Here is a 52,466-nt window from a genome sequence, read left to right as displayed (position 1 = left end):
TATATAGTATATGAACATATATATGAGTAAATATTAGGAGGTATAAGCATCAATATATATATAGGAAGAAAAAAAAACAATAGGACAGGAACGGTAGGCATGTTTGTGCGCTTATGCACGCCCCTTATGGTCCTCTTAGGAATGGGGTGAGTATGTACAGCCAGGTAGCATCAGCCCAATACACATCACAGGACTGTTGTGGGGAAAATAGGAGGAAAGAATATTGTGTATTTTGATTATCTTGAGTTACTTACAAAATAATGAAGGTGGGATAAACATCCAATAAATAAACAAAAGATACATGAAAATATTATGTTCGTCTGAAAACTTGTAGCATCTTAAAAAGTGGCACTTTTATTGTGGGGGGTGGGAAACTTGTGAAGTTTTTGTGAACTTTGGATTCATGAAATATTAACTGATATATAGATAATTAATACCAAGATTGTAAATAGAACAGTGACCAAAATAGAACTGTCATAGACCATACGAAGAGAAGACCAGCACAAAATCAACTCAAAGCAGAGAACAGGGCAGCCCTCCAAAACCTAAAGAAGGACCAAACTAACATCATCCTACCAGCTGACAAATGCCAAATCATGATTATTAGGACAGATCATAATATATACAAAAAGACAAAGAAGTAGAAACTTAACATCCTAGTGAACATCAATTCAATACAGAAACTAGACAATCAGATCAAGAGAATTTTCAGTGACCTTACTAAGAAAAGTCAAATCACTAAAAGAAAAACAATGACTGATGAAAAGAATGGACCATTCTCCCATGCTTCTATGGATGCCCAAAAGCACGCGAGCCAGATATACCTCTCTGTCTAATTGTATCACTACCAGGGACCCCAACCTACAACATTGTACTAAAGAATTGACAAAGAAGCTTGGACACTTCACAAAGGGAAGCAAAAACTCCATCCACTCCCTGCTACAATACCTCCAAAGAATCAAAGACCTGACAATAGATGAAGATGAAATCATGGTCTCATCTGATACCACAGCACCTTTTATATCCCAAAACCCAAAGTGAGCAAAAGAATCCATGACACCACTACTATACAGCACACCTGACCTAAGCAAATATACCAAGATTGAAATAACCAGAATCATAAACCTCCTTAACCTTTGTCTGATCACATAACTTTAGTTTGATGGACAAATATATCAATAAATTAAAGAAATACCTAAGGGATTGCCACTTTCTGGACTCATAGCAGAGATCATAATGCAACATCTAGAATCTACAGCACTCCCACGCATACAACCCAAGTTATGGATCTGGTACGTAGATGACACTTTTGTCTTAATAGAAAAGGAACAACTATGGAACTATTAACTATTAATCTCTTTTTGCTTTGTTGAATTTGTGTTTATTACATTATCTTAGTTTGAACTATCTGATTTAATACTTTTAGCTGCTTTTTATGCTTTTTTTCTAGTCCACTGGAGTTGGGCAATCAATAAATTTAAATAAATAAGTAAATAGTATTGCATTTAAAGCAATGTCAAAAATTAATGGTTTGAAAGGCTCAACTTTTCCCCTGCTTGCTTTTATGATCAGCTCTCCATTTCCTAATTATATTTTTCTTCAAAATGATTTGAAAATCCATGGATCCACTCTAAAGCTCTTTGCTCTTGGACAAAACGTGTTTTTTTTTTAATAAACATCAACTGCAGGCTGGGACCAAAGCCAGATTTTCAAAGCTTTTTGGAATGTAGGAATAAAAGCTTTTAATATTAAGAGGCAATCCCACCTCCCCTCCACTCTCTACTTTCTGCTCCCTCCCTCCCCATCGTTAAATTATAATTTTTTACTTTTATTTTTTGACTAGCTCCATTTTTATCATTTTAGAAACAATGGTTTTAAGGCTTTTAATATTGTAAGCTACTTAGAGTCGCTTTGAAATGAGATAGGGGGCAAATAAATTGAATGAATAAATTAATAAAACAAAAATATTAATCTGGAAAAAATAATTTTGGAGACAGAAATATGAATGGTTATTGCTTAATTACAAAGTAAATTTTATGTTCATAAATATAGCCTTATTCAGGCAGTCCTCAACTTACAATCACAATTGGAAATTGAACTTCCATTGCCAAGCAAAGCGGTCATTAAGTGTGTTGTGATTGAATTTTTCACCTTTTTTGCCACAGGCATTAAGCAAATTATATGGTCCTTGAGTGAATTAAGTGATTATTAAGAAATCCTGTTTCACCCATTGACTTTGCTTGTCAGAAGCCAGTTGGGAAGGTCACAAATAGCAATCAGATGACCCTGCGTCTTTGCAACCATCATAAATAAAATGCCTGTTGCCAAATACCCAAATTCTGATCACACGACCATGGTGACCTTGCAACATTCATAAATACAAAGACCAGTCCTACATTAGCTTTTTCAGCAACATCATAACTTTGAACAGTCATTAAAATATGAGTTGCCAAGTGTCTGAATTTTGAATTTTGATCATGTGACCATGGGGATCCTACAATGGTTGTAAGTGTGAAAACAGTCACAAGTCATTTTTTTCAGTGCTGTTTTAATTTTGGACTATGTTTGAGCTAACTATTCCTACCAGTTCAGTTTTTGAATGATGATATTTTACCAGCAAAATCACTTTTTCATGTATTTATCCCCTTTTTTTTCATATACAACTCAAAGCAGAGAACATACCAACATTTCTTCTACTTCCTATTTTTCCTACAACAATAACTTTATAAGGTGCGTCTTACTATATACTATACTTACTATATTTACATACTACTAAAACTCTAGTTCCGGTAACCTTTAACTGGGTGAAATAATGCATCATAGAACATCAATTTTTGACCAAGTGAACTCAGATGGGAAGACTTACAGAATGTGTTGAAAATCCAGAACTCATGACTCCCCTGGAATTGAAATTTGGCAAATTTTATAAAACATTTTATGACATAAAAATTATCATAAAAACATTTATGGCATAATAAAAAATGTCATAAAACATTTCCTGTGATCAAATCCTAAAACTTGATTGTGCTACACAGTTCAACATGGGCTATTTTCAAGGCAGATACAATTAATAGTGATAGCAGCAAACATTATACTTACATAAATGAAACAGTTGAGAGAAGGCACTATTCATATAGTGAATATAGCGAATCAAACTGGGAGTCAGTTTAGATTAGTGGTTAAGGAACCAAGCTAAAAAGCAGATCACCATGAGTTCAAATCATGAAAGCCAGCTGGGTGACCTTGGGCCAGTCATTGTCGGCCCAATCCACCTCACAGTGTTGTTGGGAAAATGGGTGTGTTGGATATGCTCGCTGCTTTGAGTTATTTGTAAAAACAATAAAGGCAGGATGCAAATAAATATGCCTTTTGTTTTAATAATACAGTTTATATAATGTGAATCAATTCACCATATTTTAGTAATCAGGAATACTGTTCCAGGGTTATTTCAGGTGATGCATAAAACATGTTTTCCACATGATTAATTCAATTGACATGAGAATAACGTTGACTAGGTGAAATTGTAGGGGTGGGGGAATTGGAATTCTTTTGCTCTAGCTTTTCATTTTTCATATTGAATGAAAGAGACAGAAAAACAGCCCTGCTTAATGTTACCTGTATCCAAGCAGTTAACTTCAAACCAATAAAAATGTGGAATGACCTTTCGTAAAAGAGAAACTGAGAAAATTCTCTTCTTGTTCAGTAGTTAATTCATATTAAGGGTGACAAAGCTTTTCCAAAATCAGCCTGTTTTTATTTTCTGTCTCTGGGACCATGTTTGGTTTTTTTTCCTCAAGAAATGTGGCTGCTGCTCTTTCACAGATGCTGTTATTATGTGAACTTTTAAACAAAAATGACAACCTCTTAGTGTGATGACTCGGGGCACAGCACAGATGCAACACAATCAGCTGACAGTTCAAACTGCCCCATTTATTGCTCCAAATGTTCCCCAAATGCTCCCACGTTTCTGGCAAGTCCCAGAACAAAGTGATGACACACATGCACATCTGGCTGCAAGTAGTCCAACACAACGCTGTGAGCACAACAGCTGCAAAACAAGAAATTCAGCCGGGCAAGGGAATAAGTCAATTAATCCAGGAAGCAAGAAATAAAGCATGAAGTCCAGGAAACATCCAGCGTCGGCAATGGCACACAACACTCCATGAATTCAGCATTTGTTCCAGACAAATGCCTCTCCCCACAGAATCTCCTTAAGTCTCAGTCCCCAGGTGTGCCTTGTGAAGAGGGGCGGGACACTCTCCTCCCGAGTAGTCAGGTCAGCCTGTGCTGTTCTTGCCTTCTCTCCACTCTCCATGCTCGAGGATCAGGAGGAGGTGGTCCTTGCTCATTGCCTAAGCTGTCTCTCTCATATTCACTGCTTAGCCTTCCTTGGTCATCCTGTCCCCATTCCTCCGTGCCTACAAGCCATCCCAATCCTGAAAGGCTCTGGCCTGACTAGGCCTGCTCCTCCTCATATTCCTCTGAAGCCAACGAAGCCGCCCCCTCTATCTCCATCGGCTCCAGTTCCAGCTCATCTTCCTCTGCAGATTCAGGCTCGGATGAGGGCATGACACTTAGCCTCAGCTAGCTGTATCTTCATAATCTAGAACAGGAAAATTTGGGTGTTTATATTACTGTCAATCTCATTAAATATGCATCTTTGGACTTTTGAAGTTGGAATACAATACAGTATGTAGACTAGAAATGGCCCCTTGTTGTCTTTTTTACTTATCAAAGAAAACATACTAGAATTAAGAATATATTTTTCCATTGTTTCCAGTTCTTAAATTTCTAGACTTCTAGCCAATTGCAAGAATTACAACATACGTAGGCAGGAGTGAGTTACAACAGTAGATCATGGGCACGCTTAATCAGTGATAATAATCCAGTATTCTTTCCAGCAAGATATAGATTCTATATTATATTTACAAATCTGGCTCCTATGGAGGCTTTTATATGCAAATAGGATAGCCTCTGCCCGGGGTGAAATGCTCCCGGTTCAGACCAGCTCACCCAATCCGGTAGCAATGGTGGCGGGTGGTTTGGAGAACCAGTAGCAAAATCCCTGCCCCCCGCCCATGCCCAGCTGAGCCACATGATCATCAGAGGGTTTTTTTTAACTTTTAAAAGCATTTTTTCTTCAGCCAAAAAAATGCTTTTAAAAGAAAAGAAAAAAACCCTCTGATGATTGCGCGGCTCAGCTGGGATCGTCAGAGGCTTTTAAAACCTCTTCAGCCGAAGAGGTTGTAGAAAAAATGCTTTTAAAAGGCTCCTCTGACAATTCCAGCTGAGTTGCCTGATCGTCAGAGGCTTTTTTTTTTCTTTTAAAGGCAAAAAAAATTTTTTTAAAAGAAAAGAAAAGCCTCTGATGATCAGGCAACTCAGCTGGGAACAAATATATAAGCAAATTTACTTTAAACACCACAAGACACTATGAAGCACTGGGCAAGAAAGTGAAGCAACTTTAGAAACTTGCAAAACTGGTGTGGAGGGTTTTCAAGCCCTATGGAGAAAGGAGAAGAGAGCCAGGAAACAATGCAATAACAAGGACTAAATAGAAAAATTGATGATTGCAAAGATCTTCTATTTTCTGTACCTGTCTCTTTGAATTCTTACCTCATCTGGTAGTTCTCTGAGCCAAAGGTGTGTTGGAAGAAATGTCCATCTGGGTTCAGTTCCAAGTGGGAAGAAAAACACTAGAAACATGGAGACTGCTTGGACTGTTTAATGATGAACAGGACCACATGGATTTGAAGTCCCAGGTAGCTGAACACATAGAGTGGAGAGAAAGATATATTTATACCAGTGGTGGGTTGCTACCGGTTCGGTCCAGACCTTGCGAACCGGTAGTAATAGTAGCGGGAGGCTCTGCTCACCCGCCTGGATGTCATCACGGACACTTGGCACATGTGCAGAAGTGCCATGCACGAGCGAAGCAAGCACGCATGCACTCCCGTTGCAAACCGTTAGCGACAATAAGTGGAACCAACTCCTGATTTATACCCTCTCTTGGGCCTTGCAAAAAATGTATCCTATTGGTTGTCCCAGGGGGCTAAGCAGGGGTCCCGCTAACTGTTATGTCCCCTCCCAACCACAACCCAAAAAGACACGCGAGCTGACTTTCCTTGCCAGCAATTTACTCTGACAACAGATAACAGTTCTGGCAACAAACCTGCGATTGCCTGCCAAGTTCTTCTCAGACCAGCGTAATTTGCAGTTCAGGAATAAACAGAAGTCAAAGTCTGAATCACAAAATAACACAGCCGAAGCTCCCAAAAGTCAGTCTTTGTCCCTCACGGAGCCCAAAGGCAGCTCCACCCACTTTTATACCCTGTGGGGTGTGGCTCTGTGACTCAGCACTCCCTGGGCCGGCCCCTTCCTTTTGCTGAGCACGCTTCGCTCGGTGTCGCTGCCTTGCATCTAACCACACTGGATTCCCCTCAGCTGGCTCTTGGAGCTCTGCCAGGGAGGAGGAGGAGGGGTCGGGGAAAGAGCTGTGTCGGCTCCTCCTCCTCCACCTGGCCTGCTTCTGGAATCTGAAGCGGAGCCAGAGAGGAAGATTCTGCAGAGGGAAGCCCTGTCAGCTCTTCCCCCTCACTCTCTGAATCACTCTTAGCCAGGACGCCCGGCTCAGGGGGGGGGGGGGGCTGCAGTAGACACTACACTAACCTTGTAGGCTGTCTGTATCCCAGGCTTGGTAGAATCTTGCTGGGTAAAGCAATGAAGGGCAGTTTCCTGTTGTGGCTGAATGGCTTTGCCCTGAAGGATAATTCCATCATCCTGGAGCTGAGGTATTTTGTTTTGTAGATAGACTGGCCGAGTCTTTTGTCTTGTAGATAAGCTGGCACCAAAACATCTGCTGGGGGCAGGGAGCTGGGGTCTTTTGTTTCTGTTGCCTTTAAGATTTTTATTTCTCTTTTAGGGAAAATATTCTGCCTTTTTAATATTTCCTAGAATATTTCATTCTTCTAGGAGAGGGGTGGGTGCTAAAGTGGGGTGGGTGAAAAAGAAAAGAAAAGCCCAATACGTTCTTGCATAGTCTCAGAAACAAAGGAAGTTATTAACTCTTGCTATATTTCACTGGTCAGATCACACCTTGAGCATTGTATACAGTTCTAGGTACTGCATTTTAGGAAGGCCATTGATAAACTAGAGTATAGTCACAAGAGAGTAACCAAGGTAATAAGAAGCTTGAAAGAAAAACTTATGAGGAGCAGTTGAGCCACTGAGTAAGTTTAGCACAGTACTAATCAAATTGCTCAGGTTTGTTCTAGAAGACAGGACAAGAATCAATGGTTTTAAACTACAAAGTAGTAGATTTTGGTTACTCATTAGGAAAAAATTCTTAAGAACCATTGAACATTCTTATGCTTTAATTAACATGTAGACACAGCCTTGAGACTCTTCTTCTTTGGATGCTAACTTCTTGAACCTGAATGGCTATCTGTCAGGGAAGTTGTTGTAGAATCCTACAGTGGATAGAAAGTTGGACAAGATAATCTCCAAAGTCCTTTTAAATGCTTAGATTCTATTATTTCTATATCTTCTTGTAGTCTACTGAACTTACAAAGCCTGATCTGTTTACAAGAGGAAAGATGACATTTTCAGTCTGTTCTCCAACTTCCTTTCCCTCTTCTTTTCCTTTCTTCTTTATTTCAGCAAAGCATACAATGCCTCCCAGGCACTCTTAATAGAGAAATGCCAAAACATGAAATGGATAGAGAGCTAGGTGAAAACCCAATGAACATATATCAATGGTTTCACATCAAGCTGGAAGGAATTGAAATTCCTCAGATATAGAGCCAGGCTTGTCTCTTGAAAACCCAGCCCTCTAATGCTTGAACTGCTTAATTCCCACATTAAATGCAGACTCCTAGCCTTGAGAAAATACAGAAATCTATTTTTATCTTCATTCAGAACCCAGAAAGCTGAGGAATAGTAGAGACAGCTACCCACTAGGAGGTCTTTCAGGATCTAGATAATCTGCATTAAGACTTATTTTCTCATATGTATTTTCTGTTGGGAAATAGTTTTAATACAAATAATAGCACCCACAGGTTTTTTTTTTTATTAATGGTGACATTTCTGAAATAGTAATGGAGTCTGGTTGGTTAACTTTAATTAATTTGTATGGCCACCAATCTCAATATGTGATTTTGGGCAACGAACAATCAAAGTAAATTAAAAATAAATTAATATATAATTTAAAATACCTAGCTGAAAAAAGTGTTACAATCCATGGTTAGTACCATCAGGAGATGGGACTTTTCAAAGGCTTGGGCCCCCAGGCCTTTAAGCCCTAATAAAACCCTAGCAGGTCAGGATCATCCTAATCTCCGGGGAGGGGCGGGAGGATATTCTAAAGAATAGGTGTCTTGGCAGAAAAGGCACTCCTTTTTACATTATTTACTTCATAGTTGTGTTATTAAATTCAAAGGTGAATATTACTTTGAAATGCTTTCTTGATATTGTAAATGATGTAAGTTCTAAAAGTACAGATAGTCCTCACTTACCAACCACAATTGGGACTGGCAGCTTCATTGCTAAACAATGCAGACATAAAGCAATCATGTAACTGCACTGACTTACAATATCAATTTTGGCTGCAGTCATTAAGCAAGTCATCCATGATTGTTAAGTGTAATACCATTTGACTGTGACTATGCCTGCAACTTCCTGCCAGGTTCCCCATTGACTTTACTATACTTGTCGGAAGCTGGCTGTGAAGTTGCAAATGTGATCACAACCCCAGGATACTGTATCATAAATGCATGCTGGTTGCCAAGTATTCCAGTTGGGATCACATGACTGTGGATATGGACTATGGTAGAATATACTGCAAATTCAACAACTGATTATAAACCTCTTTCTTAGTGCTGTTGTGACTTCAAATAGTCACGGAACAAGTGATCAGTAAATGAAGACTACCTCTGATGAAAATGGACGTTGGACTTACCTGAGATGTCCTTTCTCAGGAAGAAGGAAAATGGCAGTCAGGCAGTGGGTTAACTCGTCTGTCAAGCTTGTAGGACCGAGTCTGCAATTTGTTTGAAGCTCTGCCTCTTCCTGTTGGTTCTCCAGTTTTTGGTGAGGAAGCTGTCGCAGACTGAACTTGTCTTTCTGAAATGAGAAACAATTAGTAACCACCCTCCCCAGTAGGGTGGGACTGACTGCCGTTTTCCTTCTTCCTGAGAAAGGACGTCTCAGGTAAGTCCAATGTCCATTCTCCAGTTAAGTGGGAAAACGGCAGTCAGGCAAGTAACATACCAAAGCTAGATGTCCTCCTCGGGTGGGTGATGGCCGGCCGTCAAGTCAAGGATTGTCGTGCACACTCTGCAATACCCGCCTGCTGAAAGCCGTGTCTGCAGAGGCGTAGGTATCAAGCTTGTAGTGCTTGATGAAGGGCGTAGGCATCGACCAGGTAGCCGCCCTGCACACCTCTTCCAATGGTGCCTGGGTGGACCAAGCGGCTGATGTGGCAGCGCTTCTGGTGGAGTGTGCTGTGATGTGTTTAGGAAGAAGTAATGCCTGTATGTCGTAGGCCGTCGCTATGGTGGCCCAGATCCATCTGACAATGGTAGTTTTTATTTTATTTATTTATTTATTATTTAGATTTTTATACCGCCCTTCTCCCGAAGGACTCAGGGCGGTGTACAGCCAGATTTAAAACAATACAATATACAGATTAAAACAACAGTTAAAATAATATATTCTATTAGTGGCTGAAAATTTAAAACCGTCAAATTTGACCCATAAATAAAATACCCCAATTAAAATTATTAAAATTCAAAAAAATTAAAAAAATTAAGCCAGTCCCGCTTGGATAAACAAGTGCGTTTTCAATTCACGGCGAAAGGTCCGAAGGTCAGGTAATTGACGCAAACCAGGGGGAAGTTCGTTCCAGAGGGTAGGTGCTCCAACAGAGAAGGCCCTTCCCCTGGGGGCCGCCAGCCGACATTGCTTGGCGGACGGCACCCTGAGAAGACCCTCTCTGTGTGAGCGTACGGGTCGGTGGGAGGCATAAGGTAACAGCAGGCGGTCCCGTAAGTACCCGGGCCCTAAGCCATAGAGCGCTTTAAAGCTGGTAACCATCACCTTGAAGCGCACCCGAAAGACCACAGGTAGCCAGTGCAGACTGCGCAGGAGCGGTGTTACACGGGAGCAACGTGTGGCTCCCTCAATCACCCGCGCAGCTGCATTCTGGACTAACTGAAGCCTCCGAGTGCACTTCAGGGGTAGCCCCATGTAGAGAGCATTGCAATAATCCCGATACCTTAGTGCCTAAGGATGTTGGTTGGAAAGAGACAAAAAGGGCTTCCATTTTCCAGAATGTAGAAGTCCTATGGAGATAAATTTTAAGAGCCCGCCAGACATCTAATGTATGCCATTCGAATTCCCTCCGGTGTGAAGGAGAAGGGCAGAAATTAGGAAGGACCAGTTCCTGAGTTCTGTGAAATAGAGTGTTGACTTTAGGCACAAAGGTAGGATCGAGACATAAGACAACCCAATCTAGATGGAATATGCAAAGTTCCTTGCGAGTCGAGAGAGCTACCAATTCCGATATACGGCGGGCCGAGGTTATAGCAATGAGAAATGCTAATTTGAATGTTAGAAATCTTAGAGAAACCTCACGAAGGGGTTCAAATGGTGTCTTAGTTAGAGCTGTGAGAACTTTGTTAAGGCTCCAGAAAGGATACCTGTGTACAATGGGTGGACGTAGATTGGTAGCTCCCCTCAGGAATAATCTGATGATAGGAATTCTGGCCAGTGACTCTGAGGATCGATAGGTAAGTACTGAAGAAATGGCCGCAACTTGACGTCGAAGAGTGTTGGGAGTGAGACCAGATGCCAAGCCATCCTGTAGAAATCCGATGATGTGTGCTATCTCCGGTTCCGTGGGAAGAATGGAGCATGTGTTGCATCAGTTAGAGAAAGCCTGCCAAGCGGCTTGATATATGCGTTTAGTGGATGGATGGCGGGCATCCTGAATAGCAGGAATGGCGTCAGCAGGGATGTTGAATGCCGTTAAGAACTCCCGCTCAAACTCCAGATGGTGAGCTTTAACCACTGGATGAACGAGAGCACCCTGGGTGAGAACAATGCGGTCGTCTGGTATTCGCCAAGGTTTGGCTACCGAAAGCAACAGTAAGTCCACAAACCAAGGCCTTCGGGGCCAATAGGGAGCTAGAAGTAGGAGTTCGGCTGCCTCCTCCAGAATTTTCCAGATGACCTTGGAGATCAGAGGAAGGGGAGGGAAGGCGTAAAGTAGACCCGGAGGCCAGGGGGATCGTAACGCATCCACTGCTTCTACTCCCGGGGTAGGGAACCTGGTGAAGTACCTGGGTAATTGATGATTTGTCGATGTCACAAACAGATCCACAACGGGAGAACCGTATCGGAGTACGATTTCCTAAAAGAGATTTGGAGATAAGCACCATTCTGCATGGTCCATCTGGTGTCGACTGAGGGCGTCCGCCTGAACATTCACTGTGCCTGAGATGTGAGCTGCACGAAGTGATAGAAGGTTGAGTTCGGCCCAGTGACCTAGCTCAAATGTTTCCACCATGAAGGACTTGGAGTGCGTGCCTCCCCATCTGTTTATATGAGCTTTTGCTGTGGTGTTGTCCGTGAGGACTAGAATGTCGTGTCCCTTGACTAGGTCCTTGAAATGTAGAAGAGCTTTGTGAATCGCCCGTAATTCTAATAGATTTTTGCTGAGAGTCTGTTCGAGAGGAGACCACAGTCCCTGAGCCATGTTGGATCCTAGGTGTGCTCCCCAACCTGTAAGGCTGGTGTCCATTGTGAGGATGAGTCTTTTCGGTTCCCGGAACCGACTGCCCCTGGTTATAGGAGAGATAACGTAATCCCTGGAAGACGGATTTTGGAGCGAGACGTGGACTGTCAAGGTTCCAGAAATACCTCTTCTGCGTAAAAGAAACTCGGAGGCATTTCTTTTCCAGAGTTCTTTACTAGCATGAGGAGACTGGCACACGATGAGTGCAATTCCAAAACTGAAGTTCCGGATTCTTTTCCCAGTTATACAAACCCCAAGAGTCCCACCCCCCTGACCCCTTTGATGGTCACATGGTCCCACGTTCTTCCAGTTCATTCGAATATCTTCTTGCCACTCTTCCTGCAGATGTGAACACCATCCGACCTTGACCGCTTGAAGAATGTTACCATACCCCTCAACCCCCTCCTCCTCAGGGAAAAATGTGGCAGCGTCTGGAACCCTAAAGTCTAATATGGTTTCCAGGCCTGACAGGCGTCCCCCCTTGGAAAAGAAGCTATATCCTAGGAAAGAAAACAAAGAGTCGATAAAGAAGAGTGTCAATGGTCCACAATTCCCTTCTACCCCCTCCCTCTCCAAGAGGTTTCTTAGGTTTGTCAGGAAAGTGTCGTGAAATTGTTTAATCAAATTGTCCGCATTTACTTTCCAACTTTTGACCCAAGTAGATTCAGATAATGGATATCCTTCCAGTGGATTAATTATTGTAATTGACCTCTGTAGAGTCTAGAGTCAAGAATTTTCTTGATTTCATAGTGGGTTTCCCCTTGGATTATCAAGGGGGGTGGGGGAGCGGTAGGGTGAGGTCTCAGATCAGAATGTCTAGCAGGTTTTAATAAGCTGGTATGGAATACGGGTGTATTTTCCCAACATGCGAGGGAGTTTGAGTTGACGGTAGCAGGATTAATAATTTTTACAATGGGGAAAGGACCCAAAAATTTTGGACCGAATTTTCTGCTGGGTATTCTTAATCTTAGATACTTAGTAGACAAAAAGACTTTATCTCCAATGCGAAAAGGGGGTTGAAGGGAACGGTGTTTGTCAGCTTGGGCTTTGTAATTCCGAGCTGTCACAGCTAAGGCCTTTTTTGTGTTTTCCCAACCTTTCTTCAATGAATTCATCCAGTCCGTTAGGGAAACCGAAGTGGGGGGTTGCACGGGGAGTTCAGGCATTGGAACGAAGTCCATGCCGCTGGTTACTTGAAAAGGGGTCAACCCCGTGCTGCTGTGTACCGCATTATTATATGCAACCTCTGCAAATGGTAACAAGTCGGACCAGTTTTCTTGTTGGTAATTTACATAACACCGTATGTATTGTTCCACCATTGAATTTAATTTTTCAGCCGCTCCGTTAGTCTCCGGATGGAATCCAGAACTAAGTCCTTGAGACGACCCAATGGACCGTAGGAACTCTCTCCAGAACTTGGCTGTGAATTGAACACCCCTGTCGGATATTATCCTTTTAGGGACTCCATGCAGTCTGTAGATGTGTTTGAGGAAGAGCTTTGCTAATTTTCTAGCCGAGGGCAATCCGCTGCACGCAGTGAAGTGGGCCTGTTTAGAGAACAAGTCCACTACGGTCCATATCACTGTATTTCCTCCACTAGGTGGGAGTTCAACAATAAAATCCATGGCAATCTCTTCCCAGGGTCTGGTGGGTTCGGCTACGGGTTGTAGGAGTCCAGGGGGTTTACCTGGTCTGGACTTCATGGTGGCGCAGGTAGCACAGCTCCTGACATAGTCTTCGATATCTGATTTCATTTTCGGCCACCAGAATTGTCTTCTAGCCAAGTGGAGAGTTTTTAAAAATCCAAAGTGACCTCCTAGGTGAGAGTCGTGGCTTCTCTGTAGTATTGGCAACCGCATAGCGACGGGTACATAAATTTTGGTGCCCTTCCAGGGTATCCCATCCCTTAAGGTGAGGTCTGGCAAGTTTGCTTTAAACCAAGCATCGTCAGTGAATGCTGATTTTAAGTCCGCTAGCAGTTTATTTGGTGGGATGTTAGTACTGCGATGTGATCACGGTCGAGTAAGTGCTTGGCTGGCCGGTTCGCTATCGGGGATCATCGCATGTATTACCTCTTTGCGTTGGCTGTCAAATTGTGGTTTCCTAGATAGGGCGTCAGCCAGTAGATTTTAATTCCGCTAGTAGTTTATTTGGTGGGATGTTAGTACTGCGATGTGATCACGGTCGAGTAAGTGCTTGGCTGGCCGGTTCGCTATCGGGGATCATCGCATGTATTACCTCTTTGCGTTGGCTGTCAAATTGTGGTTTCCTAGATAGGGCGTCAGCCAGTAGATTTTGGTCGCCTGGGATGTATTTGAGGGTGAAATGGAAGCGCTTGAAAAACTGAGCCCATCGAACTTGTTTGGGAGAAAGCTTTCGGGGTTTTTTTAAGTATTCGAGGTTTTTGTGGTCCGTCCACACCTCGAACGGTTCTTTTGCCCCTTCAAGGAAGTGTCTCCAGGAGAGGAGTGCCCAACGTACCGCAAAGGCTTCCTTTTCCCAAACTGCCCATCTGCGTTCAGTGTCCGTCAGTTTTTTAGACACGTACGCGCAGGGCATAAGGTTGTTCTCGGCATTCCGTTGTAATAAGACAGCGGCTACTGCTACATCACTTGCATCAGCTTGGACCACAAAAGGTTTATTTGGATCCGGGTGTTGAAGAATTGGTTCCATCGAGAAGAGGCGTTTCAGGTGTTCAAAAGAACGTTGGCAGTCCATTGTCCAAGGTAGGGGTTGGTTAGGTTTGGGTTTGGTGGGTAATGGCCCAGTTTTTAGTAATTCTGTTAATGGTAGAGCTACTTCTGCGAAAGAAGGAATGAATTTGCGGTAAAAATTTGCGAATCCCAAGAAACTTTGAAGTTGCTTACGTGTGCGTGGCGGTTGCCAGTCCAACACTGCTTTTACTTTGCCTGGGTCCATTTCGATACCTTTGTTTGATATCCGGTAACCTAGGTAGTCTAGGGATTCCTTAAGGAATTCGCATTTGGAAAGTTTGACATATAGCTTGGCGGCTAGGAGCTTTTTAAGAACTTGTCTGACCAATTTGATGTGTTGTTCCATATTGTCTGTGTAGATAAGAATATCATCTAAGTAGACAAGAACCCCATTGTAGAGATGGGGGTGCAGGGTTTCATTAATTAGTTGCATAAAAACAGCTGGAGCCCCTTGGAGGCCAAAGGGCATGACACGGTATTGGAAACTACCCAAGAGGCAGTTGAAAGCCGTTTTCCATTCATCACCTTCCTTGATGCGGACCCGGTAATAGGCTTCCCTTAGATCCAATCTGGTGAAAATTTTGCCTTTTGATAGGTGGTTCAATAAATCGTGCATAAGTGGTAAAGGGTATGTGTTTTGTATGCAAATCGCATTGATATTTCTGAAGTCAATACATAATCTAAGCGAACCATCTTTCTTTTGTTTAAATAGCACAGGCGCAGCTACAGGTGATTTTGCTGGTTCAATGAACCCTCTGGCTAGGTTAGTGTCAATGTATTTTCTTAGTTCAGACATTTCTGCTGGTGTCATTGAGTACATTTTGGGTTTAGGTAATTTTGCCCCCGGGTGCAATTCAATTGCGCAATCAGTTTGCCGGTGGGGGTAAGAGGTTACATTCATCCTCGCTAAAAACGTCTGATAAATCCATGTATGCTTTAGGGATGCGGGGTTCATTAGGAGATGGCTTGGATATGGGGGTTGTTGGTTTCCTCTGGTGGTCATTTTGGATAAGGTTTTTTTTGTGGGTGGGGGGTATTGGGTCTAAGGGTCCGAAAGTCCATATAATTTTCCTGAATCCATCCTCCCATTTGATTGTGGGTTCCCATTTGTCCAACCAAGCTAAACCCAGATGATGGATTCTGACATTTTGGGAATTACTATGAATCTTATAAGTTCATGATGGGCACCAATTTCTAAGCGAACCAGTTGTGTGATTTGGGTTGCTGGAACGCCACCAATCAAGGTTCCATCTACTTGGTGGAATTTAATTGGGTGTTTCAAGGGAAATGTTTTTATACGGAGTTGGTCGACTGTGGAGGTTGAAATTAGGCATCTGGTGCATCCTGTGTCCACAATAGCGTCTAAAACTCTCCCGATTCTCCAGGTTTTACTGTCCTCCAGTGAGGTTGAGAAGAGGGAGGGGGCTCTCCATTCCCCCCCGGGGAAATGTTTTCTCCCAACTGGCAGCTTACCCATGAATCAGAGTCCTTGGGCCGTGCTCCAAGCTGACAAGCAGGCTCTACCACTTCGGGGCTTCGAGTCCTCTCCTCCGATGGGAAATAGGTGACTTCAACTAAATTGTCAGATTCATGTTCCGGTGCTCCTTCTACGCTTTCAACTTGCTGCTCTTCCATCTTCACTGGGTCTTTGCACCGCTGTGGAGGTTGCGGAGACTGGGGCCCAGCACCCCTCTAATGGGCCCCCTCTGAGAGGAGGAGAGGGTACCGTTAGCAAAAGAAAGTTACGAGTTTTGGAATATTGTCAAGGTTCCAGAAATACCTCTTCTGCGTAAAAGAAACTCGGAGGCATTTCTTTTCCAGAGTTCTTTTTTTTTTTTAATTGAAAGAGTTTTAAAAAACAAAAACATTTTTCCCCCTTTCTTCCCCCCTCCCTCCCAAAAAACCCCCTTCCCCCCTCCCTCCCCCCCCCCGGCTTCCCGGGTCAATCACAAGGTATTGTTATACATAAACCAAACATAGAATAAAATTTTCCCTTCCAATCCAAATAACCACATCCACAGCTTTTCATCTCCCAACCCCCTCCCCATTACATAAAATAAATTTCTAATTATTCAAAGGCAATCTGATATTTCTTAATCTGATATCTATTTTGTAGATAATCAATCCATTTTTTCCATTCAATTAAATATCTTTCCTGCGTATTGTCTTTTAAAAAAGCTGAGATTTTAGCCATCTCAGCCAAATTAGTAACTTTCAGTATCCATTCTTCTATTGTAGGTATCTCTTCTTTCTTCCAGTATTGTCCAATCAACAGTCTTGCTGCTGTTATTAAATTCAGAATCAATTTAGTCTCAATCCCTGTACAATCCGTTATAATTCCCAAAAGGAAAAATTGTGGCAGGAACTTTATATTCTTCTTCAGTACAGAGCGACCAAAGGAACCATAACTGATTTAATGAGCCATTCGCAGTTTCACTGTCACGCCCGTGTGTACTTAGACATGCATGGCTTAATCTTTGAGACAAGCATATGCTACTGGCAGGATCAACCAGGTATTTTCCAGAGTTCTTTACTAGCATGAGGAGACTGGCACACGATGAGTGCAATTCCAAAACTGAAGTTCCGGATTCTTTTCCCAGTTATACAAACCCCAAGAGTCCCACCCCCCTGACCCCTTTGATGGTCACATGGTCCCACGTTCTTCCAGTTCATTCGAATATCTTCTTGCCACTCTTCCTGCAGATGTGAACACCATCCGACCTTGACCGCTTGAAGAATGTTACCATACCCCTCAACCCTCCTCCCCTCAGGGGAAAAATGTGGCAGCGTCTGGAACCCTAAAGTCTAATATGGTTTCCAGGCCTGACAGATGAGTCTTTTCGGTTCCCGGAACCGACTGCCCCTGGTTATAGGAGAGATAACGTAGTCCCTGGAAGACGAATTTTGGAGCGAGACGTGGACTGGCCTCTTCTTTGGTGTGGAAGAAGAAACCATTGCAGATCCCTGCTGTGGAGACGAGACCAGGGTACAATACCGAATGTGGAGACCATTTTGCCTAGCAGTTGTGAAAGGGTCTTCAAAGGAGTGGAACTGGAATTAATGACTTGTCTGGTTAGTTCTCTGAGGCTGATTTAGCATTCTTGAGAGAGATACACCATGGATTGTATGGAGTCTATGATTGCACCTAGGTGTAGAATTCTAGTTGTGGGTTCGAGATGGCTCTTGGCCCAATTTATAGAAAACCCATGTTCCTGAAGAATCTGAATAGTGGTGTCTAGATCTCTTCGAGCCGCAGGCTCCGAATGAGACATGATGATTATGTCATCCAAGTAAGATTGGATGCGAATAGAATGAGAGCAGATATGTCCAATCAATGCTCCTATGACCTTAGAAAAAGCTCTGGGGGCAGAGGACAGGCCAAGAGGGAGAGCCCTGTATTGAAAATGTTGACCCTTATAATAAAAATGGAGAAACTTTCTGTGACCTACTGCAATGGGTACATAAAGGTAGGCTTCTGTTAAATCTATGGATGATAGCCAGTCCGCAGGTCGAATTGATTCCAAAATTGAATGGAAAGACTGCATTTTGAATTTACGATAGGAAATATATTGATTCAATGATTTGAGGTCCAGAATTGCCTTCCATCCCCCCGAGGATTTCGACACTACAAATAGGCGGGAATAAAATCCCCTACCTTGTTGAGATAACGGAACACGTTGAATGGCCCTGATGTGGAGAAGATGGGCTATGGCCCCTTCCATGACCGTATGGTTAAATCCGTCACACGAAATAGGGCAAGTGATGAAAACTGTCGGGGGAATGGATAGGAATTCTAAAAAGAGACCTTCTCAGACCGTCTGAAGTACCCATGCGTCAGAGATGGAATATTCCCATTGAGTGGTAAAAAGAGTTAAACGGCCACCGATGGGAGATGAAACCCCTGACCTATTTGGATCTACGGTACCTCTGCCCCTCCCTCCCCGAAATGGTTTTTTGGAGAGGAACTTAGATGAAGGTCTGACCTGCGTATCTTGTGGAGTGGTATTCCTGGATGGGAAAGTGCGGTGACAGTGGACCACTATCCATAGGGGCAATAGGTGACCCCGATGGTTGATCAGGAGACCAATTGGAAGGATGGGACGTAATAGAAGACTCCCTTTGTAATGCTAAGTCTTCAGTTTGTACACCTGAAATCCTCTCAGTGGAAGGCGATATATATGATGGAGAGGCCTGGTGTTGAGCCTTGGCCATTGCCTTTTCTAGGGCCTTATGCCTTCTCTTCTCTACCACTGTAGTAGTGGTGAGACTGGAGCTAGTCTCCTTGGTTCTGGCAGCTTGTTGGGCTGATCCCAATGTGCCCTCCCCAGGATCATCCCAACTAGAAGGGCGGGAACTGGAGGCCTTGCTTTTGTTGGATCGCTGCCGCATGACGTCCGCCATTAAATTGCCCCCTAAAATATTGTAATCAAAGATTCAAATTCTGTAGCCAAATCCGGGTAAAATAATGAGAAATCCGAAAGTATAAATAAAGGAAATATGGAGGAATATGATCCTGTATATCGTTATATATCCTGTGTATCATTATGCCCTCCGCTAGAAACAATCCAAAATAGCAGCCATCTATTTTGCGCACCAAAAAGTGCCACTGCTCGCCAGGAAGTGCGGTTAGCCACAGAGACTAAAGCTCTATTAGCAGCGAATTTAGCTTCTTCTGTCCCCCCCACCAGCCAGTGACTTATGGGGACGAAGGAGATCGGGAGGCTTCTGTAATTTGGTTTTCTTTGTTGAGCCGATATTTGGTTTTCTTTGTTGAGGCTTCTGCCGCGATCGGAAAGATAAGGCGTTGCGCGGCAATCCTGGCATCTTTAAACGCTGCTCGGGCAAATGCCTTCTAACGCAGCAGAAGAAAAACTCCACCCAATGTAACAATCGGGGAGCAGAGCAGCTCTTCCTGTGTCCTGGAAGGCTGCTAATTCAGGAATCTGCCAGCCAGCAGCCCGAAAAACCGTTTGGTTGGCTATCAGCAGGATCGGACACGTGGTCCTTCCCGCAGAAAAAAAGGTTGGAATATAGGTAGAGATTTTGTTAAAACAAAATTCAGGAGTCAAAGAAAGACACGTTCGTCCAGCTTGGGACCGAGTCAAAAACTGGCTTTTACAGGCCTCTCTAAGCAGTTTACAGAGTCAGCATATTGCCCCCAACAATCTGGGTCCTCGTTTTACTGAACTCAGAAGGATGGAAGGCTGAATCAACCTTGAGCCTGGTGAGATTTGAACTACCAAATTGCAGTCAGCCGGCAGTCAGCAGATAAAGTAGCCTGCACAGTACTGCATTCTAACCACTGCGTCACCACAGCTCTTGGTGGCAAACAAATCTCAGCATTAAGCTTCATGACTAGCAAATCCATTCTTCTGCAAATGGATGAAAAATTAAATGAAAAACTTGAATAATTCCAAAATATTTTTCATTTTCTATTTGATTGGGCACTGTTTGTAAAGGTTTAATTGGATTTATTGTGAATGACTTATTGCTAAACAAGTACAGGCAAGAGACATCTACAGATACAGCCCCATAATAGTATAGTTAGCTCCCTTCCAGCTAGATTCTATTAGTGGGTTTGCAACAGTAAGATAGCTTCCCAACTACAGAAAAGTCTTCAGAATCAGTCTCCTATAGCTGACATTTTTATATGAGAAACTTCTTTATAATAAGGCTTTTTGTGTCTACAGCTATCCCCCTTCATGCCCAATGGACAACTGCCACTTATAGTAGGAGCACTGAAAATTATGGGTGGACTCAAGAGTGATAGTAGCAATAACCATTAAAGGTAGAAAGAAATAGTTGTCTGAAATAAAGTGCAGTGAAGCAGGACAGGACTTCCTCTGTAAAAAGGAAACATTTCTTAACTGTCAGCAACATTTAGGAAATTTGCTTCACTGCAATTCTATCACCTTTGATCTAACTTCATGGCACTTGTATTACCAAGCATTCTTATGTTTTAATTAACATATAGACACACCATTGTCTTGAAATAAATCCATTTTCACCATAAAAATGATATATCTACACATGATTATAAAATTAATTTGTGATTATAAAATGGGCATGCTTTCCAGTACTTTTTTTTACCCCTTTTCAAGTTGAGAGGATGTTTTCCACATTCAATTGCAAAAGAAAGTGAAATAGCAGCTACTAATTTAGTTATTTAGACAACCAAACAGATTTTTCTTGTTGAAAAAGCAGACACTGATATCTCCGTACTTCTGACAAACATTAGCGAAGTATATATCTTCCATATGCCCAGTTCTTATGAAGATATTCTTAAGGAAATAAATCCTTATCAACCGATTCCCTTCACAGTTATGCTGAAGCGCATTCCTTGAAACAGGTAACAAGTAGTATCAAATCCTTTAAAACTCTTTTACAATCAGGACAATTAGCCATAACCTTAAATTCTTTTATTCTTTCTGTTCTCAAGTTAGGCAATTTCGAAGGAGGCCAAAGTTAAATTCAAACCTAAACTAGAAGCATGCGAATACATAGTCACCAAGGGTAAGTAGTCAATGCTGGACCGTCTCTAGTTCAAGATGTTTGACTACTAAACTACTCGATTTTGGCTGCTCAAGAGCAAGTTATTCAAACTAGGATTGAAAAATCATCAAATGATTCAAATGCAGATTGTGCAAAGAAGCAGAAGAAGCAGTAAATCATAGCAGCAAGAAAATTGCACAAACTGATTATAAATAATGACATAACACAGTTGCCAAAATGATTCACTAGGACATACCAATAATGAAAAATTGATAGGAACATATATGTACTTTAAAAGTAGTCAAAAATGGCTTCTGGGTGGCGCCACCTTTCTCGCTGGGTGCTAATTTATGGCACTCCGCATTGAATATGGTAAAAGCCGGTGAAAACAGCTGTTCCCGGCTTAATTTCCCTCTCTGGTTGAAAGAGAGAGAAAGAGCAAGGGGGGGATAGTGGTAGATTCCCCTAGGGGCTTTGTTTTTGTTATGCAAAGTCCCGAAAGGTCGAATACCCTTGAATCCTCCCTCAACCTCCAGTATTCACTGCACTCCTGAAAAAGCAGGAAAAGAGGAAGGTGTCCACTTCTGCTAACAACTGATTTCTTTTTGTGGATTTCTAAAAGCAGGCGGAAGAAGCATGAGTGAACAATTATTGGTTTGCAAGTATTTTTGATTTTCTGACTTCCACCTTTTTTTAAAAAAGAGAAATTCCCCCCCCCCTTCTTTTAATTGTTTAAAATGGCATTTTAGAGAAACTGAAAGCAGAGCGATACATCAAAGGGAGCCTTGCTGTTGAATCGAAACTGAATGGAGATTTTATCTTACTGTGTTTGACTGTGGATTGTTGGATTATATTACGTTGTTTAAGTACTTTACAAGGGGACTTTCAGCAGGAACTTTGTCATGAAGGTTCTTTCAGAAGAATGGATTCGTGACTTTATACAGGACTACACAGAAAGTATGTATTTAATTATTCAAAAATACGAATTGATAAAAAATGGGGACGTTTTGGATGAGAGCTTGGAGCAAATTAACCAGTGCAATCATTCGGAAAATGGAATGGAGGAGATACAAATAAAAGTGGATAAATATGAAGATATGATCGTGAATAAACAAGTTGATGTAAAGAAGTTTTATTTAAATAGTTTGGATGAAATGCCTGAATTTGTGCTATAGGAGACTGTCCCCCGAACGGAAAAGACTCACAAGCTTAATGTTTTCCAAGAGTTCTCTTTTTGGACTGATGGAATATACGGCAGTAATTTCTGGATTCTTGGACATAAGGAACTACTAGGAAATATTGTGACTGACTTTTTAAAAGGAGTAATGAAGGAAAGACAGAGATTAATGCATCAAAAAAAATGGCAAGAGACAAAAGTATTATCCTTGAAACAAGGTTTTTCTGAAATATTAACAGACAAAAATATTAGTGTTCCGGAAAGACAATTTGTGAGGAAGATCTGGAAGAAATGTGTTGATTATATGTTTTATATCTATCATAAAAGACTAGATATTTGGATCTATACTGGATTTTGATGAGGAAGGACTAAAGTTGAATAGATATTGTAATTTTCTGTATTGAAATTTTATAAGGTGTTGCACTGAATTTTAAATAGAATATTCTCAAAAGATCTTATGTAAGAAAGACATGGGGGGGAAATTATATGGTTATAGAAGTTATAAGGGACATATTTTTTGAATTGGATTGGATTTTTATGCTTTAGCTGGTTTTAAATACTTTAGGATTAATTTGTTCCATTGATTTATATATTTTACTACTGTTAATTGTTAATTTTTATTTTTATTTTTTATTTTTTTTGAAGGATTTTGGTTATGTTAGGAGGAAGTCAGAACTAGAGAGGGAAAATCGGTATAATAGTTTTGGGGGGAAATTTTCTTAGCATATGTTTGTTTTATTTTTAACTATACCTTGTGCTTGTTCCGGGAAGCCAGGGGGGAGGGGGGAGGGTATTAGTGAAGGGAGGGGGGTTGGGGGGAAAGGGGGGGATATTTTTTTTTGTAAAACTTTTTGAATAAAAAAAAAAAGTAGTCAAAAATGTGCAGGTTAAAATCCCACGATTTCCAAATACAGATGGATAAATTCTTGGCTCTTAACACACAAGATATAACTGTGGTTGAAAAAGAAGAAGGTATGGATAAATCTGGCAATATCAGGGGAAATGAAAGTAGAAGACAAAGAATTGGAAAGATTTATTTATTTTATTTATTTATTTTGTCACAACAATATATGTAAGTATCATACAGAAAGATTATATAGTATATAAACATATATATGAGTAAATATTAGGAGGTATAAGCATATATATATATATATAGGAAGAAGAAAAGAAAAACAATAGGACAGGAATGGTAGGCACGTTTGTGCGCTTATGCACGCCCCTTATGGTCCTCTTAAGAATGGGGTGAGGTCAATAGTAGAAAGTTTTAGGATAAAGCTTTTAGGATTATGGGAAGAGACCACAGAGTCAGGTAAAGTATTCCAAACACTGATGATTCTGTTACAGACGTCATATTTTCTGCAATCTAGATTAAAGCGGTTGACATTAAGTTTAAATCTATTGGTTGCTCTTGTATTATTGCAATTAAAGCTGAAGTAGTCTTTAACAGGAAGGACATTACAATAGATGATTCTATGAGTTAAGATTAAGATCACAGCATAAACTGGCCATAATGACCTCTATGGTTATCAGCACACCGGCCATTCCAAAAAAATCTTGGATGGCACTTAGAAAAACTATACATTGACAAAATTTTCACCTATCAATTACAAATATGGATCTGCACATATACTACAGCAATACATTTTGACATGCGAGGATCTTGGGAAGAACTCGATGTGTATGAAGGCCAATGAACTGGCAGGTGTGATTTCACATCTTTTTGTTTATAATAATAATTTGTGAATCTTGTATGCTTCCCCCCAAGTCTCAATGATTCTGAGTTTATAATAAACAAACAAAATAATTAAAATAAAATGTAAAGTCAACATTCTGGTAGACTAGGGCTTTTCCTTCTCCCTCTCCCAAAAACTGTTCTCTTCTCCTTCCTCTCAAAGTAAACATTTTCTAGATCGTTCCTGGCATCCCAAAGTGGGGAGTTCCAAATAAGTGAATCCTAGTTTTGTGATAGTAGTGCCCAATGCAAATTAAGTCATGGACAAATCTTCAAAAGATGGTGTACAAAACAGAATAGCTTCCCCAAAATATTAGTTGTTCAGTTTAAATTAAGGCTCAATCACCTTATTAGATAGCAAGTATGTTCTCACAATTTTAAAAACTCAACTTTGGAAATAGAAAAAAAAAAAATGAGCAAAATTTCATAAGAGTTGATATAACAACATTGAATAGTCTTGCAAAACCTGGCTCTCTTGAGATTTTAAAAAACATAGAATAGTGGGTGCCATCTTGTGGTGACACAGGCCCTGGTTCTGTGGGCACCAATTTGCCAACTTCCACCATCTAGATCAGGGGTCTCCAACCTTGAGAACTTTAAGACTTGTGGACTTCAACTCCCAGAGTTCCTCAGCCAGCTTGCTGAGGAACTCTGGGAGTTGAAGTCCACAAGTCTTAAAGTTCTCAAGGTTGGAGACCCCTGATCTAGATGACTATACAACAAAGAAAAACACTCTCGTAAATACACAAGAGCATTAATTTTACCTCCAAATTGTTCTTTTTCTAGAAAGAGTTACAATTCTTTACCATCTTGAATCAAAATGTATTTCAAATCAAAATAAAGGTAACATTTTATAGAACCTGGGGCCGGACAATATAAGCTAATTACAATTCATGTCTCATTTTAGATATCCTCAAGTACCATGATTGTTCTCTAACTAATTTGATCTCTTTTGATGGGTGACGTGGGTTATCAGGTTATTTAAGCAGATCTTCCTCCTTCTCCTCAGTATTGACTCCGTTTTTTAAGAATATTAAGATAAAATTTAAATCCATTTCCCCCCCAAATATGGCCTGCAGACCAAGTACTCTGCTGCAATTTTTTCACATTCACAGATCAAGGCTGCTTCAAGTCCCATCTCCCTCCATGTATCAATATTGTAATGATTTGCAAAAATACAGTTCACTGAAACATACAAGTAAGACTACAAGTAGCAACATTTATTTATATACACATCAAACTTCTTAACCACCCACCTCTCTAATAGAGGGGCTTTGGGTAGTGTACAATTTCATCAGTACAATAAAACCTTAAAAAAAACATATAATTTAAGGTTTTATTTTTTTTTAAAATGTAAAACATTATAAAATTACAAAAGATGGAATTCTAAGATGGAGAAACCAAGAGTTGTTAATATAGACAGGGGTTCTCATAAAGTTGACCAGCCCATGGCTGTGTGGGCCTGTATCTCCCACACAAGACTACACAGCCAGGTTTTGATCCTTTGTGAAAGGCCAAGAGATTGAGGGCTTTCCTCACCTCTGAGGGCAAGATGTTCCACAAAGCAGGGGCATCAGCAAAACAGGTCCTCTTCCTTGATCCCATCAGTCGAAGAACTTTTTGAAGAAAAATTCTTTGATTGACGGGATCTGTAGCATGCTTTCCCTGCCTGAATGAGTGGGACAGGCTGATGTGATGAGAGGAAGTGGGTTTTGTAGGTAGCCAGGCCCTATGCCATATATCAGGGGTCTCCAACCTTGGCAACTTTAAGACTTGTAGACTGCAATTCCACAAGTTGAAGTCCACAAGTCTTAAAGTTGCCAAGGTTGGAGACCCCTGCCATATATGAATAATAAACATTCTTGTGTACATTTCTTATACTGGAAGATCAATCCTACCCAATTGGACTCCACTGATTTCAATTGAGTGAGGAAGCATATTCATGGTGAAAGCATAAACAGTATCCAAGTTTAGAAAACTCAGCCTTTTAAAACTACTACAGCTTTTTGAAAAGTCAACTCATACAAGCAGGAATAGTGTTGTTGCACCATAGTAACAAATCTATTACAGCATACATTTTTGTGTACAATGAAATAGGTTCTAGTCCACACAACAGTTATCATATTCAATTGCCTTTAAATTTCTTTTTTTTGAAAAAGTTTTTTTTTTAGAAATATACAAACATAAAACCATCTTCCATTCAAATTTCAATAAAATGTGTCGGTGTGTGGGTTACATTTTTTGTGCAAACAATTAACTATCATTAATTTGTTTAATCATCCAATTTATCATCTAGTTGTAAAATATTTTAATCAATTAATCTCTAATAATCATTCTGGAACAATATTTTGTCTTATTGCCCTAGTTTATCCATCCTTTTAAAACAATTATATCATTCAATAATTTTTAGCTTATTAAAAACTGGAATCTTTTTTATCATAATTTCCCATCCAACCATTGATAAAATAAATCCCATACTTTATAAAATTGCTTATCTTCCTGTTCTCTAATTTCATCAATTGCCTTTAAACTTCAACCACTCTTTTTTGGGTTCTTCTACAATACACACACACACACACACACACACACACACAACCATCTCTTTAGAAGTGTTAAAAATGGAACTCTTCATTTCTTTACATTTTTTTTGTTTTCAAGGAATGTTGATGAACTTTTGTTTGCTGATTGACAGAGGAAGCCATTTTCATAGAAGTTTTCTTACTCAAAGCTTTTTCTACAGCTCCTGGTTTCCATAGCAACAACTCTGCATCCTCTCCTCCTGTAAATAGAGAATCATCAACCATATTCCAGTAGAAGGAACGAACGGTAGCAGAGTGTCCTCCTTGAAGTATTCCCACACAATTCAGTTCAGGAGCACAACACTCTATGAGACAAATGCTTCCTGTTGACATCCCTCCAAACACAAACAATTTGTCCACTTTTTCATGATAAACACCACCAATTAAGTAATCCAGTTTGATATTTTCTACTTCTCTGACATCTGAAATATGCAATAATGTAGTTGACATTTCAGAATCCAGCTGAGCAAGATCCCAATAACAAAATCCTTCATCATGTGTCATGCAGTAAATCTGCCAATAATCTTTTCCAGCCCATCCAATAGAACTTACGGAAGAATCAGAGTTACAAGTGGAAACCAGAGCATTTTCTTCATTGTGTTTGTTAATATCAAACACATTTACCAATCCATCAGTTGAGCCTGAAGCAAGCAAATGTGGTTTGTTGGGATGAAAACATACTTTAGTAACATCATCATTATGAGATTCTGAATAGACACCTAGTGGCTGTTTGCTGGAAGGGACACTATTGGTGCAGCCTCTCGCATCCCAGAATGTTATGAATGCATCTTCTTTCACTTTTTCTGTGCCAGCACATACTACGAGGTCATTGCAGCTTACATCACAGCTAATGAAAATATCTGAAGGTTTGCCACAAAACAACTGTACAGGCTTTACAACAGATGAACGAATATCCCAACACTTCAATGATCCATCACTGCCAGCTGAAAATAATACATTTTCATTTGTATGTGCAAATCTGACACCACTTAGCAATGCAGGATGGCTGTTATATTCTTGTAGCAAGCACAATGTCTCCCTGTTGTAAACGTTGATTGATTTATTGGAGCAGGAAACAGCCACTAAATGGCTCCCTTCTGCTCTTGAAATATCTATGTCCAATAAGTAAGATGGGTCTTCTGTTAGTGAACACCGTTTTGCTATTTGAAGCCTAGAAAACTGTTCCTTGATCTTCTCCATGGGAACTGGTATTACAGCTGCATTCAGGAAAGTAAAGATCTGCAATAAATAAAGAAACCAAAATAAATCAACATCATACTGTTAATCATTTCTATAATATTCTTCAGCACAGAGAAAAGATTGGCACCTCTAACCTCTTTTATTCTTCCTTTAATACTTTATACATGAATAGACTATTTCTCTAAATCTGAGAGCCATTCATTACTGAGTGCATAAAGATTCAGAGAACTATCAGTGTTCCATAAAAGTTTGGCATTATAAAGCAAAGCATGGCATGGTCTTCTACATCCCAGTACCAGTCAGATATGCTACCCATCACATTTGGATAGCACTGGGTTATAAATGATTATCATAACAAACAGATAGAGAGATTGTCAACTCTGAAGCTGGCCTGACTAGGGTCAGATCAGGGGTGAAATGCTCCCAGTTTGGACCGGATCGCCTAATCCGGTAGCGATGGCAGTGGGTGGTTCGGAGAACCAGTAGCAAAAATCCCTGTCCCCCCCATGCCCCCCCGTTCCCAGCTGAGCCACGCGATCATCAGAGATGTTTTTTTTTACTTTTAAAAACATTTTTTCTTCCACCGAAAAAAATGCTTTTAAAAGTAAAAAAAAAGCTTTTGAAGATTGCGCGGCTCAGCTGGGATGCTGCTTTTAAAAGCATTTTTAAACAACCTCTTCAGCCAAAGAGGTTGTAGAAAAAATGCTTTTAAAAGGCTGTGCAATCCCAGTTGAGTTGCCTGATCGTCAGAGGCTTTTAAAGCATTTTTTACAACCTCTTCAGCCAAAGAAAAAATGCTTTTAAAAGTAAAAAAAAAAAAAAGTTGGCCACGCCCACCCAGTCACATTACCCTCACCATCACCAAGCCACACCCACAAAACCGGTAGTAACAAATTTTATATTTCACCACTGGGTCAGATATTGATATATATGCATATACATGTGTGTGGTAGTGATTACGATGCTCAACAAGGGGAGAGAGAGGAAATTCAGATTGTAGTCCTCCCTGAGACTGAAAAACTGCCAAATATTCTCTCAGCCCTCGACTGAGAAATTGAATAATAAATTCTATCTTCCAGCCCAGACCAGTGTGGTATATTCTGATCCAAATCTATATATCCTACAACGTGGCTAATATTAATTACCCCACAAAAATGGCAATAAAAATGGGAATAGTCAAATTTGTAACACTTCCCATCTATCCAATGAATGAAATCTTTATCTCAGCCTCCATTAAATTGGGTGGAACTTTTAGAAACCAAATAAAGTAACTTCAAAATCAGATATGGCCCATGGACCTTAAATTGCCGAGCCACAAGTTATTTAAGATACTTGTAGCTCAACTTTTGCAAAACAACTTAACTGAAATAATGAACAAGTATATTTAAAATTGTAAAACTGAACTGAATACAATCAGTATTGTATGATGTATCATTGTCCACTGACAGGGAGATGAAAAAATACAGTTTTGACCAAGCTCTGAGAATTCAAGAAAAAATATGAGAAACCTTCCATCAACACTGCACAATCACAGGAAAAACTGATGACCTTACTAAATATCAATGTATATGTTACTTTTCCCCCTTGGCACATATAGTATTCCATTCACACTGTAGAAAACCTCCAGGAATGCCAAACAACTTCTTCCTCCATTACTTAACACTTCTGCTCTTTTACGTTTTCAGATGTAAGACAGACATGTACTTTAATCAGGCATGAAGTTTCTCAATGTCTGTGTGACATTGAGCCTGATTTTTCTGTCGGGGTGGGGGTGGTGACCACTGCATCATCCCAAGTCCATCAAGGCAAATCACCCTGGCACAGAAGGATGCCATCCACCCCCTTCTCAACACCACCAGCAGGCAAGAAAACCATCTGCTATTCTTCACAGTGGTGCTATGATGGACAATGATTTTGACAGATGACTAAGTCTTTACAGTTAGCTATCCATCAGGATTCACTCCCTATTTGTTTTCTATCTCTCCCAGCCAGAAATCAGCTGCCTAGGACTAGGCTAACAGAATTGGTGGGCAAAAGGCACAAGACGATTCTTTACCCCCAGTGTTGTGGTCTGCCAGCAGCCTGCAGAGCTGACAGAGGAGTCAGACAGTGAGGAAGCTGGGGAGGACAATGGGCCAGTCCTGGAGTCAGGGGAAGGCATGGATGAGGGGATCTGCGTCTGAGGCAGAAGTGGGGCCCGGGCCATCGGGGAATGAGGTGCAGACTCCAGAGACTGATAGTAGTGAGGCAGAGGAACAGGAGGAGCCTGTTACTAGTGCACACAGGAGAAGAGCTGCCAGAAGGCAAGAGCAGCTGAAGCAAAAAGGACAACTTGGGAGTAAGGCCAGATGATGATTGGCCAAGGCTTAAAAGAGCAGCAATGAGCTGTTGGGTTCTTTGTGGAAAAGAAACGTTGATTCCATTGCTTCTTGTCAGTGTCTCTTGAACTTTGTGGGGTTTTTGCCAAGAAAAGCCTTTGCCAGACAACAAAGGTTGGTGATAAGGCCACAGGACTGTTTATGAAGTATTTGTTTTGGACTAAACTGAGAATGAATTAATGCTCAGCTGTTTTAATAAAATAAGTTTATTCAGGACTGAATTGTGTTTGGTAATCACTACTTGGGCCTCGGTCACAACACCTTGGTCTCAGAGCCAATTTCCAGCTCAGTGATCTGGGTTGGCTTGAATAGAGCCGACCCAGCCCAAACAATGACTGACAAGATGGGATGACAAGCACATATGGGTTTCTTCGGCTTCACAAGATGATTGCATCTTACCTACAAATTGTTGCTCTGATTGCTTCGAAACACAGGTTAGTGCTTTTCTACAAGAGTTGTAAAGCAGCCAAAATAGCCGAGGGTGTGCTCTTTGATGCAGCTTCACCATAAAACCTCAACACCACCGTAGGTACAGTTGGCCCTGCTGTGATATTATAGGAGTAGGGGGAATTTGGCTTGAAAGAACTGAACTGCTGCTAAAAGCAGATTGGCCTTAAGGAACAGCGCTCAGGAAAGGGGAATGCCCATAGAGGCCTAATCTTGCCAATAGACGGCAGACAGTTCTTGCTACCTATTGACAGTTGGTCAATGAAAATTGACCAACTGTCAGAGCTCATGACCTGCTTCCAGGAGAAAACGATAACTTGAACACTGTTACAGCTAATCATTGTAAGCCAGTTTTTATTAAACTGTGGTCTAAGGAACCCTGGGTGTGTATGTGGCCAATAAAATTTTTATGAAATAAAAATTCTTTGCCAGATATTGAAGACATTTGCAAACATTTGAAACAACAGTACTCTTCTCATTGCTATTTTGTACTTGTTAAAAAATATACAGGTTTTTCATGAAAAACATTTTTGTTAATATCTAATAGGTTTAATGTTTTTATAGGAGTCAATAAATAAATATAGCACAAATGCATCCATTTTAATTTTTAATACAGTAAATATGACTAAATATAATCCACACAAGCAAAAGCTCTTTTGGGATCCTCCATAATTTTTAAAAGATCAACCGGGCAATTTGGCAAAACCACATGGCTGACTGCCACCTGGTCAAGAATAAGCTTGGCCTGGATGGAAATAGCTAAATAGATTGCACACCAGGATAGGAAGATCAAAGAGCAATCTAAGAAAATGGAGCTTCCCTACAGAAGACACTTTATGTGAATGTGGAGAACAACAATCCATCTCACATATGCTATGGTGCATATGATGACTTCTGACTTGCACAGAGGAAGACCTTATGCTAGCAAGGGAAAATGCTGTCAGTGTGGCCAAAAATAGTTAGTTTACCTGCTCAGTGTTGAACGCTGTATGCCAGTAATTTGAAGGCGTTTTATATACAGATAAAGAAAGATCAGTTCAGATAAAATAAAGGTAACCTTAGAAGGGCAAATGAAAGAGGTTATTGGAGCAAGTGCAGACCATGCTTAAGAGAAATTGGGAAACATCTACACACAGCTGGGGTGCGAACGATCAATTTATTGGTTTTTAACACAAAGCTAAGATTTGTTCTTCACTGTACTCAAACAAAGAGCCTGAGAAATAGTCTCATGTCAGAATCCAGTGGGCCCTGAATTATTCAAATACAGATATACACCCTCCATAAATCTAATCTATTTGTAATAATTATTTTTAATCTGCACATGTCTTTGTACGCATGAAGATGACACACAAAGTGGCCTAATCCTTCTCAAAATATATGCAACCTTGTAAAAAATATGATTCAAGCCAACTCAGTATTTCAACATTGTTACTTTATTGACAATTCAACTTGGATTTTTTTTTCCTTTTTGCTTTGGAAAGAGAAAGGAAAAGGATGCAAATGTTTGAAGCTGCTCTGTTATTAGCATGAACAATTCAAGAAGCAGCACCTACAGCAATTATGTATTTGAATTACATTGTCCTGCTCACTCATTTGCTTGAATTTTCTGTTTGAAGCATATGTGCTCAGCCTAACTAAAATACAGTTTCCAGAAACAAACACAAAAACAGAAGGAAAAGCTATCTCCAAATTACAAATTACCCGAATCAATGACTTTAACTTTAAGTAAAGTTTGGTCTATTAGTTAAGGCACCAAGCTAGAAACCATGAAACTGTGAGTTCTAATCCCACGTTAGGCATGAAAGCCAGCTGGGTGACTTTAAGCCAATCACTCTCTCAGCCCAACGCACCACAAAGGGTTGTGGTTGTGGGAAATAGGAGGAGGAAGAAATATTACGTATCTTTGCTACCTGAATTAGTTAAAAGTGGGATTTTAAAAATCTAATAAAGTCCCATCACAAGGATGTCCACAAAGTTAGTTTTCTATATTCAAGAAATTCTGTACAGCACAATTACTAAGGATTGGGAGTTTTTTTTAGAAGCAATTCTAAATACTGAACATTCTCCTGAAAATCTCTGTAGCCACACTGGCCATGAAGGCTAAACTGACCTCAGCCTAACCATCCTAAATCTGCATCAGGCAAAAGCATCACAAAACACTGCCCAGCTCCTAAATCCTGTTCAATAATCCTGAGTGCTGCAAAAGTGCTGCTGCTTCTGTTATCCTTCAAAAGGAACAGATGCACACACATGGTCACGCACACACCTACACACCCCAAAACCATGCACTCTCTTGCAAATTTAGCATTTGCTGTACAAGGCATTTTTGGTAAACTTTAATGGACAGTTAAGAACCCTTGTTAGGTAATTTAATTTCCCTCATGGGCTACATTTTGCTTTGAACTATAAAGCGGTTTATAGGGAAATAACCTAAACCAAGCATTTTGAAACCCTTTCATTTTGAAACCAAAGCGTGATTTGCTTTTTAGATGGATCAAACCAGTATCACTGAAGCATAATTTTCAAATGTATTTTCCCCTTCATAAGTTGTATGGAGAACAAGTCATCATTTCTTCTCTAGAATTTCAGCATGTGTGACCTGGTTCCTTACTTCCCACCCCGTTAGCTTGCCAGAGAGACAAATTCCAAAACCAGGGTTGATCAGGAGAAGGAAAAACACTGAAGAAGTTTTACACAGGAAAAATGAATGAGGTGGAAAGAGAGGAATTCTCCCAGTAAAGCCTTCCCTGCAACTGTCCCCCTCCAAACAATTGGAGCAATTGCAGGTTTGTTCTTAGCTGCTAAATGATTTCTACCCATTCTAGGACGGGAGTTAGCACATTTTCCTCCTTAGGAATCTGAGGGGGTTGCCCCCAAGGAACACCAATATGCCATACAAGTAAATGGGGCATATATTTCTGTTATTATTTTTTGTTTGTTTTTCAACAGAAATTCCTGGGTCAAAGTGTGAAATCGATACAGGTAGTCCTCGACTTACAACAATTCATTTAGTGACCGTTCAAAGTTACAACAGCACTGAAAAAAGTGACTTCTGACCGTTTTTCACAGTTACAACCTTGGCAGCATCCCCATGACCATGTGATCAAAACTGAGATGCGTGGCAACTGGTTCATACTTATGACTGTTGCTGTTAGTCTTGGAAGCCATCTTTTGCATTGGATTGAGGAATTTCAGGCCTCTTCTTTCGTTGGGGGTGTTACTTGGAACCCTGACAGTCCCAAGGTCATATGATCACCTTTTGCAACCTACAAACCTTTGTTTGCCATTGACAAAGTCAATGGGAAAGCCAGATTCACTTAACAACCAGGTCAGTAATTTATCAGCTGCAGTAATTCGCTTAACAACTATGGCAAGGAAAGTTGTAAAATAAGGCAAAATTCAACAAATGTCTCACTTAACAGAAATTTTGGGCTCAATTGTGGTCATAAGTCGAGGACTACCTGTACTATCTAGGACAGGGGTCTCCAATCTTGGCAACTTTAAGACTTGTGGACTTCAACCCCCAGAATTGAAGTCCACAAGTCTTAAAGTTGCCAAGGTTGGAGACCCCTGATCTAGGATACCCGGGTGAAACCAAATACTGGGCAGAGTGACACACTCAAACCACTTACCATAGCTTTCCTGATTATTTATTTTTTATTTATTTATTTTTATTTTGTCACAACATTATACACATTGAAAGGAAACAATAGGACAGGAACGGTAGGCACTTTTGTGCACTTATGCACGCCCCTTATAGTCCTCTTAGGAATGGGGTGAGGTCAATGGTAGACAGTTTTTGGTTAAAGCTTTTGGGAGTTTGAGAAGAGACTAGAGTCAGGTAGTGTATTCCAAGCATTAACAACTCTGTTACAAATTACCCGAATCAATAACTTTAACTTTTTCTGCAATCAAGATTGAAGCGTTTAACATTAAGTTTGAATCTATTGTTTGCTCTTGTATTATTGTATTATTATTGTATTATTATATATATTATTATATATATAATATTATTATATATAATACAATAATATTATTATTATTGTATTTATTTATTTATTTTATTTATTTATTTATCACATTTGTATACCGCCCTATCTCCCTAGGGACTCATATTATTATTAATATATGATAATATTATTATTATTATTGTATATTGTATTATTGTATTATTATTATTGCCTCAAGTATTCTGTACTATAATTCAAGGCCTGCCTACATATTGGCTGCTGGGGCTGGGATTGATGGAACTGTACTCCAAAACACCCGAAAAGCTCAAAGTGAAAAAGAAGAGGATGCAAGCTACATGACAGTCGAGTAATGAAAATCTGGGGTTTGACTCTCAATAGGGTTTGACTCTTTTAAGCAAGGAGCTCTCTTCGCCTCAGCCCACGTAACTGCAATATGATTAATCGTGTTTCAAGGTGTTCTATGAAGCATATTGTAATTTTTGGTTAAAAAAAAGATCAATTAGTGCATAAAGTATCATTCACTTGAATGTAATGGAGGGATTTAACAGAGAAATGTACTTTTTAAATATCAGCACTAACTGAGGGACACATTTTATTACAAGATATATTTACTAGATCAACAAAGTGCTTGTTTGAAATTAAAGGAACAATATTGTTCAAATTAAACTTGCTGCCTTCCTCAAAATGAATTAGACTCCAGTGCTCACAATTTAAATCAAAATACCGAACAGTATGTTTATACCTCTTGACAGTCTTCTACAATGAAGCAGTGGGTGGCTGAATTCATTGCTCCACTATGAAATTGCCCACCTGCCCAGAGGAAAAGAATAGAGGATATATCCTGGAGAGCCAGTGCCATCAGCAGTGAGCTTCCCCAAAATAGTGAACGCTTTTAGGTTCCCAAATTGTTCAAGCTTCGGGTAAGACAATCTCGCATTAAATTCATTTGTTGGAAATGTTACTGTGACTTATAAGACTTCAAAATACAATTCAAACAGGGAAATCTACCTTCAGTTTTAATTCAAGGAGGAAAAGTCAGCTTTCAACAGCCAGAAGGCTGAAGAACCTTGTCCTTAAGATGCTTGGGTTACCTGAAAACAAATTTGGAACTTTCCCAGACTGCTTATTGTATTAGGTAAAAAAGAATCATTTCTATGCTTTCTAGAGCAATATTTACACTTTGATGGTACCGCCTTTTATAGGAAAAACCAACACCCCAAACAATGGAGGAATAGCCAGTAATGCTGCATTTTTATCAGCCGTAACATTTCCCTGAATCTTGTTTTGGACATGTGGAAAAATGTCAACTGGTGAAATCAAAATTCTCTGTCTCTTTAGGAATGAAATCTTAAGGTTAAACAAGCAATCTAGTTAAAAATAAATCTATGGAGTAGCCAGCAACTCTTGCTCTTCTTAAAAGGGAGTTGCTGCTACACTATGATGGGAGAATCTGAAAAGGGACCAAACATTTGTGGGAAACATAGCAAATCGTGGTTCTCCATGCATAGTAGGACATTATGAGTTAGGACACTTCCTACTAAGAGAAATTAGCAATGCAGATATGAAACCTCTATAAACTTGGGATATTTTCTTATTTCATAAAATCATGATCTTGGAATGTCAGTCTCAAGGAAAAAATGCAATCTTTTTGGATTAGCACAAAAAGACAATGTAACATAGAGTAATTGTATTGATATGCCTTTTCCTCCAGTGCTGTAAACAATACATAATAAAGCAAACTGCAGCATAATAAGATTCATGTAGGGTTTTTTTTCTCTCTGCTGGATTATGTTCTTTGGAAACATTCCTGTGTTCCAGATTAATTCAGCTCTTCATCTAACCTCATGCTACATAATTTGTGCAGAGAGCCAGAGGCAAAGAGAGGCTGATTTACTACCTTCCATTCCAATTTACAGCTCCAAAGACTTTGCAAGCTCTCTGTCTTCTTCCACTCTTAGTTCATTCATTCATAGTGGCCAACTAGATGCCTCTGGGCTGTTCAAGCAGGAGGAGCTGCTGGTCCCCTGTAACTAGAATTTGGAGCTAAACCTCCTCCCACAGGTAACACTGTGTCTTGAAAATTGATAGTCCTGACAGGTCTGCCTTCCATGAAGTTCTCCTAACCCCTTTTAAGACCAATCTCATGGCTATCTCCATATGTTGTGGCTCTAGGTAACCAAACACAACTTTCACAACAGACACTTTCATAAACTCATATGGTTTAGAAACTACTACAAAGATATCTAGAGAAACATGGACTGGGAGGATTCACATGCAATATAAAACCATGGTTGAAAAAAATGAAAGAATGAGAAATTTGCTGTAGAAAGAGATTTCCAATACACAGAAGATGGCATCTGGCTTTTAGCCAGTTCTCAAAAGTTACACAAAATGACAAGAATGATCCATAGTGAATTCCAATAGTCAACTGTCATTTGAAAAACAGATGAAAAGGACTGTGTTGTTTAGGAGCATATTAAAAGTGCTAAAGGACTGAGAAACCATCTCCAAGAAGTCTGAAAAACTTGCCCAAGTGATCTTTAATGATAGTGGAATATCAAGCATTGTAATGTTCGATGTTTGACATACTGGATATAAGCACCATTTCTTAAGCTAAAAAGAGACCTATGAGTCATTTAATCCTACAAGGTTTTCAAAAATAGACTAGTGATTCATAAATTACATTCTTCCTCCTCCACTTAAAGAGAATACTTTGGCAATGATGAGATTTTACAATGTTTCCACATCCCTGAGAGCAATACCAGTAGTCCATGTAACCACCCAAGAGCAACCCCCCCCCCCAAAAAAGCACATAGTTTTGTATTTATACCAAGGTTGATTAATGTCTGCCAAGAATGGGCACAAGTTCACACAACACATTTGACTGTTACTGATTCTCTCAGTTACTAATATCTTTCCTTTTCACTTCATTCTGAATGTTTGCTATAGTTTCTTTCATGCTGCCCTTATTACAGTTTTCTCTTCCTTTCTGAGTCTTTGTCCTGGCTTTCCAGCATCTTTGAGCTTCAGTGTCGACTTGCTGTCTTTAAATATAAAGGTTTTCATCACCTACTCTATCCAAAGATGGCACTGAAACTCAAGAAGCTGCCTGCCTTATATCATCTCAGTCCCCTATTCAGCTCAGGTAATCATGCAATATGACTATATGATAATTCTGTTCTTCCATCATTCTTCCTAGACCTCACCTCTCTTCCTGTTCTGGAAAAAGAAAAAAAATCAGCAGCTGAATAAGAAAATGTAAGAACAACTCTACCAGGGCAGACCAAGGCCTACAATTTCATCTTTTATACTGCATCAACTGTCTCTACCATAGTCCTCATTAGCAAGAGCCACAGATGTAACCCTCTCCTCACGGTTATCCCCTTGCAACTGGCATGAAAGTAAGCTGCCCCAGAAAATAGGTAACTGAAGTCTTGTTGATAGTTTGTGATTGGATCTGACTTCATGAGTTACCTCCAACCACCTTTAAAGCTGTACAATTTGAGGTGATCGTGACATCTTCTAATAAAGGAGTTCCACAGATTAGTTGCTGTAAAAAGGAGTTTTCTTTTTCTATTCTAAATCTTCTGCCAATTAGCTGCATTGGATGACTGCTAAATTTTAATTGAGGTCAATTAAAAATCATTTCAGATCAATGGACATTATCTGGATTTTGAGAGCACTTTGTACGTGATTAATATTTACTAAAACAACTTCTGTCCATATAGGAACATATAACGCTTTGCGACTCCTGTTTCAACTATGAAATTAAATTAGAATTGTAAAACGCTTTCATAATAAACACAAAATTGTTCATTTCTGAATTAACTTTTGTAACGTTGAGCAGCAATCAGTCAATGAGGTCAATTGTATTATAAAAGTGACCAGATTAATCAGTCAATGTAATTTTTTTTTTTTTAATCCCAGAACGTATAAAAACCACATGATATAGTTCCGGCCTTCACAGAAGCACTCTGTTTTTATAGTAAAAAACCAGAACATGCCATGTCTCATCTGAAAAACATGCATGTTTTCTTGGACAAGCTTTTGTTCTTGCGCAGATGAATGCTTATTTAATTAAAATAAATAGCCAACTAAAATTAATCATCAATGAGTCCTACAAAACACAGTTCCTTGTTCTTCTGACTGGCTTCTTTCTGCCTTGCCTTGGATGATCAAAGCACTGCTTATTGTACTCCAGCTAGTAAAAACACTTTTACTTGTAGAAGCTGCCCAGAGTGACACTTGATTTGGTGCATATTATTGGAAGAACTAATATCACAATGAGAGATGGAAGAGTGAGAAGTCCAGATGAGTGGATACATTGTCCTACCAGAACTGAGACTTTTGATGAATTATTTTCGCTTCAGCATCATAATTGGATGTTAGGATTAAAAATATGAATGTATCTCCACAATAGGGTCTCACACATTCGCGAGAGATCTTTCACGTTTATGGCACTTATCTGTTTTATGCGCCACAGCTCAACTGACCCTCAGTAGTTCATAATCATAAAATCAACACAATAAAATGCACAACAGTAACACAATAGCATATAATGTAGAGAGGGAGAAATAGCCCATGCTTATAGCCAAGTAACTTATAAGGTTCCAATTATTTGCAAAAGAGCTGTGTTCAGCAGTTCTCTATTGCCAGCAAAGGCACAATTTGAACCTCAAGAAGGAGATTAATCCATAAGGTGGGGTTCATTGCATAAAAGATGAGTCCCTTTTGAGTCCCCATACCTCATCTTATTAAGGGGACTATGCTAAGCTTCTCCTCCTGGAGAATGGGATGTAGGATGATGAGTTACAGCCAGAGATGGTCCTGAATGTATTCTGGCACCAAGCCATATGACATTAATATATGACCATTTTAAAAGCAGCACTTTATGAGTTGTGCTCTGAAGCCTAAAGATAGTCAGTGCATAAACAGTCAATGGATAATGGATCTCAGTATCTTGTAATACTGTCAAATCTGTCAAATATACTATTTCTGCATTCTTTCATGAGAGTTTGTATAATTTTGGCAGACTCACACACAAGAATGCTTAAATCTTATATTTGACATTGTCACACATATTGATATATTATAAGCCAAGATTCATGAACAAATAGGTGACAAACTGGGGCTAAATTCAAACATTCCAATCAAAGGAGGTGAACAAAGTTTTAGAAAACTGTTCACAGAAGCTGGTCACAGAAGATAAAATTCTTCCCACAGAGTTCCATTGATCATTTCAATTATCTCAGAGGCTATAACTTTCTACCTTTCATACAACTGGACTTCATCAGCTTTATGAAATATGCATGTCTGATTAGTAACAATACTGATTTCCAAATAGATCTTTCCTCCCCAAGAAGTCTTTCTTTTAAGCATATTATCTCTCAGCTTTCTGACCTGTCAGATTGTTGGGTGGCTTAGACTTTCATTTAAAGGATTACTGCTTCTAACTTTACAGTTAGATTCACACAGGTTCTTGATTCTTGCTCAGAAACAACCCTCCAAAGGTAATTCCTCAAATCAACTAAGCTTAAACATTTTGCACAATCCAAATGAATACAACTTCTGATCTAAGTTTCACTAAGTTTCCTCAGAGAAGCCACTCTGTTCCATTTCTTTCCTCTTTTGTTTCATGTTTGTGTGTGTGAATCATTGTTTTAATTTTTTTGCTTTTCCAATTCTAGAATTTTCTAATTCTAGAAATCGCTGGAATTTTCTGACCATACTGATTCCTCCCTTCTGTTTTTCAGTGGTTTGCTTGAACATACCTGTATTTGCCATAAATGGATTGATGCATATTTATCTGTAGTCTTCTTGAGGTAAAGTTTTATCGTACTGAGTATATTTTATTATACTCAGAACAGAGTATAATTGCTTGAAATACTGTATTTTTTGGAGTAAAAGACGCAGCTTAGTTTTTGGGAAGGAAAATAGAGGGAAAAAAAATCTGCCTGCCAGGTATTCATCTGCTAGCCTCCCTAGTCTGATTAGCTTCAGCATATTAGTTTGCTGGTTTTTATCCCCTGCTTGGGGATAAAAAAACAACTTCTAAGGCACAGCTAAGAGGAAGCAGCAATGAGAAAAGCAGGCAAAACACGGGGAGATCAGGGAGATCACTTCACTTGCTAGCGCCTCAGCGCCTCATTAGGGCTGAAAAAACGCTTCTAAAGAACAGCTGAGAGTCGGAGTAAAGCATGGAGATCCTTCACTCGCTAGCGCCTTGTTAGGGCTGAAAAAAAGCTTTAAAAAAGCTGTATTCCGAGTATCAGATGCACCCAAATTTTCAGCCTCTTTTTTGTGGGGGGGATGTGAGTCTTATACTCCAAAAAATATGGTAAACGGCAATTTTTAAACCTGGATTTGTAATCTGATGTACTAACTAGAAATTGCTGGCAGCACCCTTGCTGTTCCTTAAAGTCATAAAAGGTCAATTGCAATTGCCAGTTGTGTTGTTTCTTCAGATCCTATTGTCTTGGAAACCTGGTTTATATAATAAGAGTGCATTAGAGTGGGTATTACAAGATAGCTGAAAGGTCCAACCCGAGAAATATTTCAATGAGAAAAGTGAGTCATGCTCAGACTTTAAAATATCACATTATTGTTTGAAGGTCTGAGAAGTATCATCCAACCGTGGGCTACTTTGCTTTAAATGGCCGTTTCTTTGAAACAGTTCACAGTTCACATATTTTGTGCCTACATTTCCAAGAACACCTTCAAAACCTTTCTCTCTATCATTATGTCTTCATAATATCTTCATAAACGACTAATATAACTAACTAACCCCACTAGTGGGGTTTTAATAATAACCCCTAGTGCGGTTTTAATAAGGGGTTTTATTGGTTTTAAGTTCTTCAACCAACTCTAAATTTTCCTTTTAAACTGGTCCTAAAAATTGTACTAACTGTCTTTACTTTGGCTGTAAACCGCCCTGAGTCCTTTGGGAGAAGGGCGGTATAGAAATTGAAACAATAAATAAATAAATAATATCTTCATAAACTACTTAGATGAGGTAATAGAAGGGGAACTCATCAAATTTGCAGATGATACTAAGCTGGCAGGACTAGCTAACACTCTAGAAGATAGGCTCAAGATCCAGATGGATCTTGACAGACTTGAACACTGGGCCCTATCTAACAAAATGAAATTCGATGTAGGGAAAAGTAAAGTCTTCCACTTAGGTAAGAAAAACCAAAAGCACACATATAAACTGGGGGAAAACAGGCTTAATGGCAGTGACTGTGAAAGAGATCTTGGAGTCTTAGTGGACAATCAGCTAAATATGAAACAACAGCATGCAGCAGCAGCCAAAAAATCCAATGCAATCCTAAACTGCATTAGCAGAAGGATCAAGATCAAGATCAAGATCAAGTGAAGTACTAATACCACTCCATAAAGCCCTAGTAAGACCACAGCTAGAGTACTGCATTCAGTTTTGGTTATCACTATAAAAAAGATGTTGAGACTCTAGAAAAAGTGCAGAGGAGAGCAACCAGGATGATTAGAGGACTGGAGACTAAAACATATGAAGAACGGTTACATGAACTGGGCATGGCTAGTCTAGTGAAGAGAAGGACCAGGGCAGACATGATAGCCGTCTTCCAATACTTGAGGGCTGCCACAGAAAGCTGTTTTCCAAAGCACCTGAAGGCCAGACTAGGAATAATGGATGGAAACTGACCAAGGAGAGATTCAACCTAGAAATGAAGAGGAACTTTCTGACAGTGAGAATAATCAACCAATGGAACAGCTTGCCTTTGGAAGTTGTGGGAGCTTCATCACTTGAGACCTTCAAGAAAAGATTGGACTGCCATTTGTCAGAAATGGTGTAGGGTTTCCTGCTTGAGCTGGGGGGGGACGTGTTTGGACTAGATGACCTATAAGGTCCCTTCCAATTCTGTTAATCAATAAATGCCGGTACTACGTGCTAACAGTATGATCTATTTTTTTTTAAAAAGATACTGTAAATCTTAAATCTAATTACCACCAAGCATTGGCAATCTTTTCAGGCACCATTTTGAGTACCCCTTCCAACATTTTTCAATTGACAGCTTTATTGATGCCTGGACTGTTTGATAGACACACATATACCTCATTCACTTGTCACATTAAAAGAAAAAAAAATTAACCCTGACAAATTACATCTTTCCTCCCTGTGGGACAGGGAAGTTCTGACCTCAAAACCAATGGTTTAACAGTTTAATGCCTAGATATTATTGTCCCATATACTGCACGTTGTAATAGGCCAAAAATCAGACCAAGATAAATCACTTCTGATTTTTTTCCATCTTTAATATATACAATCATGTTCGCATATTTTTAACATTTCCCCCTAAAATATTTCAGTTTGTTTTTCCATTGAATTGTATGTTATATTAAAGATGGAGAAAAAATCAGAAGTGATTATCAGTGGCCTGATTTTTTTACATTCACAAATTTGAGAAAAATTTAAAAGGAGTATGTAGAGTTTTTATATTCATTTTATACAGCAGTTCCTTTCAAAATCCATCCATGTGCATTATTATAACATAAATATTATTGTATCATAAACATTTTGCTAGGGGGGGTGGAGCTATGGCTGAATCTAATCATTGTAGGAAGATCAAAATCAGAAACTTCTCAAGTAAAAGTTTTGTTTTTCAACCATTTCATCACACAACCTTCCTCCCACAAAAATCAAAACATAAGAACATAGTAAAGAGAAGAGTGAAATCGTAAAATTGTGTACATTTTCCTCTTTTGTTTTAGACTGTGATTGTTGTGATTCTTTCAATAAATTCAATTATCTTGAGCACCATCTAAATAATGACAGAATCACAAAGTTGGAAGAGGTCTTGGAGGTCTCTTAATCCAACTCTCTGGATCTCCCACATCCTTTAATTCTTTCTTTCCTTCCTTCTTTCCAGATGCAGAATTTTAGATTTCTCTTTGTTTGTTCTCTTTGCTTGCTTGAGCCCACCATTTAGCCCTGCCCAAAACTTTTGGAATTTTGCCTTTTTCTTCAAAAGCAGGGGTATCCAAATTTGGCAACTTTAAGTAGCCAAGTTTGAACACCCCTGTTCTAAAGTGATATCCATTCCTCTAGATTCCTCTATTCTAAAGTGATGTCCATTCCTAGTTTTGGGTCATCTGCAGATCTGATAATTATCCCTACGACCCCTTCATTTAGGTCATCTGGCACTCTATTTGGAAGTTAATTAAGAAAAATCTAAAAGATACTGCAATATGCAGATGGTAAAATGGTGCTGCAGATGAAGAGCATTTCACCAAAAATATATGAAACTGGAAAAAGTTTAAAATATTATTTATCAAAGGAAGATTTTATATAAAATATATATTTATTAAGATTTATAGCCCATCTTTCTTTTATATAAGTTTTATACAACTCATGGCATATAATGTTGCTTCCTCCTAGTCTCCCAACACAACAACTCTGTAAAGTTGGTTAAGATGAGAGAGAATATTGGCCCAAAGTGACTGGCCAGTGACCTGCTAGGGCTGAAGATTATTTTAAATTGGAATCTGCCTGATTCCAGGCCAATATCTTAATCACTATATCAGACTGGTTTTCTCATACCTTGAGATATATGAAGACTGAAATGAAATACCCAATTCTTAACTGCTGCAGAGATAAGATTCAGCATAATACTAAAAATAGAAATCAAAAACATAGTAGGCAATCATGTGTTTAACACACACACACACACACACTATTACAGGAACAAAAAACTTGAAGCAAAGAGTGCTCTGCTTTGATGTTTTAAATTTCAGCTTGGAGAATTGTAAATACTAATCAGAGGTTGCTGGAGACAACAGAAAACAATAGAGGGAATCATGCAGTAGTAGAGAGTAAGGATAAGATAATCTGATTGAGCCCACATAGAAAATTATATCTGTCACTTGTGGAGATAAGGACTGTAAATCTGCGTCTGCTGTCTGGCATGCAGACAACAAACTGGCCTCCCTTAGAGGATGTGCAAGTATTGTTCCAACATTATAGGCAGGATGCATGTATTTATAAGAATTCTAGAAAACTTTGATCTAAGAATGATAGTCAATACTATCCCAGCTGCTTCCTGAGTTCCTGCGCCAACTCAGAAAGCTCAAACTGCCCAAGGAGCTACTGATCCAGTTCTATAGATGAATTATTGAGTCTGTCATCTGCACCTCTATAACTGCTGGTTCGGTTCTGCAACCCAACAGGACAGACAAAGACTTCAGAGGATAATTAGAACTGCAGAAAAAATAATTGCTACCAACCTGCCTTCCATTGAGGACCTGTATACTGCACAAATCAAGAAGAGGGCCGTGAAAATATTTACAGATCCCTCACATCCAGGACATAAACTGTTTCAACTCCTACCCTCAAAACGACGCTATAGAGCACTGTACACCAGAACAATTAGATACAAGAATAGTTTTAGCATCACTCTGCTAAACAAATAATTCCCTCAACACTGTCAAACTATTTACTAAATCTGCACTACTATTAATCTTCTCATCGTTCCCATCACCCATCTCTTTCCACTTATGACTGTAACTTTGTTGCTTGTATCCTTATGATTTATACTGATATTGTTTCGTGATTGCTTATATGTAGCCTATGCTTATTGCTTATTTGTAGCCTATTTGTAGCCTATCATTAAGTGTTGTAAGTGTTGTACCTTGATGAAGGTATATTTTCTTTTATGTACACTGATAGCATATGCACCAAGACAAATTCTGTGTGTGTCCAATCACACTTGGCCAATAAAATTCTATTCTATTCTATTCTATTCTATTCTATTCTATTCTATTCTATTCTATTCTATTCTATTCTATTCAGAAAAGGGGATGGGGGGAGTGAATGAAAGAGAATAGGAGGAAGCATTAAGTTCTGGTTGTTTTTATTCCACTGGCCTATTGTGGCTTGATTTTAAAAGAATAGCTTTCAGTACATTACTGCATTTTCTTACTAAGCACTTCAAAGACTTCAGCCAGAATCAGGATAATGATTTCATTAATCAAAATGTCTAAATGCTTTATTGCTGTGATTTACTGGTAGTATTATTGGGTGCTTCACAAAGCCCTCCTTGACCTAAATGGTGAAGTAGGATTACACCATGTTAACACTTGAATGCCAGATCATCAAGAAAACTCAAAGCTATAGATTATACTGCAAAGTCAAAAAATTTCACAGAAGGCAACAGCAAACAACTGCCAGTCATACAAAGAAAACTACCTCTGTAGCAGCTGTCCCCAAGACAGGCTCTTTCAATTATTGCCCTCAATGGGAATGATGATGTCATTCCTTAGTTAGCCCACTTGATGGCACTAAGCACTACAGCCAAAAGTTCAGCACCTGGAAAATCTATTACTCTGGGTCAAGCTACCCAAATTGAACCAAGTATAATGTTTCCTTTTATTCAAAAATAGGGATAGGTAATGTTTGATACTCCAGAAATTATGGGAACTGCAGCACTCAACATCTTCAGCACCACTGTCTAAGCTGGTTAAGCAAAAAATTGGAGCTGAACAACATCTGGAAGGTTACACATAATCCATACCTGCCATAAAAGAAAGAACCGAGTTCTCTTTGCTATTTTAAAGTAAAGGAAGTAAAATTATGTCAGAAAAAAAATCTTCAGTCATTATAAGCTCAGGATTATTATTTTTTTGCTTCCATGTAAATCACTTTATTGATAAAATATATTATATTTTTTTAAAAAATAATTATTTAAATTGCTACAACTTTCATCCTGTTTTACATAAAAAAGCAATACAAAATTAAGCAAAATTTTCAACTTTGCAATCCACCTACTAGTTTTTCTTTTTAATCCAATATAAAAATAGAAATAACAATTATTTTCCTGAATAGTCCTTGCCATAGAACCATCATTAAGACTTTTCCCAATTGTATCTTTATTTTTTACCTTCAAAATTATATTTATAATTGTCACATATAGATTACAAAGATTTGTACCATAGGTACTCCTAACCACAGCAGATTTCTGCAAAGAAAGGAAGAATGATTGTGACAATAAGAACAGCCTAAAGCTCTTTCTTTTGATCTGAAAGAAAAAAAGATGACAAGGACATGCATATAACATCTAAAAGCAACTCCTTAAAGCAAACACGTTTCTTTTGGATCACACTTTAGCTATAGAAAAGAACTGCATAATTGTGGAAAAAAATGCAACTGCTTTCATGACAGTGCCAAGAGGAGCTATATAAATCCCCTTGCTTCAAAATGATGAGGAAAAAATGAATATAAAAAGAATGATGGCTGCAAAACTGGGTCTGAAAGTTATATTGTATAATGTATACGGAGGGAAAGTGATAGTTGTGAACAATGTGATCAAAGACCAAGAAAGATGATTTTAAAAAGTACTAGCAATTGTAGTAATTTTGTTAACCATGTGTTTCTACCTAAAAGGAAAAAAAATCCAGGGTAATCATAATGGAAATAAGGGGGGTGGGGTTTAGAAGTGAATAAGAAGCTAAGCAAAGATCCCATACAGACCTAACTTACTTCTTAGTTACTTACACAACTTTGAATGAGACAGAGAGGGGGGAAAAAATTGTTGCTGGGTATCAGTTTATATTTATTTGTACCCTGGCAGACATTTGTCCCAAATCTGTCCCTAAGCATAGATGATAAAATCATCTGCTTACAATGTCCTACCTGTCAATGACTACTTCAGTTTCAACCACAACAATACACAGCACACAATAGATACAAACTTAAGGTAAACCGCACCAAACTCAGTTACAGAAAATATGACTTCAGCAACAGAGTGATCAATGCCTGGAATGCACTCTGTGGTTTCTTCTTCCCCAAATCCCCAAAATTTTAACCTTAGACTGGCTACTCTGACCTCACCCCATTCCTAAGATGTCTGTAAGGGGCGTGGATAAGCACACCAGCGTGCCTACCGTCTCTGTCCTAACGTTCCCTTTAATTGCATTCATTTTATATATTCAATTCATGCTTATATATATTATCTAATATGTACTCGACAAATAAATAAAATAAAAATAAAATATCAGACATAGCCTTGTGACTAAAAGGCTGCTCTGAAACAATGGAAAAGTTGTCTCTGCAACAGAGTTCTGCACCCAAAACATCCAGCAATCCCGACTTAAATTTTTAGCTGATGAATTGGGAGGAAGAAGGAAAAGCAGAAAAACGTGCAGCAAAAAGCAAGTACGTTCCAGTTCCGGCATTCAATTATTCCCCATCCCCCAGTTGTTTTGCTTTTGCTCTAAGATTTCTAATCGTTGTTTTACTAAACTTCCATTAAAAAAAAACTTATTCCCAAACTGGAAGAAAATATTTTGGCTCAAATAAATTAATAGATGCACAAGCTATCACAAGAGAGCAAGCACCGTTCACACGTACAAAGAAAACAGAAAAGCGGATTACCTCTCGGAAGGAATAAAACGGAAGTTCTGTTGCGTGCATGCGTGCGCAACGCGTTTTTTTTTTCCTGCTTCAACGTTCTCTCCCGAAGCAATTCCATTGGCTTGTTCTTCCAGCAGGAAAGGCGCAGACGTCAAAAAACAGCGTAATGTTGCGTTGATAGGTCAAGAAAAGAAAGGGGCGGGGCTCTTCAAGCACGACCCAAAGTCGTAATCCGGTGACTATGTAGAGATAAAGAAGAAAAAGGGAAGAATAACAGTGACTTCCGGTCTTCGTTCAGATGCGTCCAGTGGGGGAATGTTTATTAATTTATTTGAAGAGTCGTTCTTTCCTTCCAAACCCCTAATCTGTTTGAGAGTCAATTGTACAGCACCGCAGATTTGCTTGAAAATCAAAAGCATTTCTGCACTTGCAAAAATCCTTGTCTGCGTGTGAAAAGTGGTTTAAGCGTGGGCTTCCCCCCCCCTTATTATATCTATGGAGATTCTCATCCAGGACAGGTCATGGTTATCCCAAAAGGTGCTTTTTCAAGAGGCAACTGGACTTTTTGGTTTTCTTGCGAAATGTCTTCAAAGAAAAACCAGAAAGTCCAGTTGCCTCTTGAAAAAACACCTTTGGATCCCCCCGTATTAGTTTCAAATTTAATATTTTGGTTCAAATAAATTCTATATTTTTCTACATTTTCTATGTTTTTCTACATGCAAGAAATACTAAATGCACAGGTACAGTATATGTGGTGCCTTGCTCAATAGTACTAACTGTGAGAGGGATCTTGGAGTCCTAGTGGACAACCATTTAAATATGAGCCCGCAGTGCCAAAAAAGGCAACACAGTTCTGCATAAACAGAGGGATAGAATCAAGATTGCATAAAGTGTTAATACCATTTTATAATGCCTTGGTAAGGCCACACTTGGAATACTGCATCCAATTTTGGTTGCCACGATGTAAAAAAGATGTGGAGACTCTAGAAAGAGTGCAGAGAGAGCAACAAAGATCATTAGGGGACTCAAGGATAAAACATATAAAGAACGGTTGCTGGAACTGGCTATGTCTAGTCTGATGAAAAGAAGGGCTACTAGGGGTAACATGATAGCAGTGTTCCAATATCTCGGGGGTTGCCACAAAGAAGAGGGAGTCAAACTTCTCCAAAGCACCTGAGGGTAGAACAAGATGTAATGGGTGGAAACTAATCAAGGAGAGAAGCAATTTAGAATTAAGGAGAAATTTCCTGACCGTTAGAACAATTAATCAGTGGAACAAGTTGCCTCCAGAAGTTGTGAATGCTCCAACACTGGAAGCTTTAAAGAAGATATTGGATAACCATTTGTCTGAAGTGTTGTAGGGCTTCCTGCTTAATTAGGGGGTTGGACTAGAAGACCTCCAAGGTGACTTCCAACTCTGTTACTCTGTTAAATAGTGGAGACTGGGGGTAATGCTATGCATGGTCTCATTTAGGGGGAGGGGGGAGAGGGGAAGAATAAAATGTTCGATGGAATTCTTCCAATCCCCTTCCGTGTTGAACAGGTAATTAGCCTCAAGAATAGAGCAGTGATTTTATTCCTTGTATTTTTAAAATAAAGCTGCTCCCACTTTTGATTTTCTTGTTTTTATTTTAACTGGATTTTTGTAATGGTTTTTCTGCTTAATTAGCTGGCTTGGGGAGTTGCTCAATTTGTGAATACTTGTTCTATCCTAGCAGAAATGCACTTCTGGTCAAACTATAATTTCCAAGAGATACCATCAGGTTCTTGCTGCTCTCTTGCTGTTGGCCAATATTGCTGCCTCTTTGTTGAGATTATAAATATATACTTGGCATTCACTCTTGGTGCTCTTCACTAACCGCACTCCCACTATGATGAGGCAGCAGTCATGTGAAGGTATGTGTGCTTACTCCTAAATAAGTCCCATAGTTCAGTAAGGCATAGTCTGCAATTAGCAGGCATAAGATGGAATCTCCGAAACAGGTTTTATTATTGATGCAGATGACTAACTTATTCATTTTAGGTTACTAAATAATTAGATAGGGCTCATGCATGTAAATGTATTTTATAATGAGTATCACTGCAACTTAAATTTACATACTGCAGACTGCAAAATCAGTAGATAACATATGCTTCTATTTGCTTTGCCACTTACGCCTTAGTGTCAGGAAGAATGTTGTTGCTTTCTTTTAATTCTTTGCAGGGCATTTGTTCCCATCTTTTGCTCAGCCTCCTGAGGCAATGACCTCTCAAACATCCAGTAATTTGGTAAGAGAGACACAGCTACTCTCTGGGGATCTGCCCATGCAAATTAAAATTTCATTTTGTAAAACAGGAGGAATAAATCCTGTTCTCTTCCACTTAAGCAAAAGAAACCAGTATTACAGGTTTGCTTCACAATAGTTTTCTCAAATGGCAGGTTACTGCAGGCTAATTAGAATAGGCTTTAGCTCAACATCCTCCTATCTGTTGAGATGATACAAGTTGGCAATATGCCAAAAAGTGAAGCAAAGGCTCAGCATGTGGGTGGTGGAGAGACTTGTGAAATGAGAGCAATTCCCAACATGCCTTAAAAAAGTCCCGTCTCTGACTATACTTGCCAGATGCAAGCTGAGTATAAAAGGAGTCTGATCCTGTCATGCCATGCAATCTAATATTTCATTTTTAATGTGGTTTCCAGGGACCTTTTATGTCATGCCTACAATAGCACTTTCTGTTTTTTTGAAGAGAACAATGGCAAGATTTTTGAAAAGAGCTTGCAGAGAGTCAGGGCGAGTAATCTTCAGGAGTGTATAAAGTAAAGGTTTCCCCTATCAGGTCATCTCTGACTCTAAGGGGTATTGCTCATCTCTGTTTCTTGACCAGCGTTGTCTGAAGATAATTTCGTGATCATGTGGCCAGAGTATGCCAAGGTGCACAGAATGCTGTTACCTTCTCACCAAAGTAGTACCTATTTATATCTCCTAACATTTGCATTCTTTGGAACTGCTAAGTGGGCAGAAGTTGAGTAAGTAATGGGAACTCATCTCATCGTGCAAGCGCTCCGGTCTCAAACCCCAGCTGTCAACTTTCCAGTTAACAAACTCAGCTTCTTTAAGCGCTGAGCCATCGCATCCCCTGATGAGTGGATGTTTCTGTCCTAAAGTATTTGACCCTTTACCAGAATCCTTCTGACACCATCAGTTATGTCCTTATGTAGCTAATCATTCTGCAAGCTGGAGAGTGTCTATCATCATTTACTACCCCATAATGGAGAACGAAGTATATATTGCAGGACTACATTTGTTCACTCGAACTAAGCAAAGGTCCTGTATCTAATAAATGAAATGGATGAATAGATTGTGCGCTCTTAAATTTAGCTGTCATCACTATTTTCATGGGCAGAAAATCCTAAGAGCAATTGTGGCATGAGAAGCAGATTTGTAAATTCATCAACAAGATATGAATACATCATGGTAGCCTTTAAATATCTAGTGGATTGTTATGCATCTGTTTTGTGCCTTTAAGAGTTGAGTCTTGTGTTGCAGATTCTGTACTAAGCAAGATGCTAGAATAAATCTTTTATGATAGTACTCTGTGGTTACAAGATGAAGCAAATGGGACCTGGTTTATTTCAGGCAAATTGCAATGCTGATCTGGAATTGGGATTATGATGGAGAGCAAAGCATTAACCACCACAGTCCCCTTCCACTGGCCGGGGTTGTTTAAATAGAGACTAGATGGCTGTGTGCTGGGATTACTGTAGCGTGGATTCCTGCATAGAGCAACGAGTAGGACTACTTGTTTTTCCAAGTGAAGGCCAATCTATCAGGCACATGAAAGAAGAACCGCTCTTGTGTCATTCCCAACTACAGAAAGCTAGGAGTGAATTGTGTTCCATATTTTTGATAATTGTAAATTAATACAATTGAGTGTTAATTTCAATGAAAAAGATAATATGTAAATCAAGGAAATTCTAATTGGCACATGCCAATTAGCATACATATGCTTATTTTGACTCCAAGGGTTAACATAGCTATCCAAGGAGTGAATAAACAGTCTTGGGGGGGTGTCAATAAATGGTCAATAAATGATTAAAAGTTAATTGGAGTCACTTAATCTTTTGGGATCTCTGTAGACCTCTATGCCAGTTTTTAATCCTAAAAGTGAGGTGGCTAACTACAAGACCGGGTTAATGTCAGACACAAATAACCAAGAACAGCATTAAAATCTGCCAGACTAATCTTATTGCAGATCATGCCAGACTAATCTTATTGCATTCTTTGACAAAATGACAAAATTAGTAGACCAGAGGAATGCTGTCGATATAATTTACTTGGACTTCAGTAAAGCATTTGATAAAGTAGACCATAACCTACTACTAGATAAAGTAGAAAAATGTGGGTTAGACAGCACCACCACCAGATGGATTCGTAACTGGCTGACCAACCGCACTCAACGTGTAGTCCTCAACGGAACTACATCCACATGGAGGGAAGTATGCAGTGGAGTACCCCAAGGCTCTGTTTTAGGCCCAGTACTCTTCAACATCTTCATCAATGACTTGGACGAGGGGATAGATGGGGAACTCATCAAATTTGCAGATGACACCAAGC

At 39.5% G+C, this 52,466-nt stretch overlaps 1 protein-coding gene across 1 annotated transcript; it reads right to left on the bottom strand.

The window, feature by feature from the left end:
- Nucleotides 1-24,585: 24,585 nt before the first annotated feature.
- On the bottom strand, nucleotides 24,586-48,029 carry WDR89 (WD repeat domain 89). The gene is made up of 2 exons (XM_058162912.1): nucleotides 47,893-48,029; nucleotides 24,586-27,730 (listed from the first exon to the last, which is right to left on the bottom strand). The coding sequence occupies exons 1-2, from the start codon at nucleotides 47,929-47,931 to the stop codon at nucleotides 26,549-26,551; spliced, it is 1,221 nt and encodes a 406-aa protein (XP_058018895.1). The 5' UTR covers nucleotides 47,932-48,029; the 3' UTR covers nucleotides 24,586-26,548.
- Nucleotides 48,030-52,466: the final 4,437 nt, after the last annotated feature.

The sequence above is a fragment of the Ahaetulla prasina genome, chromosome 1 (genome assembly GCF_028640845.1).
Source record: "Ahaetulla prasina isolate Xishuangbanna chromosome 1, ASM2864084v1, whole genome shotgun sequence".
In the NCBI taxonomy this organism is placed as follows: domain Eukaryota; kingdom Metazoa; phylum Chordata; class Lepidosauria; order Squamata; family Colubridae; genus Ahaetulla; species Ahaetulla prasina.
Note: the sequence above shows the minus strand (reverse complement) of the source record. Positions and strands in the feature narration are given on the sequence as shown.

Bases quoted from the DNA above. Each gene is read 5' to 3' on its own strand.
- WDR89 (XM_058162912.1), bottom strand. From the start codon at position 47,931: ATGCACGCAACAGAACTTCCGTTTTATTCCTTCCGAGAG. The intron at 27,731-47,892 runs GTAATCCGCTTT...TATTTATTGCAG, and splicing joins CGTTTTATTCCTTCCGAGAG to ATCTTTACTTTCCTGAATGC.